Source organism: Diadema antillarum, unplaced genomic scaffold (genome assembly GCF_040938485.1).
Source record: "Diadema antillarum isolate AM-2024a unplaced genomic scaffold, OU_Dant_1.0 seq00001386_RagTag, whole genome shotgun sequence".
NCBI classification, from domain to species: Eukaryota; Metazoa; Echinodermata; class Echinoidea; order Diadematoida; family Diadematidae; genus Diadema; species Diadema antillarum.
The window spans coordinates 211028-283116 of record NW_027272142.1 but is presented as its reverse complement, the minus strand read 5'-3'; the positions used below and the strand labels follow the sequence as shown (position 1 = coordinate 283116).

The 72089-nt window shown below is 38.4% G+C and overlaps 1 protein-coding gene across 1 annotated transcript; it reads left to right on the top strand.

The window, feature by feature from the left end:
- Positions 1-19281: 19281 nt before the first annotated feature.
- LOC139708911 (glutamate receptor-interacting protein 2-like) lies at positions 19282-70855 on the top strand. Its single transcript, XM_071620875.1, has 18 exons — positions 19282-19363; positions 37227-37301; positions 37727-37798; positions 45237-45446; positions 46623-46785; positions 47988-48133; positions 58033-58180; positions 59202-59386; positions 60074-60238; positions 60588-60774; positions 61800-61939; positions 62374-62451; positions 62846-62915; positions 63665-63810; positions 64348-64492; positions 64936-65092; positions 65430-66359; positions 69647-70855. The coding sequence occupies exons 1-18, from the start codon at positions 19282-19284 to the stop codon at positions 69845-69847; spliced, it is 3300 nt and encodes a 1099-aa protein (XP_071476976.1). The 3' UTR covers positions 69848-70855.
- The last annotated feature ends 1234 nt before the right edge of the window (positions 70856-72089 follow it).

The following is a 72089-nucleotide window of genomic DNA, read 5'->3' as shown; positions in this document are numbered from 1 at the left end:
AATCAGCTGTATGCAAGTATCTTGTAAATCTGACAAATTTCGTTCTTCCAAACACATTCTATCTCCAAAGTATAATTAATCAGCCAAATTGGTTAGAAAATGGAATGCTTTAGGGATATAAATTGCATTATTAAGCATGGTGATATAGATTTTTGTGGTCATGATAAGTTGTGAACAGTGCTGACTATGAGTATATTACCTGGTACTCTTGATATCAATGTCATGAGTAGGGGCTTCTAGAAGAGAGCAAATACTGTACCTGTAAGTATTTAGAAAAAGAATGAAATGCATTTATAATACAAATTGTGCATTATGTCTCGCAGCAGTATGGGGATTGTTCAGCTTAAGTTTGACACTGCAGTTAACCCTGATGGCAAATGACAGCTCTTGATGGTATTTAGATATTAAGAGGGCTTAGACAAAGACAATGTTCCCTTTTGATTTCTCAAATGTCAACGGCAGTCAGTCCTGAATGCCTTTACATGTTGTGTAGTTGAACAGTCATCTCTTTCACACTTAAGACAACACAAGGGGAGAACAGCCACACAACCTATGTTCAGTGTGAAGTCACATGAATCAAGGTCTAGAGGTAAATCCAGTCTTTTGTGATGTCGGATGAGGTTTCACAGGTGACATGATGCAATGTGTATTCTCTGTTTGTTTCTGTGCGGTGATTCATAATGGCTTCTGAATGCACGCTGCCAAAAAGAATGAAACACTTGACTCCATGGCAGAATACACACACATATAGTAACTGTACAGTAAGTTCTGATCACAGTTTGAACTTTGGAGAAGAGAATCACACCTCTTGTGTACCAGTTTCCACATTGTCTTTGCTGATGTTGAATATCAGATGTACAAATGTACAAGTGTATGTACAGTAGAAAAATTGGCAAGCAGTAAACATAGTGCGTACATACCTTAGACTTGTCGTTAATAGTGTGAACGTATTAATGTACATTGTAGTGAACATTGCACACATACTCTGTACACACTGTGAGCTTGCTGTTTGACTGAGCTACAATGTACTCTTATATTACAGGCTTTTCATCTTATCATACAATGTACAATTGTGCTATGTATTTGCATGAGCAATAACCGAAGGAAGAAGATTTGATAAAGCCCAGTTACAGTGTACTTTGTGGCTGTCTCCTCCTGAAGCACATTCCTATTTTTCTGCAATTTCTACAGCCACTGAAGTTCCCCTTTAACCCCCCTGTACATACACTGTACAGTATGTGATACAATTTAGCATGTCCTTGCAATATGGTAATCTGTGCTCCCAAAAACAAAATGACATAAAGGTAAGTGATCTTAAAGGTGAAGATACAACTGAATGACTATAATGTAATATGTGTACATAGAGTTGTTGAATTTTCATCAGAATTTATTTGTGTATAATGATGATCAATTCTTTTTCTATCATTCCTCTACAAGTGTTACACACGTTGTACAGTATCATAGCTGCTCTGATTATAAATCAACCTGTTACGATAAGTGCTCTTCCAAGCAGATGCCACGCACAACTTAAAAAAACCCCAACAACAAATACTCACACATGAAGATAGTAAAATAGCAAAATACATGTAAGAACTCCATGTATTATCCCCTGAAACTACAGATTGGACTCAACCCAATCTTTCTGAGTAGCTGTAGGGCCTACATGGTACCTGTACAAAGGCAGATATCGATATGTGAAAAATGGGAGACAGTTCAAAACAATGATCACTGGCACAAAGCCAGTCACGAAATGTCATTGGAACTGCAAAGATGGAAATAGATGATAATCACAACTGTGATCTTAACTTGTCTTCCCGGACTATAGTCTTAAAATACCATCCTGGATCAGATACCAGCTCAGTTAGTTTCGAACTTTTTGATCTTCTGCAGAAACTTGATAATTTAGTCCAGGGAAAGGCAAGTAAGCTTGAATTTCCTGCTACACCCCAGAGAAAGTTAACACATGTTATGAACACACATACAAGTACCTTGGTGTGTTTGACTTTATTTTGTACAGCCGTGGTTTTGTACCAAAAGCATTTAAAGTACCACTGGTAAGCAGTAGTCGCTCCTTTCTCAACACTGAAAGTTACATTGAAATCATTTTCTATTTTTCGCTTGCATGCCTGATTGGACACATACATTGTATTTTATACAGTGCATGGTGAAATCTCCCTTTAACTATTTGTGAGCAGAACTGAAAACATTTTTAAGAAATGGATATCAAATTACATTACATCAAATTATGTCACAGATGTATGTGTAATCAAAATTGTTGAAATTGTAGAAACTAGCTATAATGAGTATCATATTTGTATAGTGTACATCGATATGTATATTACAAATTTGTACATTTACATTTGATATGTTGACAAAAAAATTTGTAAATGATGCCATACGGAGAATAAATAAATCAAATCAAATCAAATCAAATCAAATCAAATGAAATCTCTTTTAAACCAAGGAGCTTCAAGCTCCTTGTTTAAACACATTTATGTACAAAATTTAATTGTGTAAAATTTGGTCTCTATAATTAATTTCTTGATAATTATGTATTGATATCTCATGATATAATTCCAAAATCCAAATGTTTCTTTGTAAAAAGTGTTATTTTTATTCATATGTAGTTTTTTCAACCAGGGAACCAAATAGTAGATATTTTGTATTTTAGTAGACCATTGTTTACTTTGGTTGTGCAAGATCATGAGGCAACCATTAGTTATGTCTTGTCTCCCAGTGTTGATTTTCCAAAGTAATATTATACATGTACATAGTATGGTATTCTATATCATTCTATATCATTGGTGGTTGCAATATGAATTCCTGCTTAGAATATGAGATTACTTTCCTTTAATGAACTTGTGCTCCCCTTTATGTCTACAACTGTACCCTTCAGATTACTCACTTACTTACCATGTTCTTTGGAAGGGGGACCAAGAAGGGAAGTACTTCACTGCTAAATAGCAAAATCAACTATACTCTGGCCATTTTCAACCATGATTTATTCTCAACTCTGATGCACTGGGTAAAAGTTTTGAGGATTGTGTGTGCATGCTTGTCAAGTCCCAAGCTGAAGTTTATCCATATGTACAACTTGTACGATGTACTTGTACTTGTGCAATTTCGGGCATGCAAATATAATTTGGTATCACACAAATGATATTTCAGTGCAGCAGGCCAAATGCAAAAGGCGAGAAGCAACTTTGCATGTTGAAACATTTTGTGGGGGCAGGTGGCTGCTGATTTTCATGAAAGAGCCCCTCATTAGTATTGTTAATGCATTGGAAAACCTCATTTAAACATGCTCGCCGGAACTACAGAGGCACTTCCTGGAATATCACCAGGCTTTGACATTTTCTGTGTTGAGTGGTAGACCCCAGTTGTGTGTACTTTCCCCATACTCAAGAAAAGTATGATGGCCTGAGTCACGATAGTTTATTGGTTGTTTTGTTTTTCAAAGTATTGTATTTGAAATATTAATATGATGATTTTTGAAATATTATGATGTGTTACATGTACGTGTTCAGATGAATATACAGTATGTCTGATGTAGAATAATAAATATCCCAGTGGGGAAAAAAATACTCAAGAAAAGTAGGTTATGTTTTAATTTACATTGGATTTTGGGGATCTTCAGTGGAAAAAAAACACCAAATGTTTGATGAAGTTACCATTCATATTTAAATACAAATTGTAGGCCTACATACATGTACAAGTACCTAAGTACAAAATGTATTTCATCATCTGAACTATGTACAAGAATGTATGCTATGAAAGACTAACCTTGGACAGTAGATCCTTTTGTCTTTGATAGTGTATGGTGTTGAAGGTGTCAGCAAAGAAACAATTTGAAATACATGGAAAAAACAGGGATTCAGGAAAACTGCATATTGTGTTTTGTACAAAAATTACAAGAGCTGAAATCTTACACATGTGGTATTTTTTTTATATCAAATGACTTCATGCTGGTTGCCATTGTACATGTATGTTCAAATTGAATGCAATGTGGAGGGCTCAGAAGAGAGACTACATTGTAAGTGCCTTCAGTCAACATACATGTACTTTGTGTCATGATAATGATTTGTTGTGATGCTCAAATATATGTGTTTGTTTTTTCAATAGGATATAATACAGTCTTTAGAATGCCATGTATTAAAGAGGGGGAAATGTAGTCTCCAAAACCTGACTGGTCTTGTTGACATTTTAAAATAAGCAGGCTACATTGTAGAACTCCTCTCCGTTCAAAAAATGAGATACAGGAAAAACATCACAGTGGGCAGTTTAGACTTACTTGTCATACTGCAAAGAAAGTTTTTAGATTGTTGCAGGGTACAAGATGCCTAGCATAGCATTGATTTGTGTCCTGGGGGGTGTTTCATAAAGCTGTTCGTAAAGTTACGAACGACTTACGAGCGACTGGTGATCAGTTCTGATGTGCTATACTTATCAGAATTTCCATAATTCAGCACAAGAACTGATCACCAGTCGCTCGTAAGTCGTTCGTAACTTTACGAACAGCTTTATGAAACACCCCCCTGGTGTGAACAAACTGGAGCAAGAACTTCTCTCCACATTCCAGGCATTGTTTTCTGCCACTAGCTGGCCAGCATTTCAAGGAGACAATTACAGTTGTATTGGTTGCTGCTACACTGAGCACACACTCCTGCATTTCCACTTTCACCTCCTCTGTGCACGTGCATCCTGTACTTTAAAGGGATATACTGCCCTCACTCGCTTTAGTCGGGTAAGTCAATCCTCCCAGAGGGAATGACAAGTCCACAAGCTTTCTATTCGTGAAGTTTCAAATCCCTGTAGCTTCAGGGCAATACAGTCAGGTGGTAATCTTATGGAAAAAATTGCCTGAATGTTGTATGGGAGATACTTGTACATTATTGAAAGATGGGAGATCGAAAGATGCATCATGGGAGTGTTGTGAAGTCGTGTGATGTCATTGTCAGTAGAGTTGTAAAATATGCGAGATTTGTTGTTAATTTCTCCATTTATTTAGAATGTGGATCAAATCATATTGAAACAGGTGGGCTGTTTGGATTAGACAAGAAAGTCAGTTTTATCGTCATTCCTGATTGCGAATAAAGTACACACTGTACAATGTATGTGGGTTGAGTCATTGTGTCATAATGTCACTCTGACATGGCCTTGAACAGACATGACAAGCTGAAACAGTTTTTTCCTAGAGTGGTGATATGTCAGGAACACTTCAAATAGTGAGGAAGTAGAGGAAGGATGTAGGGTTTAGAAATGGCAGTAGAGAGAGCTCAGAGGCAGGAAACACAGAGCAGGTTGCTCTGTTTTTCTCCCTTTCTCTGACAGGTGTGTATTATGTGCATGGGTTATAGATGATACAGAAGTTGTTCTAAGGATTGGGGTCTTTGTGTAGGTGGAATTCATCTTGATGGTAATTTTGACATATACTATGCTGCAGCTAAGGACTTGATTTGTTGAATAATATAATTATCAATTAATTATGTGTATGATCCCAAGTGTTGCCAGTATGCAGCAATGTCAAGTAATAATTTTGGATGTTTTTATATTCAAAATGAGCATTTTATTTATTTATTTTATTTATTTATTTAGTCATATTTATACAGGGTGGCCCTATCAGTAGTCAACGCACTGTTCTCCCTAGAGGCCCTGTGTCACAAACTCATTCATAAAAGTCAAACGAAACAGACAAATAACACTACAGAAATATACAACAGAGATTACAGAAAATGGATCTAACAAGATCAACATAAATATCAGATAACAAATAACCCAGGTTATGAGGCGAAATGTTTCAAATAATTACAGCAAAAGGTAGCTTTTGAAGGAGAACTGCGTATAATTGCAGGAAGTGCATTCCAAAGCATAGCTCCAGAGAAAGAAAAAGCCCTTTTCCCACTCTCAGAGGTGACTCTAGGCAAAACAAGACCATGGGTGCCCGCCCTTCTTGTCCTGTACCGATGTGTACTACTGCATAGCGTGAAGCGATCAATCAAATAGGATGGAGCAGAACCATTAATTACATCATATAAGAGCTTAGCCCGATGGAACCGCCAACGTTCCTCCATGGGAATCCAGTGCAAAGTTATGAACATTTGAGAGGAAGGTGTTAAAGGATTTGATTTCAGTATTATCCTTGCCATTTGTTTATGTTGTTTGATCAGTATCGACCTGTTGCGCTGATTGCAATTCGTCCAGGCATTACAGCAATAGTCAAAGTAAGGTAAGACCAGTGCATTACCAAGCAATCTAGCGCTGTCAAGAGTTAGATATTTTCTAACTCGTCTGAGTAATGCTAATCTGGCTGCTATCTTTTTTGAGGTATATTTGATTTGCTCTTGCCAGCTAAGATGCTGGTCCATCCAGACCCCTAAATACTTCACACTTTGGACCTGTTTGATAATTACATCATTCACCTTAACGACCATATTCAGATTGGACTGAACAAACTTCTGTTGTGCGCCAACAACAAGTACCTGTGTTTTATCTACATTGAGTGTGAGGTGATTCTCATCTAACCAAGACTTCACTTTCTTGAGTTCTCGGTTCAAAACCATTTCTATTCTTTCAGGATTTGGATCACTGAACATCATAACAGTATCATCTGCATACATCATTATATCACATTCATCAACTACTCTTGGCAGGTCATTCATGAAAATAGTAAACAACAGAGGTCCTAAAATGGACCCCTGCGGTACTCCAACCGTTGTTTCATGAATGGCAGATTTCTTTTTTTGAACAACAGTATACTGAGTTCGCTCATTTAAGTAGGAAGTAAACCACTTAAGAGCTGTTCCCTCAATACCGTACATTTGTAACTTCCTAAGTAATATCGCATGATCTACTGTGTCAAATGCCTTCCTTATATCAAGGAAGACAAGACCAGTAAAACTTCCTCTATCCATATTCCTCAATAAGAGGTCAGTAACAAAAGTCAAAACAGTCAAAACAGCATTCAGGTACTCAATCACATACTTTTTGATCACCAGCCTCAAGTTCAACACAATATATTTACTATTCAGGCTGCATACAGTAACTTCTTTTTTTTTTAACCACTTGCCCAGTTAGGCATGCAGATTACCAAATTGTTGCAGAACACTTGCCCAAACATGAATTTTACTTGCTCAGAAAGAAAGCCCCAAAATAAAAGAAAATTAATACAAAGATTTTGTAGAAAATCACTTGTACAATGTAAGTCAGGGGTTTGATTAAACACAATCATATGAAAACAGCACAGTATGTTGATTTACACGCTTAAACACATTGACGTAACAAACTTGGTTTGATTGAGTGCTGGTGTTGCATTGCATTGGGACTTTTTCATGAACAATAGTGTAAGTGTTGCTGCTGAAATTAAATTAAATGGTATTGCATTTCATTATTAAAAACAGTCACTATCTCTGGGTTTCTGATTGGTTGACATTGTGGGTTTGAAGGGGGGGGGGGAGGTAAAAAAAAAGGGTAGGTTCAAAAGTATTTGTCTGCCCAATTGGGCAAGTACAGTGTGTTTTTTCTAATGTTCCAAAGCACTTGCCCGACTTTGATTTTCACTTACCCTGGCAGTCGGGCAAGCACTTACAATGTACGTGGCACCTTGCACAGCATCAGATCCTCTAAAGGATTCAGTACCCTGGCAGGGGCTGTATTTACCATCTAGTCATCTTCCAACTTTTGACTGACTTCACCACACTTGTCACGATCCAGGGGAGTTGTCATCATTTCACATTTCAATCCTTGTAAATCTCTCTGATTACCCGTACATGAATATTCTTTCAGTAAATCCAAAGCTTAGGCAGTGCACATTTTCAGCGTTATCCCTCAGCATTAGTAGACAGACAGTGTAATACCCTGGGACGGCATTACAGAATGATGAGATGAGATCTTTCCTAGAGAAGTAATCCTGGATGAAGTTTGGTTTGTGAATTGCTATTAAATAAAACTGTATGCAAAACTGGATTTGTGCATGGAGATCATATGATATTGATAATGTTGGTGTATACTGCACATAGCTTGATTGATTGAAATTAGATGTAATGTGAATACATAATTCTCAGCAACACAACACAGAGTAATAATGATATCAGCAATAGGTGTAGCGAGAGAGGTAAACTGAACTCTACTTACAACTGTAATGTATCTAATCATATTCAAAGTTTAGAGTTATTGAGATGTTCTGAAACTGTTAAGTTTGGTACTGATGTACACTTGTACATACATGTGCAGTTTGTACTGTTGGCAACTTGACAAGGTATATTTATAGATTCTATTTTGAAGTACACATTTGTGCATTGTACAATTGTATATCACTCTCTTAAAGATTTTCAAAAGAATATAAAATTGTGCTAAATGATATAATTTTCATATATGCTGGCTAGAATGGCAGTACACGTAGGAATAATTGTTGGAATAAAAATATTCTGGTACAGTGCTAAACGCAGATCCATTTTTGATGTATCAATGCAAGTTTTTACCCCCCCCCCCAAAAAAAAAAAAAAAAAAACACACAAACAAACAAACAAACAAAAACAAAAAAAAACAAAAAAAAAACAAAAAACGTGTCTTGAACGTAGTCACATTAATGACTGGGTTCAAGACACTGTTTTTATGCTGGTCCCGAAATTTATGCTATGAGACAGAGTGCTTGACATGCACTTGTACGGTAGGAAAAGAATAAATGTACTGATGCATGCGGACCAGTTCAAGTGCTTCTTCTAAGAATACAATGTGTCAGAGTAGCACTATCCTAGAATACCTTGGTTTTCAGTTTCATACAATCAGGCTTTTTAATAGACATTGAGTTAACACTGTTACAGACCAGTGATCATGCTCCATTCTTCGAGGGGTGACAGAGTGGTCATATACTTGGAAGGGATCATACAGTGAGATAGTTCTGTGCATGTTGTGCTGTGATACCACTCTTGGCTAGCCATGGCTGGCTGGCCTCAAGAAATGCCCAGCTTTTGGTCTGCGTGGATGGTGGCTGAACAAAGCTGTGATTACACCATCTTTAACACAGTGACTGGATCTATTAATTCAGGATACTTGACTAACACCTCAAAGAAATCTCAGTTGCTCCTTTGTCCTCAGAGTCGCCTTTCCTCTCTAATCATCATCACTATTCTCTCTGGTGCAAGTTGTTTGTCCACAAAGTCTTTGCTGAATGGGTGGCAATTCCTTAAAATTTTGCCTTGTGGAGGTTTAAGAGAAAATACTTCTCTTAGCTTAAGTGGAGAACTTGAATTTAAAATGCTCCATTAATTATGTGTGTATTTAATCAAAGAGATTTTCACAATGCTGTAAAAGTGATTTCAAAGATATTACATGGGGGTATCAGATGCCTAGGTGTTTTGTTCTCTTTATTGGAATTCTATGTGTGTGTGTGTGTGTGTGTGTGTGTGTATGTAAAAACAATGATAATTATAATAATAGGTTTGTGTAAAGTCACTGAAAGTTTTTTTTTTCTTTTTGTGAATGTTTTGACATTGTGGAGGCAATTGCATGTTCCACATACAATGTACAGCTGTATAAATTATATCCCTGATAAAGACCTCCAGAGTGCACTCATGTGCAATGTCAGCTCCTATGTTTCATTTTTTTTTTTTTTGGGGGGGGGGGATGTCAACCCACATGGTCCAGAATGCGTACATTGTCTACATGATTAGCCTTCTGTGTAAAATTCAGACAGTGTCTCTCCTGCCAGTAACAAGGTTAGAAGCTTCAAATAACATTTCATTACAAAACCTTTGGCCATGAATTAATGAGAGAAAGAAAAAGGGTTGAAGATTTCAAGGGGAATGACAACAGAGGTTTGTATTCATTGGAATCAGTGAGTATGGGTGAAGGCGTCGGTTCACAAATGTTGAGACCAGAAAAGTTTGTTCACATGCAACTTTGCACACCTTCCTTCTTGAAGAATCCCATTGTCACAGGTCTGAGTTATTCCCAGTGAAAGGGCAAGCTTCATGACAATGTCTTGGATATAATGAAAGCCTAGAGGTCTGAACAGAACTAATCCTCCTTCTTCTGTCTTGTTGGCACCACTACCAGCTTTTCACACTGTGAGTGCATCACTGTGGTACAGCTTCAGAGGCACTTTGGGGGTCTTGGTAGATGTGGGCTGGTTGGCTCAGTGGCTGGCCGTATGGGACCCTGAATGATGGTGTCTGCTGGTACCTAGGAACATCACTTTCTTCACACTGTCCCATCTTGTTACTTCTTGTGAAGAACTCGCCAAACCATCTCTGATTTCTTAAAAGTGTGGTGGAGGATCTGGAGTCGTGAGTCTTTTCGGATATACACTGGAATATTTGCATCTATGCAGAAGTTGGCTTGGAACTCATCATATTGTGCAGCTCCATTACCGTATTTGTTTGTGAGACATGTGCTGAGATTCAGGGTACCAGGACTGTACTGAGTCTGATTGTCGGTTTGCTTCTGAATTGGTTGAAAATATCGTGATGGCACAAAGCTTCTGCTTTCTGAGCAATTTGTATTCAAAGTGCATGTTTTGTTGTAAAAACTTGGTGACAGTAGATCAGTTTGCCATTATTCTTTTGAGAGAAAAAAAGAAGTGTTATTGTGCATCCAGTATCCCCAAAGCACAGAAGTGGTATTGTGTAGGAGGGGGCTACAGTGATACATGTGCAGTGGGTCTTTATGAGATTTGCTGTAATATAGAGTTTAGAAAGAATTGACTGACTACCTGATTTTTTGCCTCACCTGTTCAGCAGTAAACACAGCTTCTTTAGCCCGAAGCTGCGGAACAGCCATGTATGGCTTCTGGATTTGATTGGCTGGCCCTAGGCATGTGATCACTGCAGAGACATTCCATGTTGTATTCCAGTGTTGATTACACGCATGGGTTAAAATGGCCAGCATGGCTAATCTGTCTGTTCAGGGAATTACAAAGTTTTTTGTGCCGTCTTAGCGAGAACTAGAATTTGCCATGCTTCTGTGCTGAAGACGGATCTACAGATTGTACTGTAGTCATCTATTCCTATATGTACCTTTGCTATTGATATCATCTCATTTTATATGATATGTTCTGCTGGACTGTGACCATAAAAGGAAAAGGAACTTTATAATCTCCTTTTTAAAGTAGTTTGTATCATTTTTTCGTGCATTGTACATGTAGGTTACTGAAAGGGGAAAAAATGCTCTCCCAGGCCTTTTATTCATACATTTAGCAATATCATCTTTAATAATATACATGTTTAATTTGCACAGTGAAGGTTATTACAGTAAAGAATATTTCCAGAAAGATTTCTAGTACAAGTGCATCTAACTTTACTCGAACCATCACATTGCGACGTTTGTGTATTTTAGCTGCCACAGTCTTTTTTTTTTTTCTGACCCCACAAAAATTGCATATTATGGCGCTGTCTATAACACTATAGCACACTGACCAAAAAAGTTTTTCAAAGTTTCCCAGTCTGCATTCTCTTCAGAATTGTCCAGTAATTGCACACACGTGTAACTAGCATTTCCCCCAAAATGCATTCCCCCCTGCGGAAACAACTTAACTCCATCTGAAAGAGGTTCCTTGTACTGGACACTACCAAGTTTGTTTGGGAACACGTATGAATTATGTGCATGTATGTCAACCCAGTCCATATCTCTGTGCTAATGGTGCATTGCTTATTTGGGTTCAGTCGATCATGCTCGCACAACAACCCTTACAGAAAGTAAATCAATATAATGTAGAAATTGATATCCCTCTAAATCACCCCCTCCCAAATTCTCTCTCATACTGAGGTAGATGGATCCATTTGTACGGACCTGCTGGCATGTATATTCATTCATGCCTTGAAGGTTCCAGCTGTTTGTTGGGTTCACTGTTATACCAGGTCAGTGACCCCCAGAGTAGTCAAAAGTGGTACATGTTTTTTCGAGTTGCGTTCCGATGATTGATCCCTTGAAATTGGCTTCACATCGTGCTCCCCTTCATACCGCCTTACCCAATTTGGAGTACCGCATTTCTTATCTACCATAAAGTGAAATTTTGGTCTGTGACTGTGTCTGCCTTCGGTAATAGACACGAAGGGAAGTGGTGGGGCGGGTGTCCTGTGATTGAGCTTTATGTTATGAGATGAAATATAAATAGCTGCAAGGATTACAAACCAGTTTCAAAAGGAGACTCAATGTTATTGCTACATGGCTTGACTGGCTAATGAGGTATTTCACCTGAGCTAGCAGTATTCAGCCTTCCAGTGCCCAGCCAGGCAAATTTATTATTTCTCCTCTCTTTATCTTTTTGTTTGTTTTTCCTTCTTCTTTTTTGCGGGGGTCATTGTAGGAACACATTTGAATATCCATTATCATTGTATATTCTTGATCAACAGTATAAATGCTACTTGACTTGTAAGTAATGGTAGAAAAGAAGAGACAGTGAATAGAAGATTTTGACCAATACTCACTGTCACCATTTGTTTCTGTACCTTTTGTCTGTGCCATGTATACTAGGTTATACTTATAGGATTATTGGGCATCCTCTCAGATACAGTGTGTTTAGAAAATGACATTGTGATTCATTGCCAGTATTAAAGGCACACAATAAATAGGATGATTATCAAGTACCGGTATTGGTGAAGGTACATGTAAATATACAGACACAGACTGGCAGAGTCTTTGGGAGTATAAAGATTATGTCACATTCCAAATTTAAACATCTTGGTTCCAATCCTTCATATAGGAAAGTGTTACATTGAATTTGATTTTGATACTGTTAACATTACTGTGTAGTACTGAATAATAATTATTATAGTTACTAGCTATGATCATCCTGTATTATAATGAGATTAGGTAAATTAAATTTTTACTTCCTATCTGTGACAAAAGAAAAGACTATTCACGAATAGGTGTCAAACATGTGACATGTGTTACCTACACACATTGTACATGGTGTCAGTGCCAGGGTAAACATGTCTGTGTGTAAGAAGGGATAGAAAAAAAAAGTGACAAGAATGCATCCTAATCTTTACTGTCAACACATTCAGAGACCCAGACAAACTGTGCTATCTCCAAAAGGTGTTGTGATCCCCAAGTGATATCCATAAAAAGCAGTCTGTAGCATGTTATCTGAACAAGTCTGCAATGATAACACTGTGGATTCAATTTCAAACTTCATTCTTTTTCATGCACAGTTTCCATTGAGGTAGTATAAGAGATTAGTGTATTCAGCAGAATCGTAAATATGCGTAGGCTTTGTACTGATTAACATCAGTATGTACTCTCCGTAGTTCATTATCTTCTGCACCACATTACTTCTGAATTTGATTCCAATAATGACAATATGACTTTCTGAGTTGCAGTTATCGTAGAGGAAGAAAGACTGAGTTTGTGGTAATATGGGCATGTAGTTGTAAGTGTTTTGTAGTAGACAATGTAGGAATAAGAAACACAGGAAGAATGTATTACATCATATTATATAAGATCCTTTTCTTAATCAGTCTAAATGTAGCAAGTTGCTTTGTGAATTCACATCTCTTCTTAATGTACCTGGTAAGTTATTTTCTTCTGCCTTTGTGCCCCTATACTGATGTCTGCAAAAGGGTTTGTGTCAGCAATGGTGTCAATAAACACCTTCATTCTTATCTCTCTGCGCCCAACGTCCGACAGCCTCTCTTTTCAGTTGCCAGACCATCCCTATCGCAGGTCCACGAAGTGATGAACTTCCCGACACATCAATCAGCATGGCTGGAGAAAGATACAGTGTTCTTTCCCTGGTGTTTACTCCGCTCTTTCCTACAAGAACATACATTGTAGCTGTAGACCGTCTACGCAAAGGAAACAAGGATCCCCCTCAGCAGATTGCAGTAAAGTGAAGCTGCCAAATTTGCAATTACACTTCAAAAAGAGTTGTGCATCTTTCTTCCTCATGTCTTGTCTTGAAACGGGAGACAGACATGATCTGGAAATGTTTCATTGATAATCTGTGGCGTCTGTCAGTGAAGAAAATTTGTATTTAGTGAAGGAAATGAAGGATGAAGAGACCTGTAATTACCTCCAGATTTGGCTGAGAAGCAAATTGCGGCAGTAGTCTGGTAATTGCTCAGTGGGTCACAGACCCTTATGGGTAAAGTTTTCACCAGGTGGTACACAACACACTTTCTGTTCTCTCTTTTTTTCTCTCTATGCTTTTCTCTGTTTTTCGTACAGTGGTTTTGCATCACTGCCTGTAATCAGGGACATGTATGGATGGATTTGTTGATTAACATTTTTGTGTACCCTTCGAACAAAGGATGCGATTCCATTTAGAGCAGGGCTGTTTAGACTCACGGTCTGTGACTTCTTATGTGGGAGTTGGTCTGTTTGTGTGAGTTGAGGATCTCTATTGACATGTGTGCTGTTTGTTTTCTACCATTAGGAGAGAGAAACAGAAGCCGGAGTTTGTGGTGATTTCAAGTGCATTTGTAAACTTCAGGTCTGTAAACGCCCAGAATGACTTCTGTTGAGAGTGAATACCTGCTGTAGAATAGCCGTTTGGATAGCTTTTTGCTGAGCCGCTCTCAAGTCTTGGATTTTTTATTGAAATGGAATCTCTTGATGTGTGCTGCATTTCACATTGGAGTCTATTCAACTAAAGCTTTATGGAGCTCCACAGGATGATATCATTTGCATCATAATCACATCTTCAAATTGATCAGGTTTCCCTGTATGTGGATCTCAGGTATCCATTTGACTCTTTGACACCGGCAGTATGCCCTGCACCCTGAGGCGCCATGCGTGTAGCCAACAGTCAGTCCGCAGCGTGTGCGATAATGAGGCACGAACGACAATTTTATTCAGAATCACGTTTACGCAGTTTGTGCCCTTGAGACTGACGAGATTTCGCGATACTTTGCGAGAGTTTTTGCAGAGGTCGCAACAACAGCTTTCATAGCTTTCGCAGTGCATTGTTTTACCCAGGATGATTAGGTATGTTATAGAGCTGATTATGCTCATTAATTTGATACCTAATTTCCCTATTTTTGATGTCAATATAGTAGTCAATTTTAGCATCAAAGTAAACGATTATTTTGCCAATGTTCAAGAAGCTTTTAGATCATAGTTTGATGTTTTGCTAGTTCCTGACTGGTATTAAAAATAGATCTCCGTAATTTCTTCGATTTCACAATCGTGAAACTTGAGCGAGTATGATCAATTAAAAAACGAAGAGGGGCACCATTTTTAAGGTTGTGAATTTTCCTGTTGAAAACAAGGCAAATTATGATTTCTTACTGGAAGTGGGGTAGTGAATGAACACGCGTGGAATGTGTTGTTGATACCCAGACAATGGTCGTGGACAATGGCCAGGATTGGAATGTTTCATGAGGAATTCCACTATCGCAGCTAGTCTTTGTTCATTCTGAAATGTGGTGTGTGCAAGCACATGGAAACATGTGCTTACTTCTTTCATGAGCATGCATTTCACCTTGTGTCAAGAATTCAGACTAGCAGTGCTCGGGGCAATCCACATGAATAATTGATTAAGCATTCATGTGCCTGGCAGCAGAGCTCGGGGCAGGTGGCAGCCAGGTCCATTGTTCAGGGTCATTGTAAGTGCACACTCACATACACATCATTGGTTCCTGTGTAAAGTTCAAGTTTTGTACAGAGAGTGAAAATTCGATCACAATCTGGAACCTAACATTTAAAACTCACAGCATTGAGTCAGCAGCCAATGGATACTACGCAATGCGACACGCCGCGTCTTGCGACAGATTTCGACCAATCACAGACCCGGAATTCTGGTGCGAATGCGAGGATAATCTTTTTAAACTTGACGCTAGACATGTCTCTGAATTTTGCTAGTTCCTGACCCGTATTGAAATGAAGATGGGAAAACGTGCCCTTATTGTGATACTATATACCTTAGCGGACATAGTCTTCACCATATTTTAGAGGGGCATGAAAGATTTCAGGTTAATTTTTTGGCGTCAAACGTGAAGGAATATTTTTGAATACAATACCGAACTTCGAGAGGGATTTTGATATTCTTTATTCTTCTTTTCCGTTTATTTTGATCATGAGCATATTTGCTTATGTTTTCTCTTTAAGTCGATACTAAAAGTGTCGAAAACTGACGAGAAATACTCGTTCTACACGGATTTGTTCATGACCATGTATCTGCTCATTACGTATGCAAGCACCGCTCAGCCGTGCATACGACTTGAATAAATACGTGCGTTTTCGCTCACGCTGCGGACTGACTGCCAAGTCTGTCTTCCATCATAAATTCAATGAGCTCTTGAGCCGCTATAGGCCTTTGCTCACCCCCAGAACTACTGTATGATAAGGAATGTGTAGTTTATCCCCTAGTAGCCCAGGGGAGCATCGTGCATTTCTGTGTGCTGAGATACATGTGTGTGTGTGTGTGTGTGTGTGTGTGCATTTTATGGGATATGAAATATTGCTGCATGGACTTGACAACAAGGGAAAGATTTAAAACGTAGTGTACAAGCTGTGTTGTTGTAACCATCTCAAGGGCGCTAGGGTTTGTGTTGTTTGGCCTAATAAACTTACATTGACCTTGTTACTCCAGGAGCTCCTACCCATAAAGAACCTGTTCTCCGTTGGTGGTAGGGTGAGTTTTGAAGCACTTGTCGATGGGATTGTCTGCCTTGATTTGCCTCCATCATCATTCCCATCACGACTATACCGTGTGATTATGTGAAGCGGGAGGATCATCTCTTACTGGTCGATTCAGTGGTTCTTCTGTGATGCATCCCCCTGTGAAGCCACTCTGAGAATATTTTTAACCTGTTGAAGGCAAGCTAATTTTGCTACAACTTTTGTTTCCCAGTGACACCTGCCTAAGTATACTCGGGACTAGTTTTCGATGGGTCAATGGGGATGGTTAATCTTTATCTTGTTGAAGGCCTGATTTTACTCAAGAAGATACAGAATCCGGGGCAGACAGATACCAGGGTATGTTTGACTGCGTCAGAGATGTGCTGTTTCCCTCTTGATTGCAATTAATGGTTCTAATTGTGTAAATATTCTGAGTATTGTGAATTGATTTGGTTGATGGAGTATCCTCCTTCTTTTTTTTTACATTGTGGAAAGAGAAGAGATGTGCAGATATTATTGGTCGTCAGATTCATGAAGTGTGTATCATGTGTTTTATGTACCCTCAGGTCATGGCCCCTGTCTATTTTGTAATTTACTATGATTCATGGTGTCTGGTGTACAGAGATCTCCCACCGATGGAAGTTTTGTCTTGACAGTTGAACGTGATTTTTGGGTCATACAACTATACACGCATAAGTACAGGATGTGCTTTATATTGTGAAATTTGTTAATGGAGAACAGCAGGCAAAGGGCTTTGTATACCAAACAGCTGCCGATGTGGACGTTATGATGCAGATGACTGTTTTTGTCCTGAAATTAGATTCCAGTGAGTTCCATCAATTATTTCCCATTGAAAGGGGCAAATGTCATTAGGGCAGGGCAAGGGCTCCTTCTGTGGCATACAAAATACTGTATGTGATTGCGTGAGTTTTGTGATTAAATTAGTGTTTTTTTGAGAGAGGATTCTGGCCATCTGGGTCTTCCCATTCATTACAGTGAAAGTAATGACTCGCTTGTTACAAAGTTGTCAGGTCACATCTGGGAGCAAGAATTAGAGATGGAAGCAGGCGTTGTAGTTTTTCATAATTTTATCATTGACTACTCCGGATGAGACATTGTCCCAGTGAAGAAGTCAGATTTAGCTGTGACTGTTTGCCTTCATTCTGAGCCGCACCTGTTTATGGTAGACTGAGGGTTACTGGAAGCCTCTTCCATTTAGTGATTTGGTGAGATGTAGGGACAGTCACATCTTTCCCTCCCTCCAGAGGAGACAGAAATCTTGGAGAAATTGAGTTTAAATACATCCCAAGACAACAGATTGACTTCCTGAATGATTTAGAGTTGTGGAATGACTCCAAGACGTGTCCTGGACCCGTATTGGTCATCACCATTGTGTGTAGTTATTTCTGTCTGGAGAAGGAGCGAGCCGAGGACACCTGGACTCAAAATAAATGCTGATGCTGTGTTCTATTCCAGTCACATATTGTCCTGAAGTAATTAAACAGACAAGGAAAACATGATTTCGCTGCTTGAAGCTGTTAAAACAATTTGAAGTTCAAGTCTTGGAAGTGATCACGAGCAGACATTGTAATATGATCGTGAGCAAAGTGATTTCTCAAGGTGCTATTCATTTTCATATAAGTCGCTGTGTTCAGTTTTGTGGCTGTAGGGTTTGGAACATTTTGCGTTGTCATGCTCTGCAGAAATCACAAAGGAAGTGAGGCATTTTCCAGCATAATCCATTACAGCAAGAAATCTGCAGACAAGTGAATGGAAATCACTTTCTTGGTTGCTATGGTTACCTGCTCCCTCAGGTTAACAGGGAAAATTGCTTTCCTGAGCCAATGTGGAAAATTGCTGAGCCGTACTAACCTGCTAATGATCCTGTTGTTTTAATGAGTTCCTGAGAGTTGAATGCTTGTCACAAAGTTAGGCAAGGGTGTGGCTATCAAGGTAGTTAAACCAACTGATTTACACCGACGATGGCCAGTATCATCACCACAAATGTGCTTTGGTGATAGAAAGTCTGACTGGATTGCATTTGAGGGATTATATGCGTAGGGTTTGAGGTTCTGCTTCGTGCCCTTGGAAACATTGCTTCTTGGAGAGAGGGAACACTCTGGGCCCCTTCAGAGGAGCAGATCTTTTCAGCACTTTTCTTCGAAGAGCAGTGTCAAGGAAGTTTCCAATTTGCCAGAATATTATGGCAAGATTTCAGGATATTTTGAGGATGTCATTGCTCTATGAATGTGTGAAGGAAGTAGAGAGAATGGAGTGAAATGTGAATCAGAGGTGAGCTGGATGTGAAGCTCATTGTCTTCTACTGTTGCCAAATAATGCTTGGATCCCCAGCGCAGAAGGAAATAGATGGGTAATATTTTGCTTTTCATTCACAAAAAATCTGCAGTTGTTGAGGAAACTATCATCACATCCACGGGAAAACTTTCTTTGTCTTTGATTGAGTGAACAGAACATGTTGAAAACAGCCAGAGGAAAAGATGTGGAAGAATAAAACTCATCCTGTCACCCAACGCACAGCCAGGACTTGAACTCTTCTTGCACCCTGTGGCAGCACAATTTGAAATATTTTCATATAATATATCCATTACTTGGACCAGTCGAGGATTTGTTTGAAAATTGGCGCGTGTTCCTCACCCACATCTGAGTAATAGACAGACAGACAGACAAACATTGTAGGCCTACTTCTTGCATCACGTTATCACAATGCCATTTCAAAAGAAACGGGGATGGAACTGGCGAACCAACAAGTTGTCTTCTTGGATGCTGGACATTCTTCATCGAGATGGTAAATATGTCACCCGCATCCCTACCTTACTGTCTTTTCATAAATATACTTTGATAAGAGAAGCCATTTTGTTGTTGTTGTTTGCTTTATAAATCATCAAATTTTGTATTGATGTGGTACTTAGTGATGGTTCATTATGTACTGACAGGCTTGTAGTAATGTGTACCATTTTGTTTATCTGATTTCACTCAGTTTAGCAATGTCAATATGAATGTAATGTGAAATTGCAACTTAATCCTGTAATGACCATCATCTCGAAATCCCAGTCGGTATTTCACATGATTAGACCTATTCACACAACCACCAATTGTCACAATTATTTGTGATGCAAAAGTAAAAAAATTATGTAAACATGCATGTGGACATGATATTCACAGTATCTATTAGTGAGATTATTTACAGTCGGCACACTGCATGAAGTGTGACGTTTCCAAAATAGCTGCACTTTTTTCCAGAGTAGTCACGATTACTTGCTGTGAGTGTATACTGTGTGCAAAATTGTATAATTTTTTTATATCCCATAATGCAATGTTGGACACTTCTGGATACTCGGGTCAAAGTCAGGTCAAATTCTGAGACTCATGCATACACAGTTTGGCCTCACTCAAACTGGGGTGATTTGAGTCACGATTTTTCTTTGTGAACCAGTGTGATTTGAATTATGATTCGAGTCACCCTTTTTCAGTATGTGTGAATAGGCCTATTATCTTTCCCTCTTTCTAATAGGGTTAGATGGACACCATGTTTGACCCATGTGTAGTAGAACAGACAGTGTATAATGAAAGTAAATCTTTCACATGCATTTTTTTTTTATACATGATACAATTGTTGAAGGACATCTTCCTCATATGTGTGTCTCATAAATATTGATGCACCAGTGTTCTTAACGCTATGTAGATCTATCAATAGTGCCATATTTGAAGGTGTGATTTTTCAGAGCAAAAGTTTACAAATTATGTGATATGTAGAGGGTATGTGAGTCTGGGGGAAATAGTTACAGTGTATGGCTACAATCTTTGTGATGTATCAGACGCACGAGTAAATCGGATACCACTCTAATTACTGTGTGTTGTCAAAGAGTTCTTTTGACCAGATAGTACAATACTATCACTGGCCCAATCTTGTACAACAAACTGCATTCACTGACAGTGAAAGAGCAGGAAGTTCATTCAAGTTCACTTCGTTACCCACGGTGTACCATATTAATTTGTGTTTATATGAGCCTGTGCGTTACAATAGAACTTGCATCGTATGTGTAGTAGGCATATGATTTGTGCTAGAGGCTAAAAGTTGAGGAGGCAGATGTGAAAAAAAAAGACCTGTGGTATGCAGTGAGTTGAGAAAGTTTCTACTAGCTTGTACTAGTAGAAAGTGATATTGTTCCAATGATGTATGCATGTATGCTATTATGTGGTATTACTGCTGTTTGTTTTGGAAAAAAGGATGAAATGTAAGGATCTGTACGTATGGCTTTGCAACTTTTATTGTTTTTTTCGACTGATGTCTGTTCATAATACACCAGAATATCCTTAAATCTAATTATTTCAAATTTGTTATTAATTATTAAGTTTTCTTGACATTCATTGTAATCTTGACATTTAGCTGAAGCATTATCAGTTAAAGCTCTTATTTTATGAATTTCTACTTTCTCATGTCTTTGTGTGACAATGCATCTTGGACAATATGTTTAATTCTCCATTCAACATTTTTCTGTTTAGAATTTCATTCGTATTGGCTTAAATGTATTTCAATTACTTGAAATACTGATTTTTTTTTCTTCATGATTTAAAAAAAAAATTCTTTTAAGACACATTTCTCTATATATGTCTGTACTGTACCTGACAGTGTAACCTTTGGAGATGATAGGGTCAAATCGAAGTGCACCAGAACATATGGCTTCGGATCTGGAATACAACTGTAAAACCAGAAATTTTTCGCGTGCTTGAAACTCTCCCAAAATCTTGCGAGGATCCAGGATTCGCAAAAGTCAAATGCAGATGAAAGGTTTTGTCGATGCAATGCATTTAATGCCAGTACAGTGCTGTACACCAGTTATTGGCGATGATGGTTTCATGCCACAAAAAAGGCCATGGGCTCTAATTTGCGAAAGTTCCATGCTGTGAATATTTTTAGTCGTACGGTAAATTGTCACCTGCCAGTTTGTTTGACTTTACTCTCAACTTGAATGTGGGGTGGACTTTCCATTTAAGTTTATAACAAACTCATATATGAAATGGGGACAGAAAACAGAAACGACAGGGAAGAGGTGTCTTTTGAAAATCACAACAGGATTATTTTTTCAGGCAGTGGTGATGAGAGTAAAATTACTACTAATCAAAAAGTATCCAAGGTCTGGGGAGACTTACTTGCGTTTAATGTTATTCCTGACTTTTGAAGTACTCTACAGAGTCAGTCTTTTCCTACATATATCTATTGACCCGTGATTTGTGTAATGCACATAACATGTGGTGAAAATATTAGATTTAGAGATTTTGTCCTTGGGAAAAAGGCAAAATGCCTTTAAAGTTGGCAATTTGACACTGGATGGAGCTAAGTCTCTCATGGTGCTATGCTTGGCAATATGATACAATGTGATTTCATTCAGTGGTTTCTGGTTGATATATAATTTTGATGTGGCTTCGGTATGATGAAATGAACTCATCAATAAAACTGTCATTAAGAAATAATTAGATTTGAGAAGGAGATGCTCCAAGCCTAGACTGAGTGAACATTGAGTCAATACGTGAGATCAACTTGATAGAGCCAAGCCCACGTTCCTTTAAGTCCTGTCCTGTAATCAAATCACCACATCTTGGCGAAGCAATAGACCCTCCTTTCACCATGTCCATTCCAACCTTCCCTGATCATTGCTCGATATTGGCCTTTATCATCTCACGCTCCTTGTACGATCTATTCGTGCACAAGAAAGAAGAAGGGGAAGAGAAAAAGAGGGGGGAAAAATAAATCACAGCTTAGGCGAGGGATTATATCGCAGAAACAACTGGCATCAGAGACAGTTAAGAATCTCTGCGTGACATGTGAGATGTCTTAGCGCAAACGGGTGAGGACGGTCGCTTCCTGAATGTGGGAGGTTTTTATACAAGGAATAAGGGAATGCCAATTAGGGGGGAGATGTGTGCGTATGATATGCCGAAGGAGGGGACACTGATGGATGCGTACATGCGACGTAGGCACCAGCGATTCAGGGCCAGATTGCGCCTTCCCAAGGAAAACCGACTTCCCACCATCAGAGGTAGGTGCTTATTTCGGTTTCGGGAAGATCGTAAGTCCAGGTACTATCCGCAAGGTCACTGCCTTATCATATCCACAGACATGTGACAAGAATCTTTCATCAACCTGTATGTAATGGGTTATGGAGATATTCTCAGAGTGGACTGGCCTCTGCGTTGGATTTGCATTGAGCATGTGTGGTAGTCATGATTATTTTTGACAGGGTCATGGTTGATAGACATGTGAGATACATGTGTGCGATACATAACTGATTGGAGTAACATGATGTCAGTGATGATAGTTGACCTATATTTGTTTATTATTTCTACCGGTAGACAACAAGGTTGCCGCTATATCAATTTCCTCTCTATCAAATATTGATGGAGGCACAAATGTTCCGACGTGTATCAATATCCTCGCTTCCATGTACAGCTGTAGATGCTTTGCGCAGCTCATCAATGAATCAATGGCACGTTGATGAGAGGCCCATGTGGACATGAGCCATCAGTGACTGTGTTGCCATGGCGACATCAGAGTAGTGATAAAGAGTGATGCTGTATGAAGTCATGGCATTGATGTCACTTTGCCATGAACTTGTCACTCATTAAAACCAAAAAACAAAACAACAACAACAACCAACAACACACTGGGCTTCTTAGAATCAAAGCATGAAATTTTATCCTTTGTGCACTCCTCTTTATGCTTTAAAGTACATGTAATTTAAATCATACTTTCCTCTCTGATAATCATTGATGTATGATTAATGTACATTTGTAGTCCTACAAAAGGCCATACCCTTATATGGAAAATATGTTTCAAGTAATAAATGATTTGAATTACATAACTTACTTTCATTCTTTCGTAGTCAGTTTACGAGTGATTCCACAGTTCTTATTGATTGAGAACTTTAAACACAGTATTAGTCATTTGCACCTTGTCAAATTAGTGATCTAATTAATGTTTGAAGTTGATTTATGTTCAATATGTGTAAGCAAATGTAAGGATGTAATGATAAAATGTAAGAATCAGTCTGTGAACTTGTGTTGACAAGAGCATTTATACTGTCAGATGATCAATAAGCTGGCATTATGGTTACGCAATGCTCTTTTAAAGCATTTAAAGCTAGTTGATAGGGTTTATTGTAATGGCTCTGCTTTGCTTTGTAGCGTTAGCAGATATTAAAGCGAGTGAACTGTAAAAGTGGAAATTTTCGCGCATTTCGTGCTATCAGAAACTAGTGTGAAAATAGAACCACACAAATATTTTTGCATGTTATGTGTTTCTGTGGTCATTGTCTTGATTCTGTGGAATCAAAAACAAGCAAAACTCATCTTTACCAGCTGAACGTGAAAATGACCACTTTTACAGTACCGGTATGCAGAAAAGACAGTGTCTGACCCCGCCCCCACAGCTGTTTCGTAACTTGTCATAGGATGAGCTGTGTGAGATGCTCCAAATGATATCGTTTCGACTATTCCATACTGCATCTCAAATTTCCTCTTCAGTGCCATCCACTGCCCATGGCATCTTTGTATATTTACACATGTCATGGTCTTCAAACATTGTGTCTCCATGTTCTAATTGTGTCTCTTCTGGAGTTTGGTTCGTTGCCGAGAGACTAAAGGTCATCAGATGGGGTTGCTTCCCTCGAGTTACTTTCAAGCAAACATGAAATGTTACAACCATGGAGAGAGAGAGAGAGAGGGAGAAAAGACTACCTCGACAAGGGTTACAGTTTAGAGAACAGATGCCGAGATAGGAATGCTCAGGCAGTAGCACTAAAGTATGATCTCTGAATGATGTGAGGATTTTTTTTTTGTCTTTACTTTGCAGTGTAAAGTTTGCATTGGCTTGATATGCCCCTTTAAAGAATACTTGTGTTGCTGATTTCATTGGTGATATACACTGAAGTTGGAATGATATTTGAATGGAATACATGCCAGTGGTGACCATACAAAAATCATTGAAATTCCTGAATGCAGCATGATACATAGAGCAATTTGTACAGATATATCTTTAAAAAAAAAAAAATGTATTTGTTGGAGAAACTCGAAGCAAGTAAACTCTTTATCCGTCTTTTATATCACCTGTCCCTTAGCTTGCAGACAAACCAATGGAACCCACTGAACTGTTTGTTCCGTGTTATTGTAACACCGTCACACATATTCATTGACTTTGAAATATCAGAACTTAATCCTGATTGATGGCTGTTGGGAATTGTATCATCACTATCCACACAATATCAGCTGCTCTCTTTCAAAGCCAGCATTTTCCCCCCATCCTATGTGATTACTGAAGTAAATCCACCATGAAATTTAAACATATTCAAAAGTTCAGTATGGTTGATGTCCTCGGATATGACCTGATTTATCATTTTTTTTTTTCTGTTGCAAAGCTCTGTCTATGAAGCTTCACAGTGAATCTAGGCAGTTTTTTTTTTTATTGGTCATTTTTTTCTCCGCAGTGGAGTAAAGATGACATGTTTTCCTTTAAAAGCTGATGAGTCATCAAGGTATTTACAGTCTGCCAGGGATATTTTTAACCTCATTTATGCTCTTGATTTGAATATAAAATACTGTGAATAACTAGTTTTCAGAACAAAAATGTTGCAGAGGACAGAGTGGATCGGTAAGAATTTGATGCACTAGTTTAACTTTGGAACTGTTTAAACCCACTTGTTATACTTATGGGTTTTAGACTGTTTCCAAAGTTAAATGAGAGCATCCAATTCTCTTATCATACTAACCAAGTTCTGAATAAGATTGTGACAGTAGGAATGAATATTGGTGGCACTCGGGTTTAGGCATGTTGTATGACCTGGTGATGCAAGACATTTTACTTCCATAGTTCGTACTTTCGAATGAAAATAGCCACAGTCATACTGGCTTAAGTTCAAGTTATTTTTATCAACAGCCAGAATGTGTCATTATTTCTAACAAAGAACTTGTGGGGTCCACCCTCTTTTTTTTCTTCTTTTAAATGAAACTGTGGTCAGTGATAGCCGTATTTGTTTCCCACAGAAGGGCCTATTTGTGGCCTTTTATCCCATGTTCGTGAGGGGTTGGTTAGTTGTTCTTTTAGCAAACAAAAATAAAACTCTGCAGCTTCATCAATATGATTAAATATGTAGTTTTCTTGTACTTGAGATTTGCAGGAGTCTTGTGTATGCGTAAGCGCAAGTTTATGATTTTTATTAGCCATTAGGTCATTTTGCCATGTTAGCACATTTTGCCATGTTAGCACACACTGTACGTTTGCTGAGCCACTTGTAGAGTGGTGGTAAATTTGTTTTGTGTAGCACTGCAATCTTTGTAAACTTGACCTTGCCATGCAGTGCTTTGTTTGAGGAAATACAAGCACTTACGATACTATGTACAAACAGAGAGAAAATTCAACAATCCAACTGTAAACTCAAGTTTGAAACAATTTTGTTCACTGGTAGAGGATGACAATATGGAGTTGAATTTTTCAATATACAATAGTTGTTGAAAATAATAGTAAATGTTATTCACTTGTTGTTTTTGCAATGTGCATTGGAAAAAAAAAAGTTCATTATCACTGGGGAAAAGTACTGAAAAGACTGCAGGATGTTTAGATATGATTTTCATACAGACAACAGCTCTAATTGTATGTTTGTATCTGTTGTAAAATAATTATGTATTGCAAGATTCTGCTTTTAATTGTACATTGCACATATAGCCATGTTAAAATTTCATTTCATTTCATTTCATTTTACTTCATTTCCAACAATACAAACATATTAGAAGGACATTTTAAAATTTCCCATGAGATGAAAGGTATTCTGGTTATATTCATCCAAGATATAGGCCTAAAGACAATGGTAGGATTCACACATACACAAATTAGCGGGATACATACAATTGTATCTCAAAATTTGCATCATGATCGCAATCTCGAGATTTCTGCACATGTGGACAGAAAAATCCCACAAATTAGCACGATCAGCATTTGCTAATCCCAAGAAATCTTATTCTTATTTATAAGTTAGCGCGCTAATTTGCCCTGCAGTGACCGTTAGAACACTGGAGCATATAATCTTGAGATTTATATCCCATCATTCAAAGCACACATTACAACAGCATGTGCACCACACCACTGTGAAGCACAAGAACATTAGATTTATTGATGTTTTGATCGGCAATTAGTGAGCTATTTCTGTCCCTGTGAATGCTGGCAAAAAATCTTTAAAGGACAAGTCCACCTTCATATACATAAGGATTGAGAGAATGCAGCAATATTAGTAGAACACATCAGTGAAAGTTTGAGGAAAATTGCACAATCCGTTCAAAAGTTGCGAATATTTTAAGTATCTGCGCAGTCACTGCTGGAAGAGAAGACTACTACAGTGTATGATGTCACATGCGTACAACTATATAAGGAAAATAAAAAGAGAATTTCACAAAAATGTACTTTTTGCATAAAGTGCACATTTCTTCGACTTGCTACTGATGTATGTTAAGGGTAATATTATTTCCCCTGCCTTCTGAAAGAGAGAAGTCGAGTGTTCTTTTGTTAATGCGAGAAAAATGGAAATATGTTGAATTTTCTTTATTCTTTCTTTATATCGTTGTACTCGTGACATCACAAGCTATAGTAGTCTTTTCATCCTGCCGTGACTGAGCAGAAACTTCAAAAATTTATAATTTTTTAACAGATTGTCCGATTTTGCTCAAACTCTCACTGATGTGTTCTACTAATATTGCTGCATTCACTCAACCCACATGTCTATGAAGGTGAACTTGTCCTTTAAGACTAGGAGTGCAGTTATCATCCCACTCTTTCTGACCGTGTGAACGCTTGCGAAAGATCTTGATATTAGGAGCACAATCATCATCACTATTTTATTCAAGTAAATGCAGCTACTGATATCACATTTGACCCTTGTCATGCAAAGGGAGGTAAAAAAAGTATTGTCGCACTAACCTAATAAGAGACAGCAATGTTGCAGGAATATGCATCGAGTAATGTACAACGTAGAGCTGTGAGAATTCATGTTTTAAGTACTTGGAATTCATTCCACGCTGTGAGTATCATGAGATGACCCAGTATTGTAGCTTGTCTACAGAGTCACCAATCTTGGCATTCTTTTCATTGCCCGCATTCTTTGCCTTACAGAACAGCCATTTTCACTGAGACTCTATCCATCAGTGAGCTATAGTGCGGATTGGATGAAATGAAAACATTTCCCCACCCCTACATCTGGGTTTGTCCTGACAGTTTGAACCTTTCAGTGACTTACCCCAAATACCCCTGTAGTCTTGGAAACCTAGCCTGTGTAACAATCTACGATCGTACAATGTAGCTGCTGTGTGTCATTGCCAAATGTACAGGCTTTTGGTTCTGTTTTGTGAATACTGTTGTAGAACCAGAAACATTTGCGACCTGAAACTTTTGTGAATTGGAGCCGGCAGCCTTTTCCGCGTCATGAAGCTTTTGCAAATTGCCATTGGCATTCAATGTATTTAGTCGATAAAAACTTCTGCGTGCATTTTACTTTTGCGAATCTGGGCTCCTCTTGAAATTTGTAAAAGTTTCATGCTTGTGAAATTTCTGGTTTTACAGTAGCTCATTCTCTGGGATCAAATGGTGAAGTTGTAGAAAAATTGACTTTATTGTGATCATTTGTGAAAATTTATTTAGGCCCTATGCTTTAAAAAATTGTGGAAATCAAATGTATAAACATGAGATCTGAAGTTACATGATAAGGGGAACAAATAGGGAAAAGGAAATCTTGTAATAGTAGGGCAGAATGAGAATGAGTTCAGAATCTATTAACAACAAAAATAGCAAGGAGTCTGGATACAGAGACTAGGCCTTTCAGTGACTGTGGTTCCTTTGGTATAGTGCCATGACCTGAGATTAAGGTCAGAGTCAGTGATAGACCCAAGCCCCTGTGTCCTTCCATCTGGGTAGCAAGGGTCAAGAGGTTCCCTTCAGGGTGTGTGGAAAGCCTTCCATTTGTCTGCTAGACAAATGTGGAGGAAATGGAGAAGAGTAGTTACTGCCTTCTCACTGATTGAAATTATGGCACGTACTGACTCCTTCCACATTTTGGATGGCAGGCAGACCTCTCTAGCTCTGTCAAGCAACCATGAAAGTAGGTGGAATAGTGTCTCCATGTGTTTAGGTAGAAATACAGGCTAGAAGAGGAGGGTGAATAAGGGTGTTAGTTTTTGGTTTAATTTACTGAATGGAGAGGGAAGGATCAAGTAAGGAACATGGTATAAAATATGGGAGGGGCTAGGTGTTGGTTAGGTCATATGTTCAGCTGGCGATCTAGCAATAACAACAATAGAGAGATATAATTGCGAATGGTATAATATCTCAAGGCTATACAAGTTTCATAGCAGACTTTTTGTTCAATATATGTGTACATTTACCAGTACTTGTGGCTTTGAGGAGGGTGATTTGGTGAATATGAAAGATTTTACAGGGTACAGACTGTGCTGAGTGATGATAAAATCTTTTTCCCAAGACAGATGACAAATACGATTTAATCATCAGATATCGCAGCTCCCCTTGCCTGGTCATTATCGTCACGAGATCTGATATTTAGCCAACCAGTCTTCTCTGTGGATCATCTTGTTCTTATTTGATTGCTGGGAATGCAAAAAGGGCAGGCAAAATCCAATCGGGCCAAATTAATGGAAAATGAAGCTCACTGAAACAGGAGAGAACGTTCGAGTAGTTTTTATCAGCTGAACTATGACAAGGATTTCTGTTGAACAGCTTTCACAGCTGATATCCATGAAAATTCTAATATTCATTATCTGTGAGCAGGAAGGGTGTTTAGGTGGTTCAGTGTATTCAAGTTCAGAGGAGGGTTGAATGAAAGGTCATTGAAAGTTGAAACCCACTAAACTCAAATCCTAACTAGTGTACAAAGTCAAAGACCAATAAAAAAGTCCTGAAAGAGTGAGTCAATCCGACACAAAGTCATTACTGGTATCCAATGAAAGGCCTTACTTCGGTCAGGTGGTTGTTGACCGTCATGTTAATATTTTGTATAGATCTGCATCATTGTACTATTGTCTGAAGTATTTCCAGGTCTTTGGTTGTATGTACTGTGTAAGGGGACTTACCCTCATCAAAAAGAACAACAATAACAACAAAACAAAAACAAAACAAAACAAAACAAAATAAATCAGAACAAAACAAAGTCAAAAACAAAGTTAGAAAAGAAATAACTGAATACACTTCACTCAGTAAACCTAATCCCGAGCAAAAATATCAGACGTTACCAAAGGCCAATCCATGTCAATGTGTTTCAGTGATAAAACATTTATCTTTGCCACATACTATACTGTAGTCTGTTTCGTAGTGAACACTCTAAATATTTCACAAACAGACCATTTGCTTGTTTGTTTTTTGTTTTTGTAATGATGAACTAACTTTGTTGGATTGAATGCCTCTGGATAAGCTGAAATTGAATGACCCATCTGGAGGGTATTTTAATAAGTTAGGGAACTTTGTCGTGACTCATCTGGTCATTCTGTAGCTACTGATGTAGAGCATTCAATGTTTGCCGATATTGGGTAAGAACAACATGATGACATGAAATTGACAATCAGGGCGAAGTAACACATACTTGCACACATACAACTTACTTGTAAATGTGCCGGTATGTTTCTGAGCAAAATATCACAGTAAGAAATGGTGATCGGACTCAGTGGGAGAAAATCTGTGTGGATAATTTGCACTCATTACCTGTACATGGCAAAACTTAACCTGCTCACAGCATTGGATCACATGGTATGAATGTGCCAAAATGTCATTTGTTTCCTCCCTGTGGTATGACAAGCTCCCACCACGCTAATCTCGTCACCCTCTCTCCCCTTCTTGCTCTCTCTGAGTAACAGCAAACCTTGGCACTTGTTCCCCTCTGCAACCAGCGCATGCCTCTCTCATTAGATATTTTTAAAAAAGATTCTGCAACTGCTGGCTTTTTTCATAGTTCTGAGTGATCGAAGGGAGAGGATATTTGTGGGCAAAGCTGGATTCTGTACAGAACACGTTTTTCTGTGGAGCAGTGGTGTGAAATGGAAGTGATTATTTGTAAGCTGTCTGTGGACTGGGGCTGTTCATTTTCACAGATATTCATCTCTATGGTTCAATCAATGTGGTGAAGGATTTTCAGTGAAAGATGCAAAAGTTGATAGAATCGGAGATGTGCATTTGACGGACTGTTCAGCAAGTGACTTCAAGTTGAACCTGATTCGTGTATAATTTGGGAGAGATATTGCAAGTAGAGAAGTCAAGCGGAGCTGTGGGCTACTCTGGTCTAGTTTGTGAGAGAATTCATTGGCCTAGTTCATTACTTCCAGTGTTTTCCTGAAATACTGTCAGTAGCGTGCGAGGAGTCGCATAGAAGTCCTGTCGGGTGGTTGGAAAGTGTGAAAATTGGTGAGGAATCGCGATTCCATCTTGATTCATCCAATCAGTGGAATCCTTTAGAGGCAGGCCCAGTGACGACATGGATGCAATTAATTCCAGCTGACCAGCTCCAAGGTTACCCTAGATCTTAGTCATCCCTTACAGCAAAGCAGCCTCAACCTGTTCCCCAGGAAGACCCCATATTCTACTCTTACCTCCTGCACTGTCTGCTGGGTAATTAAGCTGCTGCACAGAGTCCTGGAATTTTCTCTCATCCAGACGATTTCTCAAGGATCGCTGGAAGGAGTGCCATCATGTCTAAGACCAGTTGCTTTCCAAAGTCGCGCAAGGCAGGTTCGTATATACTGTACATCTTCATAGATCATGGCGAACGGAAGGTGGAGATTACCGAGGTAGTCATACAGGTGTAGTCTATTAATATGGAGCAGTCAGAACGCTCCACTGCCCAGTTGCACTTGACTTGGTGCCAGGTCTATGTTCATAGCCACAGAATATCAGGCATGAGAGTTTAGGAGATAACATATCGTGTAGTTCATGCATTGCTTTTTGCCATGTTCTTTAAATGTTGCAACTGTGTATAAAATATACAGTATACGAAATGTACATGTAGGCACTAAAGAAATCCTGAAAAGAGTAATATTCAATGCATGCAGACTTTTGTCAGCAATCTGTGTGAGTCTATGACAACGATTGGCATTTGGCAGTTGTCTTTAACTCTTTACGAGAACATATTAAGTCAGGTCAATTTAGCTAGCTACACTTCTTTATAGAGCAATTCAAAATTGTTTTGAGCAATTTGCAAGTGTCATTATCAGTTCTCTTACCCAATGATGGATGATGTTACTCATTAATATTACATAATCTAGTTCATGGAGAACTAAGCACAATGCAGTGTAAGATTTTCTCTCTTTTTTTTCCTGCTTGGGATACAATTGGCTGCAATCTGAAATAACTGGAAAGTTTATCAGATTTTATTCCATACTGCTGCATGAATAGCCACACTGGATTTTTTTTTCATTAGTACTGGCTGAGTCTATGCCTTCATAAAATTGTGCCAAAATACCCAATATTTTTTTAAGCTGGAACTTATTCTGATATTCATGATTGCCATTTCACTTGCTTGAGTTTTAAAAGAGCAAGAACAGATTTGAGATAATTGTGACATGAAGGTTTGATTCTAGTTTTATTCACACTTAGCAAAAATACTACTGGAATAGTCTAGTCTTTGCAAAGAAAGTGCTATGATTCAAAATACTTCATGTTTTATGTTCTTTAAAAGCTGCGATTAGCATGGTTGATTGTAGCAGTCATACCTTGTTGGTAATTTTATTTTGTTGTTGTGTTAGTTTCTGTTAGACAAACAATAGCTAAAAGTTTGACTTGACTATGAAGCAGAATTATTGATAACATATAAAAGAAGAATATATATGAATATGACACTGACTGAAGGCATAATTTCTTGTCTTGAGCTCACACACACACACACACACACACACACACACAAACAAATCTAATAAATTTATTTTCTCACCACTGTGTAACTCATACAACTTTAGTTTGTTATATTTCTATTTTTTTAACAAACTAAAATTGTATGAGTTGCACAAACATACATATTAGTGGCTGTCAGACACAGTGGTGAGACAATACCGAAAAAAAAGAAAAAAAAAACTTTTGTTGCGAACAACCTTGTAGGTCAATTATAGTTGCTTCAGGATATGACTTTGATTTTGAAATGCATTATATGAATTGCTTACTTGCAAAATTATATGTTCTCCTAAGGTCATCAATGTTGTCCGAAATCAGGCTGGTGTTATGAGTATGAGGATTTATTTATAGTTGTAGGGATTTGCGGCAGGTGCAAGCCATGTAGGCAGGTCTATTTCTAGAACAGTATGTGAGGTGAAGGGATGATGTAATCAAGGCTAGTGGTGTGGAGAGATAGTCAGACTGTTGCTTTAGCCATGAGGATGTGTTCATTGCATGGATTCCTTTTTTTTTTCCCCTCTGGAAAAGTTATAAAAACTTTTTGTGCTCTCTGCTATACTGGAGGCAGTCTTAAAAGTCAACTCTTTAGTTCACTGATGGTTAATCACAAGCAATTGCTACTTTAACTGCGTACATTTGTTTGTCCGCTTTTGTAACTTCAACGTTAACAGCCTTGCTATCTAGAATATTTGTAATCTACAGTGTCTTTATCCTTTATCTTGTTCTCCCCCCCCCCCCCCCCCATGTTGGCTGTATCCAAGCAACCGATAGATTGACATTGTAGTTGTAGAGTTTCTGGGGTTTGTTTTGCATTGTCTGGCTATCACTTCCGTCTTCATATGATATGCATTTCTTTTTTTCTTTTTTCTTTTTGGAAAAAGGGGGAAAAAAAAGAATATCAGTTCTGTCAAAGTCTTTTTGTTTTCTTCATTTTGTTGTGTTTAAGTAAGGTATATGGACCTAGGGCCTAAAGACCAGCACACTTGCCTTATTTCTATATATTCATTGTGCAGAACCTTCCATTATAATAGGTTACCATTTAAACAAAGGCCAAATAAACAAGCAAAACTAAGCTAATTATAGCATGTTTGCAAAGTAAATTTATGATGTTTGAGTTTCAATGTGAAGTGGAATAGAGAGTAAACCTCAGTATCTCTTGATTGGTATCCAGTCAGGTTATATGATTTAGGCCAAGGCATGCGTGTACATGCTAAAATCACTGTGATATGAGATGTTGAACAAGTTACAGAGACTAGGTTTTATTCATAATATTCTTCACTGTTTGTCATACAGTGCCATTCTCATGGCATGTTTGCACTGAATGAAGAGATTTTGAAGCCCTGTAACACACAGCGACTCGTCAATGGGTTTGGTGTGAAGCACCATTGCTCATGCTGTATTTTTATCAGAAGACAGGAAGTCAATATTTACACTTAAGAGCCAACTCTTCTAATGCTGCTTTTGTGAATTTGCCTGCCTTTGCTGTAACCTTGTTTTACTTGTGACCTGATTTGCTTGGTTGTCAGTGTTACAGTAACATTTTTTTTTGTTGTTGCTTTAAATGGGATATTCCACAAAGAAAAAAAAAATGAATTGCTTAAATCAGGTAATAAATATACAGAAAAGTATTCAGACTCTATCAGAGACAAAATTTATCCTAGATTAAAGTTCCTCTAAATTGAAGGGATGAATTTTGAGCATGAGATCAGCAAAATGTCTTCAACTGACTTGTACACTTGTATCAGTGGGTTTATAAAATTTACATCTTTAAATGAATTCAAGTAGGAAAAGTTTTTTTTTTTTTTTATATGTGATGTATTCAGAAAGGGCCATTGACGCAGCAATCATGACTGTTCCAAAGGGGAATTGTGCTTGTAACTAGCCTCTAGATTAGAGACAATAATGATAATAATAAATAATAATAATAATAATAATAATAATAATAATAATAATAATAATAATAATAATAATAATAATAATAATAATAATAATAATAATAATAATAATAATAATGATAATATTTGTAGAGGTACACAATGGAGAGATGAGGTAGTGACATCATCATGCCATTTAATTTGCATAATAGTATGTGAGTAATATCAAAGTTTGGGAAATCATGAGGAGGTTTGAAATTCCATTCATCAGTTTTGTTGAATACTTCAAGATTAAGACCCTAATTAGCAAGTAACATGAACATCTAAAGTTATATTCACACGCAGTTGCCAAACTTGAAGTTCAGGTTGAAAACTTAACTGTTGATGATTAGCTCCACTTGTGAATTCCTGACGCAGGTTCACACCCGCACCTAAACTTTCAGTTACAACTTAGGAGCGAATCCCACTCGATGAATACACTGGAAGTACAGAGTCTTTGCTAGGTGACCTTATGCCCGTACAAAATAGCGCACCTGGAGGTTGACCCGGATGCGAACGAAAAGCGAGGTTCACGCTAACTCACAAGCACGGTGATTATTGTGTCCACACGGAGCGAAACTACAAGTGGGGACCCCCCGTGGCTCATGGAGAGAGCGTTAACCCCAAGATGTCTCATGGTTCTAATCATCGTCTAAACTTTAAGATTGCTAACTTTCGAATGAGTCCACATGGTGCTAAACTTGTACAAGCTAATCATCGAGAGTTAAGTTTTCGACCTAAACTCAAAGTTTAGGTACAGCGTGTGAACCTAACTTAACAGAATTTCGCTGTAACGTCATCAGAAACCTTCACAATTTCTGTTACACCTAATCACAAGATAGTATCAGGAGATTATGGTACACGCCGCATTGAAGCAAAAACTCCACTTACCCTCAGCTGTAACAGAGAGGACTGAAAGAGTTAATGTTATATTCTTTCAGTGCTTTTAATGTCTAGCCATTGAAAAGAGATTAATGGTCCAATTCATCAAGAGAAATAAGGGTCATCATTTTAAATTGCATTTTGTGTGCGACCTTCCCTATCTGGTGTCATTTTGTAAGCTGCATTGAGTATCAAACTGCGAACGTTTTCTTCTCTTGGTCATTCACTGACCAAGTGTGAGATTCAAGATGAGAGGAAGTTACTATTTATGAATTTCCAGGTACTGACTCCTGTACAGAGAAAGAGGGGTAAAGGTGTGTTACCCTTGCCTTGTCCAGGGGTGGAAATGGTGGACCTAGGGGGCTCTAAGGACTGCTAGGTGGTAGTCATAACTCTGACACATATTATATCCCAACAAGTGAGATATTTCCCTGTGGTTACCTCGGCTGGCCTCTGCAGTCACTATGTAGGTCAGGACATGAGTATGCGATCCATTTTTCAACAGCCTCTAGCCCTTGTTCATACCAGAACAGCCAGTCCTCATAAGGTCAAGCCGATTTGTGGCAAACCAGTTTTTAAAGGCTTCAAGGTTTTCTCAATGCTATTCAGGGCACATAAACCACACAAGTTTAACATTCACGAACTGACATTTTTATGGCAGGTTTTGATTATAAAAATTGGGCATGAGGGATTACTGCTCTGCTTGGGACTACATGTATAACATGTATATATGTATAAACCCCCACAGGCAGCTTGGCAGTGGACTACAAGTGTACCAAAACTCACTCCATGGAGAGACAATGGACTGTTGTAGTTCCATGTTCACTCTTAGCAAGGGACATGCAGTCGATACTCAAATTTCTGCTCTCTTTGGGACACATTGAAGCAATTCTGTTACAGTTTTTTTTATTGTATATTCTGCATTGTTGTGAATTCACAACAGAAATTATGTGTTTTTGCACCTGATCACCTCTTTGCTCCCTTTACATTGGAAGATATTGTTTGTGTTCTTCTGAACATGTTGGATACTCCGCTCACGAAAACTTGACATTCAGTGAGTGGTAATTTCTTTGCAGAGAGGAAGGGTGTTGGGGAGATATGGGTTGAGTATGTATTTTATGATCATGATTCAAGTGATGTGCTATAGATACAGTGTATTCGTTCCAAGTGAATTGCTATGTACATGTGTATCATACCCTGCTGGGAATGAAATGTATTATTGAAAGACGGCCATGTGTACCAACTCTTTGTATGGCTGTCAACTGTGCATGTAGGCGTAGTCTAGCATGACTCAGAGAATGTGTAAAGGAAACTTTTCCCAAAAGTAACATTTTTCTTAGCTCTTGTGCTATATGTAACTCACATGTTTTTTCTTCGTCCATGTTCTTTGAATAAAATCAAACAAAACACTCACAAGAATTAACATTTGCCAAGTGCTTGAATGCATTGTATAGATTTTGCTTCAGCCAAAGACTGAAGTAGAATCCACATGTCCATGTTACAGTGAGGTGCATACACTGAGTCATCCGTTGTTGTCTGAGGCATGTATGATTACCAGTCTTACATATTGTATCAGCCTAATGTTGAAGTGTCTGTTCTATCCAGTGTATCAACATTTGAGCTGTAAAGACTGAGCGTGACACCAGACATGTCTTTCACTGTTTGTTACATGTATCATGTAGGTCCCTATCCATTTAAAAACGGAACTGGCAGACATAATATGAATTGGAATGTTCCTGATGCCAGTCAAACATTAGATGCATAGTATGGATACTGAATGCAGTCCCCGAGATCTGAGAGTGCTGACTCGCCTTATATCAATATCTTTGCCTTTTTACGAAAATGTTTTTTTTTTCAGGGAAAATTCATATTCAAATTTGGTTGGTTTTTCAGCTAAATGATTAATTTTTGTTTCTTTTATCTTTCTTTTGCAGATGATGACAACAGAAAGAGTAAGAATAAAACAACTCAAGAGGTTGCACTACACAATGAGAACTCCACAATACCAGGTAAGCACTGTTCATTGGTGGGAAGTTTATTCTTTTCAAGGTTTGAGAATTGTAGAATCAGTGGTGTCAGAGAAAATTCATGCTGAAGTCTTATTCCTAGCATTTGGAGTATACAAATCACGGATCCATTATTTCTGTTTTGGCAACATGCATCTTATGAGCAATATCAATGTATGGTTTTGTTTGTGTCACTTCTGGAATTCATATGTTTCTGGCATTCAAATAATGATTACATATCTTGATTTCTGTGAAAACATTCAGAGCTTTCTTTAAGGTCATGTTGTATCTTGGGGTCTGTTAACTTCAGAAAGAGATTAATCATAGTTGTCTTGTTCTGATTTTGAAAAAGCATGTAAAGAGACTTTGATATTGGCAATATACTTCGTGAGCTAATTGCTGATATTCTTGTGTTATCTCCTATGCAGAGGAAGTTCGAGCCTACTCGATTGTGGAGCTGGAAAAGTTGCCTGGTGTTGGCTTTGGATTGACAATATCAGGTAATGACTGACAAGTGGAAATATTACCAACCCAATAGGGGGGCTTCCCTTACCCCCTTCCCCTCTCCCACTCCCTCCTTCTTTACCCCTCATTTTCACATCCAGGTCCCTCAAGCTCAGGATGACTGCCCTGACTTATGGTGAACATGTGGTCAGTGCCAAAGCACAGGAAAGTTTGAATTATCAACCTTCCTCAGATTTTTCTCGTCTTACTTTGTGATGGTTTTCTGTCACCATTGACATCTGGTCTACCTAGGCTGATCAGCTGACCACCTGAAGGCTCAAATTGAGGGCACCTTCTTTCTGAGTGCATTCACTATAGAGAGTTTCTATCCTGAAAATGAATTAGTCATAAAGTTTCATGGTGAAAGAGGGGCCTACATTTCTATCACATTGTGGGCAAAGTGTTACATGCACTGTCACAAAAACATTTATAAAATGCATGTTTTTCTGTGCCCTTTTGGGGAAGTAGGGTTCATCAAACTATTCATTGTGACATCTGTGTTATGCTCCTGCTAATTATATTGGACTGCTTTATCTTTTTCTTTTTTCCCGATATTTATGACAGAAAGTGATTGATTTTTTGGCATGAAGTTTGACATTGCATAAATCCCGGTTAGGTCACGGAGGAAGCATCAAATTCAGATCCTCAATGTCATAGAGAAAAAAACAACAACAACACTTTGTCATGATTATGATTATCTGCAAGCCAAAGTTTATCCAGTTTTGTTAAAAAAAACACACACAAAAAAAAGATCTCTAAAAGTGCCGGGAGTATGACAAACCATGCCCTCCTTTAACTTGACACTTTCTCAGTCAGGAGAGAACACATGTACTTCCTCCTCCAGGGTAAAGTACCCGCCTCTAACCACAGGTTGCTAGGTTACCACTGGTTGCTAAGTTACTCACCACCATCCCATCCACTAGTCCCTAGCCTGATCATCACCACCTGTGTAGGGTGAGGCAGCATCTGCCAGCAGCAGAATACAGTGAAAGGAGATATCTTTGTACCTAGACCCACTCCAAGACATGTGACACAGGTCATCACACAGGCTTTGTGTCACAGATTTTTAATTGAAGTAAAATGTCATATCATCCTCTAGTTAGTCTCAGTGAATTAAGCAAAATAAAACAAACAGAAAGGCAGTATCGAAATGAAAATAAGAGGGTTTATTGAATTTTACAGTTCATGTGTTTTAACATTGTATCAATTTAGATATAAAGGTGATGATGTTATGACCTCTCAAGTCAATCACAGACCTACACACAGATCCTTTACTAAATTACCTTTTGTGATATAAAGTTCTGAAAAACAAACTTGTGTCCTTCACACCATTTTTTTTTTTTTGGTGCCAATGTATAAATGATTGCTTTTTACTAGGAAGGGTTGTCGTTGCTGAATTTTTGACCAAAACATGGTATTGATAATCTTTTGGGCTCAAATTTATGGGAAAGTTCTGACTCAGTGACATCATTACGTCTGGTAAATTGCATATTTTGTTACAACTGATGTCATTATTTTGAGAAAAATTTGTGCAATTTTACAATGTAATGCCTCTTTCAATTTAAGTCTGATTTTGTTAAAACTTTTACTATTGCAGCCATTTGATTTTACTCCATTAAAGGACAAGTTCACCTTCATTTACATGTGGATTGAGTGAAGGCAACAATGTTAGTAGAACACATCAGTGAAAGTTTGGGGAAAATTCGACAATCCGTTCAAAAGTTATGAATCTTTAAAATATCTGTACAATCACTGCGTACAACGGTATAAGGAAAATAACAAGAGGATTTCACAAAACTTGACTTTTTAGCTCACCTGAGCCAAAGGCTCAAGTGAGCTATTGCGATCGCCCTTCGTCCGGCGTCCGTCGTGCGTCGTGCGTCGTGCGTCGTGCGTCGTCCGTCGTCCGTCGTCCGTCGTGCGTCGTGCGTAAACTTTTTACATTTTCATCTTCTTCTTGAAAACCCCAAGACCGATTTTCATCAAACTTGGCAGGTAGCATCCCTAGGGGGTTAGGAACTCAATTTGTTAAAATGGGCACCATGACCCACCCAGGGGGCCCCCAGGGGGGCCCAAACACCCAAAATTAAGGAATCTTTAAAAATCTTCTTCTCTAGAACCAGAAGTGATAGAGCTAAGTTAATACTATGAGTTAGTTCATTGATGACTGTAGTTTCAAGTTTGTTCATGGCAGAATCAGGGATGCCCCCCTTGGGACCCAGGGGAGGGGGGTGGGGAGGGGTTCCAATGGGGCCTAAATTGTACATTTTCATCTTCTTCTTGAGAACCCCATGACCCATTTTCACCAAACTTGGCAGGTAGCATCCCTAGGGGGTTAGGAACTCAATTTGTTAAAATGGGCACCATGCCCCACCCAGGGGGCCCCCAGGGGACCCCCAGGGGGCCCAAATCCCCCAAAATTAAGGAATCTTTAAAAATCTTCTTCTCTAGAACCAGAAGTGATGGAGCTAAGTTAATACTATGAGTTAGTACATTGATGACTGCAGTTTCAAGTTTGTTCATGGCAGAATCAGGGGTGCCCCCCTTGGGACCCAGGGGAGGGAGGTGAGGAGGGGTCCTAATGGGGCCTAAATTGTACATTTTTATCTTCTTTTTTAGAACCCCATGACCCATTTTCACCAAACTTGGCAGGTAGCATCCCTAAGGGGTTAGGATCTCAATTTGTTAAAATGGGCACCATGTCCCACCCAGGGGGCCCCCAGGGGGGCCCAAACCCCCCAAATGAAGGAATCGTTAAAAATTTTCTCTAGAATCAGAAGTTATACAGCTAAGATAATACTATGAGTGAGTACATTAATGACTGTAGTTTCGAGTTTGTTCATAGGAGATCCAGGGGTCCCCCTCTTGGGGGCAGGGGGGGGGGGGGGTTGGTTAGGAAGGTCCAAATGGGGGCCTGAATCGTACATTGTCATCTTCTTCCTGAAAACCTCATGATAGATTTTCGTCAAACTTGGCAGGTAGCATCCTTAGGGGGTCAGGATCTCAATTTATCAAAATGGGCACCATGCCCCACCCAGAGGGCCCCAGGGGGCCCCCAATTCCCCAAATTAAGGAATCTTTAACAATTTGGGCCCTTATTGTACATTTTCATCTTCTACTTCAGAATGCCTGGTCAAATTTTGGTAGAGCTGTGAATAATTTAGATTAGTGACTGCGTGAAAGGTGAACTTGCGATACTCAGGTGAGCGCTAGACCCGCGGGTCTCTTGTTTAATAAAGTGCACATTTTCTCAACTTGGTGCTGACTTATGTTAGGGGTAATATCATTCCCCCTGACTTCTGAAAGAGAGAAGTCGAGGGTTTTTTTATTATGTGAGAAAAGTGAGAATATCTTGAATTTTCTTTATACTTTCTTTATATAGTTGTACTCATATGACATCACAAGCTATAGTAGTCTTCTCATCCAGCCGTGACTGAGCAGAAACTTCAAAAATTCATAACTTTTGAACTTATTGTCCGATTTTCCTCAAACTCTCATTGATGTGTTCTACTAATATTGCTGCATTCACTCAACCTTCATGTCTATGAAGGTGAACTTGTCCTTTAAGACAAATTTAACATGGTGGGGAATTCGCTGCAGGAATATAAACTCTCCTTAGTGCCTTACAGCATAGGAGAATGAAAGACTAAAGGTAGTAAATCATGTTTAATAGATTGCACAGAACATTAGTTTTGGTCTTAGCACACTCAGATGTGAAACCACTCTCCAGTGTGGCAAGATGAATGAAAGTGGACTTTGAATCTCAGTTTATTACTGTCAGACTGAAACATGTTTTCCCTAACTTTAAGTGCTAAGTATTGAGATTTTGACAGAGTCATGATAGATTAAACACCCACACTTCTGTTACAAGGAGAGAAATTAATCATTGTGTAACCAACCATGCACCAACGTATCGAATGTGAATACCTGAATGATATGCCAGAATAGACACTGTTGTGATGATTCATTCAGAAAGAACTTTATCTTTTCTGCACTGAAGGTCTGGTAGAAATGTCAATTTTTTTTCCCTCTTTGTTTGTGTAATCTTCATTGTCATGTAGATTATTACATAGAATATCATATCAATAGTGTCTCCTTAACCAGAATTCTGTGAGTTATCGTGGTGTCAGAAGCCATTTTGTTTCATTAAAATAGGTATACAGCATACTTTTGTGTTTCCTGTTTCCTGGCTGTGTAATATATCATTTGTCACTGTAAGCGGTTTGACAGGAATACAGGATGCTAGCATTGATTTCATAATGTCTCTCCCTTTGTGTTCTACCCTGCCTGGTCTGAACGGCAGGAAGTCAACTCCCTCACCTCCTTAGTTCAAAGCTCTCAAAATTGACTCCCTGAGGATTGCTAAATGTCTGAAAAGACTGAGCTAAGTCTTGTCTCAACTCATACTTTGTCTGATCCAGCTTTCCTTGTTTGGTTTGACTTAAAGCTACAGTATGACATATGATGTAATGACATCTAAGAGGGTGATTTCAGTTTCCATCATATTGCATCCAATCTTGACCATTTATAATGGATGTTATTAGCTCCATCTTAATCATGTGACCTGATAGTTGTGATATTTAGAGATAATGGTTTTCTAGCAAGTGTGTTTGAATCCATGTTGGCAGTGTAGAATTCTGGTTCTTGTACTTAATGCCTGTTGTTTTGTTATCGTCTATTCTTTTTTCCTCCATGTATCTCTTTTCCACTATTTTTCTCCTGTTCTGGTCATCAATCTGTTGCAACATTTCCACTGCCAGTTTAATACTTCCCATGCTGAATGAACAAATTGCACAAGTTCTCAGAGCTCCCCCGCAAGCTGTTAAAGAACAGTTGTGCTATTTTGGGGTCAGTCAAAACTGTGAAGGGGATGGAAAAACCAGTCTCCTTTGTTGTCGCTGAAATGCCTGAGGTTACAACCTTGATAGCATGGCATTCTATTGTAGTCCTGCCACCCTACAAAACACCGGCCACGGATTCTTCAATCACAGCATCTAATCGGAAATGACATCCAGGCCTGAGTAGCTAGCTAGGAGGGTGTGGGGTGGGACTGCCTCTAAGAAATGCCAATTTAGTCTATTAGATGCATTCTGATTACAATGGCTCTGTAGTGGGAATTATGCCCATGTTTGTAATCTAAAATCTAATATTTCAGGTTCAATGAAAGTAGCTGTCAGTATTCCATTTCCTTTGTAAAGCAAAAGAGAATATCTTGAAAAGATAGTGTGTGAACTGGTGAATAAGATTAAGCTGTTTATAAAATTTTAGAATATTGCAGAGTGCCGTAAAGAAGGTAGGGGATCACTGTTGGTAACTGTTTTATTCCAAAATTTTAGTTACCAAGACACAAACCAGTCTTAAAGAATGCTGCAGATGTGTAGAGTCATTAACATGACAGTAGAGATATTCCAAAGTTTTGGGAACATAATCTAGATTTTGGAGATTGTTTGATCTTGCAGTATTAGACAGAAGTAACTCCACAGAGGGTTTAGCATTTTGTTTGCATGATGTTTGTAGTTATGTTTGTCTGATGTTTGTCTGCAGAAAACTTGCAAAAAACTTCGTAATGTAAAGTATGTTATTGCAGATATCGTGTCAGATTAGAAATAGATATTTTATCTATTGGATTTATAAAGGTTTGTTATGGTGCAATGCTTTTTTTTTTTCAAAACTGCACTTGACAAGTGTTCATATGATGCTGTCTTGAGACCATTATTAAGTGACATTTTAAAATGTGTACGGGAGGTTTCTCAAAACTATGGTTGATTATGTGTAATTGATCTTTGGCTTTAGATTAAGCCAAAGGTTCTGCACTTCTGCTACTGTTACTGAATCTGTTATTTCAAAAATGAATAGATACTGACGTGGGTAATGCAGGGTATTGCATATTTTCCTGAATGCCTGTTCCTGAGCCAGAAGCCATATTGAGATAAGAATCACTGAACTCTAGAGGGTTTTGACCTTTAATAGCTGCCAAAATGGGGCAATCAGAAGTTTTTATCAAACATTTGGTTCCCTCCTTGACTGAGTATTAAATGCGTGTCATAAAGATTCCTTGTAAGCAATGGAGTAAAGGTGACTTGTGCAGTATGCCAAGATGTTGGATTGAGATCCTCTGCCAGTAGTCACAGGATGAATGGGCCGGTGTGTTTAGGATGTGCTGTTTGGTTTTCAGCCAGCCAGAGGCATCCTACAGCCCCTATAGGATGAGTAGATGGATTGATAGCCAGACATCTTAGGGTGTTGGTCCAGATAGAACACACCTCTTTCAGCAAGGCGATTCATGCCCTCTGGATGTAGTAGCAGGGGGAGGGATGGTAAAGACCAAGGGGTCTACGGGGTCCGATGTCTGCTGAGGATGCAGCTGGCTGGTAGAGATTACAGGAGATACGTCAGAAAGTGCAAGAAATGATTAATTGGGGTGAAATTCATTGCGTAGGCGATATCCCGCGGCATGATAATGAGGAGTTCAGAAGAAGAGGCTCAAGAAGCTTTAAAATGCATAGTGATAGCTGAGAGATGATAGGATTAGTGAAGCCATTTGTGACATAATTACACCATACAGAATTGTGGAGTGTAATCATAGACTAAATTGAGTGAGAAGGTTAATCAGATCTTCATGAACTGCTCAGGTCAGTGATGCAGTATGTCTTAAAATGGGAGAACCCCCAATGATGTCATAGTAAAATAAAAAGAAAAGCATGATGATGCTGGATGAAATGTTGAGCAAAACCAGCTGCCTGAAGTAGATTTCGTGATAGTAAATAGAATGAGATTGATAGGAAAGATTTATATGATAAGGAAGGGAAATAAATTGAATTTAATGAGGACTGAGGGAAATAAATTGAATTTAATGAGGACTGAGGGAAATGTGAAAATTGATAAGTGTTTTTACCCAGTGCAGTCTATAGCCTTGGGTGTATCTCAGTATACAGTATTCTGGCATGATCAGAGAAAAATGGGGCCAAGTTTATTATTCACAAGTGTTTTTAATGGTATGGAATGCTGAACTGTTCTGGCGAGTGAGCAAAGCTACACATATAAAATGCAAGATTGTCTGCTTTCATGTGGATATCAGTTTATTATGTACTTGAGTGTATACATTGCATAGTCTGCACTTTCATCTCTCAACCAACCTAGCATATCAAAGTGTTAATGAAGCTGCTATCCCTAAATATGCTTTGAAATATAAATAAATGTTGCCACAATTTTTGCTCTGCTCCTTCAATGGTACATGTGTACCTTCAAAAGATTTCATTTCTTGAAATGTCATTTATCTCATTTTCATACATTTAAAGAGAATCTGTGATCACAAAGTAAATGTCAAGATATGTACATTGTATGTGACAACAGCTTTTTACATTTAGATATTTTGAATGATGTATAGTAATTGATCTCAGTTAACCTGCAAACTTTTTACACCCATTTAATCAGGTGGAATTGACAAAGATGGCCGACCTAGGGTCACCAACATGCGTCCAGGGGGCGTGGCTCACCGTAGCGACCTGCTCCAGACCGGTGACTTCATCACGGCTGTCAACAATGTGAAGACGGCGACCCTACGACACGATGAGGTCATCATGCTACTGAAGAACGCCGGAGACAAAGTGGCGCTGGAGATTGAATACGAGCTTCCAAGTTACAGTAAATAAATATCTCTTTCAGTAGACCACTATACATCGTAGCTAGTCAGCAAGTAAAGAGGTACCATCTCACATTTGATAACAGTTACAGGTACACTCAATATGACCAAACAAAAACGATTTGATATAAACCTCAATGGTCCATATGACCTCAATAATTGATGTACATTGTACTGGAGCATAGGGGATAGTACTCCATAAGACTGTAATGTCAGGTGTTGCAGCATGAATCTGTGTAAGTATGCCAGGAAACAAAGTGTCGCTCCTTGGTTCACAGGTGTGTGATGAAAGTCACAGTTGTCTTCATAGACTTACCTTGGAGTGGATTGTAATCTTTCTTTCGTTTTTTCTTTTTTGTGGTATGTCGTGCCACTACTTGCGTCCATCACAGCATACGATCTAAAATTAAGCAGGATGTATCAGCAAGATTACTCACTGAATTGCTGATCAAACCCGACCATTTCCTATGAGGTCACTGCAGAGAATGTGAAATCTCGCCAAGTGTTGCTCTTGTTGGCTGAAATATTCAGGTCATAGTGTTATGAGCCAGTGGAGATTCCTCCTTTGTGGTTCAATGCTACTGCTGGAGCAGAAATTTTTACATCAATTTATTTCTTATTTCTCATGTAATGTTATGAGGATTCTTCCCAATATCACTTTGTGTCGATAGAATATTGAAGTTTTAATTTGTGCCGTGAAAGTTAGTTTATTCCATACTTTAAATGAGACCCCATGTATAGATAGCAAAGATTTAAAGTAAGGTCAATTGATGGGGATACCAAAGAAATAGAGCAGCATATCATGCAAAAAAAAAACACCAAACAAACCCAAACAAACAAAAACAAAATTGAAAAGCATATCAAAATGAATTGAACAAAAAAAGAAAAGAAAACTAAGTATATATGCAATATATCACGTAAAAGGTGTTTTCTTGCTGTATTCATCTTTCTTCATGTGCTTTTAATAAACTACTCTAATCCAAATATATCCAGGTATTTGTGGCACATTGACTAGAAGATGGTAACATTATTGAAAGACAACAACAAAAAGGCTCCATTGAAATGAAGTATTCAGCATAAGGGGATAGTGCAGTGTAAAGAAGTCATGGTAAGTTAGTTTTATGAAAATTCAGTGTATTTCAGTCGCAATCACTGAACCTGTTTTGACTATTTTCCAGCCCCCATCAACACAGCTTCAGGCTACTCCAAGACTCTCGACATCAGACTTGCCAAGGAGGAGGGAAGCTACGGGTTCACCGTGAGGGGCGGAGTCAATGCTAACGGCATGAAGACACGCCCACTCATCATCACTCACATCAGGCCAGGCGGCCCAGCTGATAGGTAAGATTTAACTCTTGAACACATTCATTCTTGACAACGGAGGCAGACTCCGCCTCCTACCATGTTATCCATCTCAAGCAGGTCTTTGTAAACACCACTCTGAAGCTGTCATGACAGAACATGTCAGGAAAACATCTCAGATCTAATTCATCTCTTCTTTTTAGTGACAGTAAGTGGGTCTGTTCACATGCACTATGTCAGATTCTTTCTTGACTCAGTATGAACAGACCCAATTACTTTGATTCAGAACAAATTATTCTCAGTGCATAAACATGTCAGCTTTGCAAAGCATCCTAGTACGTGCCCACTCATTTACAGATAATCGTGTAGCAGACACTGGGTGCATTTGTCAACTCACTTCTGGTGAGGAATTAAGGTTGCCAAACAAGTTTCAGGGAGTTTAAGGTGATAAATGCAAAGCTGTATTGATTATGGGGTTAGAAACATGTTTCTGAAATGCCGAAAAAAAAGTTTTCTTGAGCTAGTAGAATTTTGAAATGAAAAGTTGCTTTGAAATGCGTTTACAACTCAGACCTGCACATGCCAATCACTGCCAACTACACATCTCTGATCCTCAGGTCAAACTGTACAGTGGAGCTGTATAGTGACAAGGCCTCTGGCTCCCAATTCATTTTGATAGTGGGTATTGAAACTCGTTTCGAACGATTGAAGCTGACAATCACACTCAAAATCCATTCTGCCAGTGATCACTCATAGACTCATTTAAAAGATTGCGTGCTAGGAATGTTAGTATGGCGTTTGAACCGTTTACCAGCAGGAATAAGACTCCTTGAGAGTAGGGATGTATTTTGGAATGAAAGTGTTTTGAATAATCAAAATCAAACTTTCAATTTCGTACAATAGATGCAATTGAATAGCATTGCTCCACAGAATGGGCCTTGGAATGTGTTGGTGGCACCGCATGCATGAATATTTGTGACAAAAAGGATGAATTGTGGAAAGATTGATGGCATAATATGGAACCATAGTCCTTATAAAGGACCAACAAGAGGGAAGCTATAACCTGTTAACAATAGTTTACATCCTCCAGGGACCTGTCCTGCTATTATTGTGAACTTCAAATCATCTCAGCTGTCATTTCTATCAAACCTAAGAATGTGTTTCAAATTAATGTGTCATTACCCTGTCATAAGAATTCATAACAGCATCCATCATACTTATTTGACCTATAACCCGTGTAGAGAGGGGTCGCTGAAGGTCGGTGACAGGCTGGTTGCTGTAGAGTCTACCAATGTCAGCCAAGCATCCCACATGGAGGCCATTAACTTTATACGGCGGGGAGGCAGCAGCGCTGTGATGCGATTTGAGTATGATGTATCCATCATGGGTGAGTGGGAATGATGTAGTTCGTGATATATGGTTACCATGGCAATGCTCTTAACGTGAGACATTTTGGTCTAGGTCACTGCTTAGAAGATCAATTGACAGTGTATGGATGGCATTGTGTGAGGTGATGAAGTGGGTGCAGGGGTAATCTTTTCCCTCTTTATCTCTGGTTCTTGCTCCTTAGAAACAGAGTGAAATTTTGCTTACCCCTGAGTCCTGAAATAACCTGCAAGCCCTCAAAGAGTTGTTGAAAATGAAAATGAATAAATGAAATCTGCATTGTCGTCTTCACCTTTCTCTCTCACATATCATTTCTAATATTGAAAATGTTCTCTAAATACTTCTCAAGATGTGATTGGAATAAAAAACTTAGCTGAAAGTTTGGAAGGATATTTTTGTAGCACCACAAACAATTTCATGCCCTTGTGGGCTTGATAGAATGGCAAAGACAGTCTGCCAAGATGGAGTAACCAAGAGCTAAAAAGTACCACTTAGTCAAGCAGAAATCTTAAGAAAAAGGGTAATATTCTTGCAATGATGAGATCTTTGTCAGTTTTCCACTCCTACCCCACCTTCTCTGTCCCCACCCCCTTTTCTTCCCATCATCCTTCCATGCGCAATACCAGGATATGTTCTAATATATGATACTGACTAATGAAAGATTGCTGAAGTACCCTTTTTAAAGGTCATGTACAGCTGAACAATTCCACTGTAGTAAGTTGATGAGTCTAAAATATGAAGGAGGTAAGACTCATTATAGATGACATGAAAGGACAATGTTAATCCCAGAAATTTCAAGGGAAATGAAGGGTGTTATATTTGATTCAGGGTCATAACAGGTGTCTGAACTTACTACGTGACTCCCCTCACCCCTGTTCGAAGAAAAGTTTAAACTCTTCTGTCATACCTTGTGTTCTTTGATGGAAATGTGATGCGTTACACATTCGACTAGCACACATGTTTGTCAGAGTTCCTTCCAAGTGCATTAACCTTCAGTCCTGTGCCTTTATCTGACAGTTGATCAAACAGATGTGAAAGTTATCAATGTGTTGACACTAACCTCCTGCCTACCCCATAATAGAATCTGTTGGTGTAGAACTCAAGAAGAAGGCAGTGATAACTAGGCACCCTTTGCCTGTCATCATACGCTGTGGTGTTTTAGATACATCCTTTTTTCTTCTTTTTATAAACATCAGTTTATTGCCCTGATGGTTCAGTGACATGATTCTGGAGGTTTTTTGTCTCTGTGGTACTAACAATGTAAATTATACTAACAACGTCTCTCTGTCTGTATCGGTCTTTCCTGCCTAACGTTAACAGTGATGTGTTTCAAGGTACCAAAACATATCCTCATCATATTTTGTATGTTCACCTTTGTTTTGAGTTTAGTATCTGTCTGTCTGTCTGTCTGTCTGTCATTTTGTATACCAGGATGTCAAATTGCATGCAGTAGATTCATGGAAAATCCTCTTACTTTTCATGCTAAAAAACAATCAACAGTTAATGTTGGTAATATGTAGTCAACCTAGAGACCTAGATTGCTTTGTCAAATGCAGCCTATAATTTTTTTTTTTTCTGCTTGGGAAAACTTTTCCAAATAATAATGTTATGTCATCCATTGAAAGAGTATTTTGTTTCATCGTTTTTCCTTTTGAACATAGAGAAACATAGCAAATCCCCCCTCCACACACACAAAACAAAAACCCAGAGGAAAGGATTCATACTACATATCGTGACTTAAACTATAGCGTGCCGGAAATCATAGTCCTATTCTAGGCCATAGGAAATTCGGGCAGCGTAAAAAAAAAATGGCAAAGAAAGATTCTGTGATCTCATGTGCACTTTATATGTGTGAGGGGAGTATAGGGCATCCAAAGTAATAGTCATCACTCAGTCAGTTAGTCTTTTTCAAGGCTGAATCAAACACATTTCTCGTTAGGCATCATTATGTTATGTTGATATGTTATTATATTGAATTAGATATGATAGGAATAATGTGACAGCGATCAGTGAAGTAAAAAAATACTAAATTCGTCTATGTTGGAACCATTCACCACAATGCATACACCTAGCATACAGGGCTTCCTAAACTTGAGCAAATACCTTTGATGATGCCACGGCTGTTAAATATTCATGGAGCAACTTCTTCTTGGATATACCAATTATTTTTAAATTCACTTTAGTTCTCAATTCTTAGTATTCTTCTCTCATAATTCAATTATTATCTTAAATATTTAAGAGTGTCATACACGTATGTGACTTTCTTTGTTGATAATATGTCACAACTTGCAAACCAAAACTTGCGTTTCACAGAATCTTTAACATTTACATGTACACTTTGTACATAGTTTCAGCCATGGGAACTAATTGTGTGATGTCAAAAGTGCGATTGTTGGAACATGTGGGCATTTAATCCAAGTCATGCATATCAGTCAGGGGTCTTGTTACGATCCAGCAAACTTTCATCAGACTTGAAAGTGTTCATTTGTCTTTTGGAGATCTGTTTAAATGACTCTGTCTGATTTGATCCTCATACGGGTGGAATCCCCTCCCTCTTACCAATGAAAATGAGGCACATGACTGTCATTGTGTCCTTTGTTCCTTTTTTTGGTTATTAAACATGTGTATGATGCTTGCACACTCTGCAGCAGGGGCCGCAGAATGGGGAGTGGTCTTTCAACAAAAAAATTATCAGAAAAAAAAAAATCGGAAAAAAAAAAAATCGGAAAAAAAATCCATGACTTTCTGAAGATTCCATCCTTAAATTTTTCCTGACCTGCCCTCATGTAGCAGGAGAATAGCCTGATTTACAGGAGATATTGAGTAGTAATGTTTTTTTTTTTTCAAAGAAAACATTAAAAAATTGTCAGCTGTCATATATTTGCAGAATAAGATTGCTTTTACACATTAGCATGTTTCATATCAGTGTCTTGATATTTATTTAGATCGGTGCATGATATTCTTGGCCCTTATGATGAGTGATATTACTGATTAACAGATAAGGATTGAGAAAGACCACTAATCTGTGTGTGTGAGAAAGTGACTGAACTGGTGAAGTAATGACATGCTAACAGCACTGTGAATCATCTGCGTGAGATTGGTATATTTGATACCAGTGTCTGTCATAATTAGATTTGATCTCCAGACATAAAAACTCTCATTTCATGTATTTTCATCACTAAATTTGATTTCCTTTGCAGGGGATCAAATATTGGAGAAGTATGCTTGGTTCTAAAATAAGAAATTTCCATTTATTGACCAGGCAATTCATGATGGCATCATGATGAAAACTGCAAAATCCAAGCAAGTGTAAATGATGCATCGGAAGGCTATTTTGGAATTGTGAAGTTTGTTATAAAGTCTGATATCTGTGCCAAAGAGAAGTAGAAGAAACTGACAGCATGTCTCAGCTTGGATGTGGCGCGTTACAAATGACAGTTCAATCATCCAGGCAAATTGAGTTACGTATTTCATGCGAGATATCAAACCTTCCAGGTGGCAGTCTAACTCAGGTTAGAGTGTTGACAAGGGTCTGCCTTTCAGCCTAATGCAAGGGGGAAATTGGTCATGGATATTTGATAAAGCCAGTGGATATAGAAGGCCCCCCCCCCCAAAAAAAAAAAAAAGGAAAAAGAAAAAGAAAAAGTTGAATGATCTTGTGGCACAGAGCAAGGCAATATAGTTAGATCAATGACTGCTATATTTGATATCTGCAAATATCCATTTATCAGCAAGCTGTAGTATTCAGTTTTCAGGGAAGTAAGTGAAGCAGCATCCTGGATGACTTGAGTTTAACCACAAAACTACACTGCAACACAGTGGGATTCTTTCACTTCCAAGTCCCCTCTTGCAAACAGTGTTACAATTTGTGCCTTATTATTGGGCATCAATACACTGAACATCAGAATTCAAAGATAGTTCAAATTGTTTTAAAGGGAAAAATATAATGGTAATTTCTAGAGCTCTTACTTCATTTGTTTTTGAATGCTTTTGGTGTCTCTTTCACAAGGTAGCTGCTGAGAGATAAAGTCTGATTAAAGCTTACATTATGATAAAAATATATTACTTTAGACTGTAAAAATGTGATAAACTTATGTAATAGTTTTCATTTCAACCACAGTAAACTATTCTTTTTTATTTCGATTTCAGTCCAATTTTTTGTTTGTCTGAAGGTATAGTTTATTATTAGTCTTCAAGATGCAAATTATACCTTCATTTGGTGCATCATAAATTAAAAATACAGAGAAATTTCTGATCTAGCGTCAGCAGAGAAATTGAACATAGGGTTTCGTAATTTTTTTTTATAGAGATTTCCCACTTAAGAAGGCTATTGACCAGGGCTGAGGGATTCTAGCTTTAAAGGTAATGGACCAAGACCCTGGGATTTAAAGTGAGATTCTGAATCATGGTTGACTAAACCAGCTAATCTCCTCCATGTGACCAAATTTGCCCAAACAGCTCCTCAGAATCTTTGAATCATGCAAGCGAGGGAGTTTGCCCCAACTCAGATTTCTTTGTTTGACCTTGTTAGATGGGCATTAGGGAGTAGGGTCAGTGTGTCAATCAAAGGAGAAAAAGACCAGCAGTAGTATCCCATCACTATCATATCTACCAATGTCTTAAATCGGCAACACTCTACCACAACCACCTAACTTGGGCCACAGGCCTTTTTACCTAAAGTTTGCTAGGAAATGTAACGTGCTGTGAAGACTTTGATAGAACGCATACATTTCATCTGATCGTAGCCGTCTACCAGTAATTTAAAGAGTAAGGTTGAAGGCTGCAATCAAGACTATCATAATACATCTCTTCCACCTCTGTCTCTTTAAATTCTCTGAATCATTATCGACTGAAGCTAGCCCTCATTTTCTCAAATCCTCCTTCTTAACCGATAATGCAGGAAAAATTTTTGACTCTCACTTCGGTCTGAAGTTTCAAGGTCTCTTGTACACTCTATTTTCGTCAATGAATCACCGCTGCCTACATAGTGCCCTTAGGTTTCCACAAACAAATCAACAACACTCACCAAAAAATGCATATAAGAAGTTAGGAGTAGCTATAAATATTTTATAGACCATTAAACTAATTTTTGCTCTTTGGAGAAATTGCCTGCCACTAATGACTCCCTCAAGATGGAGGAAGTAATTTTGACTCTCATCTGCATTTTCATCTACAACTTCTGCACCCCATGACCAATTTGAGAATAAAATCACAGTTTCCGTTTTCCACTGAATGACTCCATCAAATCAGACACTATGCGTTTATCAGCAGACGCTGGAGTTTATGTGCCATTAGTGAGACAGTGTAGAAAGTTGAATAAATTCTGAAGTGTGTGATAACTCTCATTTGTATGCTACCATCATACATAAAGATATTGGTAAAAAGTAGTTTTTATCGTCAAATGAACAGAAAATCAACTTCCCGTCAAGTATTAAGCATGCTGTGATTCATAAAACTGACCAAATGTAACAAGAAATCCTCACTTTCACGACTTTGGTCCATGCTTTTCTATGAGCATCGACCTGTGCCCATGATGTTACATATGTGGGACTATATACTGCAAACATTTTCAGCACGTACATGTAGGTACACAGTCCTTTCCAACTCACCTGTTTCCCCAAAGATTTAAATCACCAAATGATAACAAGTTATTTTCTGGAAGCTGGACTTTCAAACAAGGTAAAAATCTGTAAATTTACTTAAATCAAAATTAATCCACCAGTTGAAAAGTGTAGTTTAAGTGTTTCTGTCAGAATACCTTCTTAACAATTAAGTGAATACTTGACGTTAGCTGCCAAATGGTGATTAGCAATGAAAAAAAAAACAACAACAACGTATACTGTTGTACAGTGGATGCTATTAAGTCCCTGGTTGACCAAACACTACAAAACAAACACATAACTCTATGGCTGAATGAACAATGAGTCACTAGATTAAACTTGGCTGTAAGAAGTTGAGTGTCTTTGTAAAGTATTTGGATAAAGGATTGATGCAGACTATTGTGAAGGTTGTTACAAACATTGACATTTTACAAAATAAGGGCAGGAAGGGGCCTCAGACAATGAAGTATGTAAGATTGCTTTGTGAATATCATACACGGGGGATTAAATATTTCCTGCCAAAAATAGGCAAATCAGATGCCTGCAGTAAAGTGGTAGGGAAGAGTAGGAAATATTTTCAGCTTGATGTAGGCAGCCATCCAAAATCTGATGTGCCAGCTATGACCAGATTAAATTTGGTAAATGGTTGAGAAAATAGCCCTAAATTGGGCATGTGGCTAGACTGGTTTTTATTTAGAGCAGAGTATCCTAGAGATGGAGTCGATAATGTGGTTAACCAACACACCCACATTCAATGAGCAATCAGAGTCTATGAGCAAGACAAAGAGATGTAGAGATGGGTGACCAGTATAGGTGATCCTAATAGAATCTATAGGTCTACAAACTTGTCCATTATACTTTATAACCTTTATTCACAAAGGTGGTTTAAATTTAGTCCATGGTTATGCAAATTTCTACTGCGTAAATGCTTGTGACAGATCAACCATGCCAACACACATCCAGTAATGACCGCACGTTGATACTCATGTGTGAAAGGTACACCTATTTCACACTTGTTTTTTGTCCATGGACTAAATTTAAACCAAGGTTCGACTTCAACCACCTCAGTGAATACGGGCCTACATGTTGTTAACATGTAAAACAAAAAACGATGATATATATATTCATCTTCGACTTATTTTTATACCGTATTACTGAATCACTTTCCATGTGTATAGGCTTTTTGTTAATGTAATATGTTCTTGTAATGTTATTTTTTTCCTTGTTGAATCTCTCTATACCTGACAGTTTGCAAGTTATCCTCTTACTTGTATTTTGATAATCCATCTGTCTATCTATGAGTGTCCATCCAATTTTTTGTTTATTTTTTCTGTGTGTATCTCTGTCTACCCCCTCTCTCTTTCTCTTATTAACCACCCCCCCCCCCAGTAATCCTCCAACACAACTCATCTATGCTGTAGTAACACAGATGAGTCAGACTTTCCGACCTGAACGAGGGAAATTACCACTTCCATACATTCATCACTTTGACTTGCTTTAAAACCTGCGTTTGACAAGACTTCAATTCCACGTGGTCATCGCCTTATTCACCCCTGGTTTCTAGGTGGCTCATTGAAAGCTACAACTGTACCATTTGTACTATTTTTGTGTCACAATTTCATCCGAAATGAAGATGGATGGGTGCATAATTGACTCTAATTTTGATAATTGTTTTAGATTGATTGTTGGCAAAGGTCCTCAAAGGAGAAACAGGAAAGAAAGGATGAGAATTATCTTGCCATCTGTGATGTCTGTAGGATTTCTCTCCCCCCTCCTCTCTTCCCTCTCTCTTATTTTTTAATGCACTTCATGTCAGATTTGTTGGTATTTCTTGTCTTTTTGTTGAAGCCCATCAGTGATTGATAGTCACCAGTGATTGCACTTCCATTTTTCTGTCATTTTGATAAAAACAAAAACCTGTCCTTTTTTGCTCTCATTATTTTCGGTATAGCATGCCAAAATATATGTTTGTTGCTATTTTTTATCAAGATGATTTTAATACCCATTATGTCTTGCCACCTGTTCGCATGGAAAGGTTTGAGAATATATTTGCCAGAAGGATTGTAGTAAAAGGTCGTGATCACCATTTGAGAATATCTGTGGGTCTTTCCATCATTATTTGATTCTCTGTCGTAGTACTTTTTCTCTCCATTTTCACATCTGGATATCCCTCACCCTCTGTTAATGTTTATGGTAGCTTCCTGTACCTCTGTCGGCCTGTGGTATACCTCTCCTCCCTAGAGATGGCATTGTTGTAGCCTCATCACTTTCCGCTTTCTGTCCTCGTCCTTTCCACCCCCTCTGCCCCATCAGGATCCTGTCAGAATGGTGTCCATGCATCAAATCAAACTACTTGAAATGCACCCACGCATGTTGATAAGCACAGAAAGTAGATGACTAGACTATACTAGAAAGAAAATGAATTGTAATCTTCGTCTTGTTTTGAGCTTCACTCATAGTTTCTCCTGGGTCTTTGAATGTCCTTCTTGCTTGTGGTAATTTGTAGGCCTCGTCTTTTCCGGAAATGTCTAATGAATTGTTTAGAGGTCAAAATCCCCCATCAAATTAGTTTGTGTGAATTGAAGCAGAAAATAAGAGGGACACAACTGTAAAAGTTTCAGTAAAGTCTTATAAAATTGAAGAAAGTTGTGATTTTTTAAAAAGTTTTTGATTATTCTAACTTGCTCAAACTTTTACTGTCCTGCTCCTCTCATTTTTCTGTTTCTATTCGCATAAACTAATTTTCAGGGTGGAGTGTCCCTTTAAATATAATGACTCTAGCCCCTGATGGGCATTACAAAAACTATATTTCCCACTTGCTGACATTGCTATTCTGACAAGTACACCCATGCTTTGAATAGACAAGTGCCCATTCATTTCACTTGCCCAAAAGTGAAATGTGCTTGCCCTGGCCAAGTGGACAGAAGGGTTTATAGCACCCTGTCCTTGGTTGTGAACACATGAGACTTAAGTCCTTCTACCTTTATTAAGACCTGTCCTGTAAGATGTGTGAGCAGAGAGGGATTAAGCGCAGCCATAAACACCAATTTCCTCTTGTGTATTAAGTGATAATTTTCATATAATTGGCCAATTCAAGAAGCTCTTCTTACTGGCTTGTGGCAGTAAGAAACTATAAAAGACTTTGTAGCTCATTTGAAGAGAAACAAAATAATGCCTGTAATCCTGAAAAGGAAACACATTATAAGAAGGATTATCTCTGGATTTCTGATGGGTTATAAGAGAGTATGAAGATGATAAAAAGGAACCTGTTGAAAAGTCAAGAACAAAAGGATTACTAGGATTTGTTTTGATCGTGAATGACTACAGAACCCCTTGTCTGATACCAGGCTGCTGGATTATTTTAAGATGTAATTAGATTTTTCCGTTTACAAGTTATTGTCTAATCTACATGAATTAGACAATGCAGGCATATCTGTTCTTTATCAGTACTATGTCTTGCTGTGGTGTGCAAACTATACTGTCACATTTGCTACATTAATTTTAAACAAGGCACAAGTAATACATGTATGTGGTTAAAATAGCCATACTTTTAATAGTGGAAATACATAACCAGTGCTTGTTGGGATGAACTGTTAAGGCATTGTCTTGTACCTGTCAAACTGTAGACCACATTGTTCTGCTGTGACTCCATGTTGAATGTTAGCATGATGCACATATTGTACTCCTGTACTGTACTTTTCCTCTTTTTCATTTGATGTGGTCTTTATGGCCCGAATTCATGAAGGTGGTACAATCTTTTCCATGGTTTAAACCATGGACAAGATTGTACCACCTTTGTGAATTTGGGCCTATAGGTTTGCATTTTCTTGTGTGTTATTTTTTTTTAATGGCAAACATCAGTGAATGGATATCTGAAAGTGATATTTGTAGAGTGCTTACAGGATAGAATTTTCTCTCTAGATTTTATGATTTTATGATTTATCATGGCATATTTTATCACATTCACATGGATGTTGACTTATGACCTGTCATGCTTCTGAAGGTCATAACTTTTCATTAAATAGACCAATAAATCTGAAGCTTGAACCCACAATCTGACATTAAGCACCGAAAGGCAACAGTGGAATATCTCCTTCTGAAGCTAAGAATATGAAATAATTGACACTTCAGATTATTTTGCAGGTTGTAAAATGATGTGACTGTTTATGATGTCCAAACACTTAACAACTGTTACCAATGGAATTGTTGTCTATTAATGTAGCCATGTTCAGAATGCTGATGATGTATTGAAATAAGATATATTAATTTTTTGTTGACTGATTTTGTATGAATTTTGCAGAGGCAGTGAAGAATGCAACTGGCCCCCTTCTGGTGGAAGTGTCCAAAACTCCCGGTGCACACCTAGGAGTGGGACTGAGCTCTATACCCAGGAATGGCAAGACAGTAACCATTATTGACAACTTGAAGCCAGCCAGTATAGCAGATAGGTAAGGGCCTCAGTTGAGACCATTAAGTGAATATGTCTGAGGTTCAGTCTGTTATTCCTGTAAAATAGTCAAGAATCCACAAGTTTAAAGGAATGATGTGAATGTTAGACCACTGTCGGGACAAAGTCATTGTTAATCATATTGTGCAATCCATAAGTTGCTAAAGTGATTAATGTTTGAGATATTTGTCAGATTGGTAAATGGGGATATGGAAATATTCTTCTTTTTTTTTCCCCATAAAGCATAAGAGAGATTTGCTTTTATTTGTTTTGTTTTTGGTTTTTTATACAAGAAATTGGATATAGAGTGAAAGAAAGAATTGTGGTAGGCTCTTAGAAACAGGGAGGAGCTGAGGTTTTGGAGTCATTTGAACTGGAAATACTTGCCATTTTGGGCACGGATATTAGAATTCAGTGGAGATGTAGAACTAAAGATTATCCAGTGGATTATCCTGCCTATCAAATGGGCAGAAAGACCCTAATCCTGTGGATAATCCCAGTATGTGGGTGTGGGTGTGTGTCCCTGCACGCACATGACTCCCTCTAGTCTGGGATGTAATTAATCTGAAAACTTGATCACCAGAATTTCTGGGCCAATTTGATAACAGAGAGTGAGCCAACTCGGTTAGGTCTGCTCTGAGCAGTAGAGGGCAGCATTTAAGAGTGATTGCCATGAAGCACCAACCTGAGCTTTGCTCTTCTTGTGAGTAAATGAATAAAGAGTTGTCATACAGAGGAGAAACTTTGTTTCAATGAATTAGTCATGGTTGACTTAAAGCAGAAAGAAAATGTGCACATTTTGTTGTTGTTGTTGTTGTTGTTGATTGTTTCTATTTGAGTGTTAGGGTACTTCCTAGAAGTAATCATCAATTATTTGCAGACAGATCTAAAATGAAGATCACTTTCACCCTCCAGGCTGTGACATAGAGTATGATGTCACTTAGTTTTGCTGCTACAGCAGTGATATTAAATGTAACTGGAGATTTCATAACTGATGCGCACAGTGTTTGGTATTTATCTAGATGTGGTGCCTTACACATTGGTGATGAGATTCTGACCATTGATGGACTTAGCACGAGCCACATGGGTGTTGCAGAAGCCATGAAGCTACTAGCGTCCGGCACAGAGCAGGTCAAGCTGGAGATCCTACCGGTCAGCCAGATGACCCCTAGACTGACCTACTCCAGAGAGATGCCCAAACTAACAGGTGAGTTTGGTAGAAGTGGGGTTGGTCCTGTTATTCTCTGGCTCCTTATTGGGTTTATCATCACAGATTTTCTACTTGACAGCCAATCTATGTATTTAAATGAGTTAATGAGACTGACGAATCTGTAGAATGGTATGACAGGGAGTAGGTAACAATACTAATGCATGCATGCACAGAATATTTGGTGCATTTCTAAGTTTTTATTCAATGCCAAGGTATTTATATTTCTTTTCTTCCTTTTTTTTTTTTTTTTTGGGGGGGGGGGGTAAAGTGCTTACCTAAGGTGTATGTCCTTTTATTATATTTGAATTAAATTTTCAAGTTATATTCAAATGGGATTTAGTCACAATATGATAATCTGCCCATTGAAAAAGCAAGACTAGAGTTTACAGGGCTGTATCTCTGTGAAAACGGAAGACTAGATTAGCACATATCATTTGAGGGTTTCCATGGTGGAAGAACGTTTAGTAGTGGATGGTTTCACCATTTATTCTGAAAAGGACCTCAGTCTCATCATTTTGGTAATCATGTTCTTACTGTCATCCTGAGAAGAAAAATTGCGTGGATTAGCACATATGATAGATTTCACTGCATTGCTGTCATGGTATGGTGTCTTCTTTTGTTACCATGCAACACCCCACTAATCTTCCTAATCCTGTTTGATGCCCCCCCCCCCCCATCTCCCAGCCCCACCCTCAAGAAGTACCACTCCAATGAGCCCGATGATGCCAAGCTACAGTCACAGCAGTCTGTCTCGGGTCGGTACGATGAACCAGTCTCAGAACAGCAGACAACAGAGCAGTACGTTGGCACGGAAACTCAGGTCAAAAGGTCACAAGACAGGATCCATGTGTGAGTATCTCATTGGATGTCATATTTAGTTCACTGTTCAGGAATCATATATTTCAATCAAATTCACTGTGATTGAATGAAAAAGAGATTTCTGGTCATAATTCTACATTGTCTGGTATCCTTGCCTGAATAATGCCAAACGTTAAGAGCAAAACTTTTGCGAACTGGAACATTACAAACTGCAGAATTTCACCTTGAGAAGCGCATCTGTATATTTCACAATTATGTTATCAAATTTCCTCTGAGTAGTCCTAGAAAATTATTTCCAATATCTTGTGTTCAAAATGTTAAAGGGAAGTATCATGATCATTGTTAAACATGGATGGTTACACACTGTTTGTTATTGCAGTGTCCATTGCGTCCACCATCAATGGACTGTCATCACCACAAGTGTGTCACACAGACACTGTGGATGTGACTCTCTACTCTCGTACTGGTGACTACGGCATCCAGCTCCAGAGTGGGGTCTTTGCTACGGAGGTCTTAGGCTCAGCAGCTATCATAGGATTCGTGGAGCCTGGCGGCAAGGGGGAGAAGTAAGGAAATGGCTGATATATTTATGTGTGATGTACGATGATGTGACATTTGCTACTGCAACATTGCTCTGGTCTTATTTTCTGTGAGGACTTTGGGTTTGGGTCGTGACAGGGTTTTAGGTTTAGTTTGATGTGAGGATTTGGATTGGGGTTAGGGTTATTTTTGTGAGTAGAAATTATGTTTGGCTTGGCGTGTAGATATTTTATGGGAGCAGTTGTCACAGGAGCAAATGTCATGGAACCATGATGTACAAGATGCATCAATATGAAGATATAAAGTCATCTCTTGTACATCATAGTTTACAAGAAAGATTGATCAGTTTGCTTTATGCACCAGTTATAACTTCAGAATGTGTGTATGTGATAACTTTCAGAAGGACGTTAGGAGCTGTTGAGGCTTAATGAATAAGACAAGAGACCCTCTAGGTTGAGGGCTCTGGTCTGAATCCATTGGCAGCAACAATTTTGCTCCGAGGCAAAGCACTTTATCCTCACTGCTTAGTCTTTATGAGGGGACCTAAAGCTGTCACCACCTTACAAACATTCATTGATTCCATTGCAGCTGTGTAAAACAAATGAATATATTCAACTCTATTCAAACCAATCTCATTATGTTGACAACAGACAGTTAATGAAATCTTATTTCAAAAGGTTAATGTCTTGTGATGTCATGTGATTACTAGAATGCAGTATAAAGTACCAAAGTGTGATGTCATAGCCATTCATCACCATGGAAACTGGGTCTAAATAACCTCACTTTGCCTGGTGCTAACCATGCTCGCACCTGGTTCCAACCCAAGCTACAACAAAAGACTGTGACATAATCACTTCGGTACTCTATATCTTCTTGCAGATAGAGTCTATTACGATATCCCACTACTACTGTACATCTGTTGTCTGGCAGATGGAGGCTAAAGAAAATTTGAAGTATGTAACTGGCTTAATAAGACATACAAGTTAATCCAGATGTTACTCCAGCTGATTATACCAGAGAGATAATGTGTATTTTTCTCTTTGTAACACAGGAGTGGTGTGGTTCAAGCAGGTGATCGTCTGATTTCCATCAATGGAAACTTCACTGAAGACATGACGGCTGATGAGGCTAATCATATACTGAGGGAGAGTGTTCCTCAGGTCACGCTGGAAGTCGAGTTTGATATCGCAGGTAGGACCTCTATGTTGTGTGTCATTCCTAGCTACGCAGAATTACATGGAATGACAAAAGTTTGATAGTAGTAAAGAAAGAAAGAATAATTAACAACTTCAGCATCTCTAATTAGTCACGTTGAGATTCATGAAACACAACTACATACAGAATTGTTCCTTTCTTTTTCGGGTAAGTTGACACGGATCAGTGGAAGTTGAATTGTCAATTCATATTTTTATTTGATACTTTTGTATTCTGCAAACATTATAAAAAAGTTTCTTTTGTGAAAGTGAATGAAGTATTTAATGTACTATCAGTATTTATAAATTCTAGAATAAATTCAAATCTGTGATAAATGTTACTTGATGTGTTTGCGTTTATTATGATATCACCGTATGTTTGATGGTGACAAAGTTTGACCCACAAACCTTCATCTGTTTCTATCATTACAGAGTCAGTTGTGCCAAGCAGTGGAACATTTAATGTCAAGTTACCAGTGAGTGAAATGGGACTTGGAATCACATTAACATGTAAGTTTCTCTTGGAAAATTTTCTTGTCTTTGCTTTTATGGTTTATTTGTGATTAGCAACTTACAAATATATTAGAGACATGCCTTCAAGTGCAATGTATGCCAGTAATGGAAAAATAATAAAGACCCTGGAAGCTTAGGTTTTCAAATGATTGGTGGGAATATTTGTAGAAGAATATAGTTAGAAGTTCGGGTTAATATGCTTTGTTCCAAGGAATGATTTGTATACTTTATTACATTTTTTCTGCAATCCATACTGTCATATTTGATATGCGTTGTAGGTGTTATTGATAAATTTAACTCGAATTCATGTACGTAGATATATTTTGTAATTCATGTAGTGGTGTTAAAAACTGTCTTTTCTGTGATCATTTCGATTTTTTCTGGTTTTCAGCTCCTAAGCACAGACGGCAAGGGGATGGCCTGCTTATATCAACAGTGAAAAAGGGCAGCGTAGCAAATAGGTATGTTAAGTATCATACTGTGAGTCTGTCATGTCATAGTGATATTGTTTCCAATGTGAGAAACACATTTGCTTGAATGGATAGAAATGGGTATATGTCTATTGCGGTAGGATGCTATTATATAGCGCAATTTATTCAAGTGAAACCATAGATTCTCTAACCAAGGCTCAATATTTTTGTATCAAGAACATTAAAGAAAAAAAAATCACTGGTATATTTCTTGTCACTGAATAATGTTTTGAGGCAGATTATCTGAAGTTTGTTTTGAAAAATTTCTTTTTCTGCAGCAAATAGAACCTCCTTTGTGGAAGAGGAATTGGGGGGCAAATCATGAATAAACCAGATAATGAGTATCGAGGAATACCCATTCATGTAGAGATTTTGTGTCTATTAAGCTGTTTGTAACTACATTTTGCCATGTTATTTGATAAGCGAAAGGGATTACTGACAATGATAATGATAAGAACCCTATTCTGCTTCTGTGTTGTAGCAGAAAATGAACCAATGATGTCAGTGGATCAACATGCTGTCTTGTGAAAACTGCCTTTTTCCTTTCTTTTGCATACATTTAAAGTAGTCTTTATGGGATGCTTCAAATAAGACAGATGATGATAGAGAGGAGGATGATTAGGATGATGATGATAATGACTGATGTAGTGATGATAGTGATGAATTGTGTTTTTTCCTGTCATCAGGATAGTGATGAAAATAATATATTGATGTATCTCTGCGTCCTTTGCTGACTGCAGGAGTGGTACCCTGGAGCCAGGAGACCAAGTTCTTGCCATCGATGACATCCATCTAGACAGCATCACTGTGGAGGAAGCCATGCACCTCCTTGCTCAGGCAGATGAGATCGTCAAACTCAAAGTCAAGAAAAATGAGGCTTACTCAGGTAGGTTTCCGTGGTAACTGAAATCGAAACACTTTGGGCACCCCTTTTATTAGAAGTAACTTTTTCATGGGAGTCTGCTAATGAGCGTACTTTATGTGATACAAAACAGAACATTAACGTAGTGTATCAATACAGTATAAAGGTTGAGTGCTCCAAAGCAAATGTCTAATCAGTCAAAGACATTTTCATTCCAGTCCATAGTTGAGTGTTGATAGTGAACAAAGCACATAAAAACTTCTTCACTCATACTATCTGCATTTTGGGTGATACTTGTAGATAGTACAGGGAAGAAGACTTATCCAATACAGTTTTACATTAGACACTATGTGGTCCTTGCTATCAAATTTACTTCTTTGATTATTCACCCATAAATGCAGAATTTCCAGCATGCACTAAATAGGACCAAGGCTTATGGCCTCGGGGAAAGTATAATTGAAGATAGAAATGCTGAATTTATGGGTATGTATATTGTGCAAGCATACATTATATATACAATATTGTATTCGACTGGCAAATATAGACTTATATTCTCCCTAGATGAGCCGGATGTGAGCGGTGCAATATCCTACTCAGTGGAGCTGGTCCGGCATGGGGGACCGCTGGGCATCACCATCTCAGGGACTGAGGAACCTTTTGATCCAGTCATCATCTCTGGTCTCACGGAAAATGGTCTCGCTGAAAGGTGAGGGGGTTGGATTTGTTTCTCTAACTGTTGTAATTGCATAATTTTATGTAGATGTACAAAGTACTTATTACTTAACCATGCAGTACTTGAGAGAATATGATACAACATTTAGATGTGTAGTTCAGTTCAAGTACATCACTCTCTAATTAGCTCAAGGCCACAGCGCTTGACTGGTTGAAAAACAAAATATCATGAATGTATCTGCATTCTGGTAAGCCTCACAACCTTATTGACATTGTACATACATAAACTTTAAACATGTGATTACCAATAACAAATTTTCATTGAGAGCCATATTATTTATGTTTAAGATCCAGCTTGAATTTTACAGAAGCTTAATATTCTCATGGAAATATGAACTCTTCATTTTCCAGTTCCACCTTAAATTGTGTAGTCAATGAATGGAGTAGTACATGACTTGTGTTTTCTTTCCCCACCAGGACTGGTGCTATCCACTTAGGAGACAGACTGTTGGCTATCAATGGTATCTCACTGAAGGGGAAGACCCTATCAGAGGCAATCAGACTGCTCCAGTCTGCTGGGGACACAGTGGTGCTCAAGATTAGCAAGAGGGAGAGACAGAGGGGTTATGACCAGGTACCTTACCCACCCTCCTACCTCCTTATCAATCAATCTTATTGTTTGTATTAACAGGTACCCAGATTTGTTTCTCACAATTCCATGGAAAGAATGGGCATGGTGGGATATATGTATGTATTGCACAAGATATTTCTACCTTATGATAACAACTTCTCATGCAGATATTTTCTCACAAACAAAATGTCATCTTTGATCTAGTGATATATATTGTATATTTAAATGTTACAATAACAAGATGCAATAAAGAAGCAAATGAAGTAGATACGGAATGATCCCCGATTTTTGTATTCTGTAAATGTTTTCTTTTTATTCTACCCACACTTTGCACCTGCAGCTGACAACCAAGGTTCCATCTCGTAGTCAGAGTCCCAGCAGGTTTGGTCGTGGGATGAATCAATATGATGTGGATCACATGACGACTCCAGTCATGATGCAGAACAATGGAGACTCATGGGAAGGGTCAGGAATGGACACTGGTTACCATAGTAACCACACGCATCACTCCCGCTCCCACTCCCCTAAGACCAGCCACTCTCGCCGTAGCAGCATGTCCCCATCTCGACGCAACACGCGATCCCGTCGAGTGCAGAACTCGTCTCACTCCACGTCGCCCAATGATGCTAGCGAGGAGGAGTTGGAGGATCATAGAAACCGAGGCTTCAGGGGCCCCTACCCCGGTGACCTCCTCAGTTCGGACCAAGATGAAAGCTACGCACACTCCCAGCATAGCTACCACCCTCACGAGGCTCAGATCGCCAAGCATCGGGAGTTTCTGCGCCAACTAGAGGCTAGCTTCCTCAACACAGACCAGTTCACGTCCAGTGAGATGCGTCGTACCGGCAGCATTGGTCACGGCTTCTACAACAACTCCATGGGAGCTCGCAAGCCGAGCACCAGTTCCCTCCAGATGTACTCTGAAGGTCACAATGCCTACACTCTCCCATCTCACTCTCATCTCGGTGGCAGCTACAACCAGTTTGAAAGTTTCAGCTCCAAGAGTGAGAGTGTGAACACCACTCAGCATCAGGTTTCTCATCACAATGACGCCTCCCATCTCGGCGATGAGTCCACGGTGTCGGACCAGGGTAATGCCATTCCCGTGGAGCTCCACAGGGTCACCCTGAGCAAGGACAGTGATGTAGAGGACTTTGGATTCAGCTTGTCGGATGGTATCTCAGAGAAGGGTGTGTTTGTTAACACTGTCAGACCTGGAGGACCAGCATCAAAGAATGGAAACGTCCGGCCCTTTGACCGAATCCTTCAGGTAGGTGACTCTTATACTTTCACTTTTATCCTCATCACATGATCATCAATTATTGCTAGAGAAGGAAATTTGTTGCATGAAATGGCCTTTTTTTTTGTGGCCTAAAACTTGCCCAGAATATTGCCCAGCATGAAAAACTTACAAATTTACCACATGTACTGGATTGTGTAAATAAATACTTTTGCAAACTGTGGCCCCTCCCGAAATTTGTGAAAGTTTCATGCATGCAAAAGTTTCTGGTTTTGCATTCAGGGTTTGTAAGGTATTCCCATAACTCTTTTTCCAAATTGATACAAAGATTCATGTGTATCTAGAATTTGCTCATGTAAATATGAATCCTCGTATAAATTTGAACTATAGAAAAAGTTTGTCAAAATGGAAGATGCATGAACGCTTTGGTCACTTTTAAACACCAATTATATCACTTATAATATTTTTATGTTTGAAGTATTTCCTTTTATCAGTTGATGTTTGTGGTGTATTTGACCTTTATAATGACTCAAGGCTTCCCCCATGTCCCCCCCCCCCCCAAAAAAAAAAAATGAATGAATGAATGAATTAATTAAAATCAGATTTGCTAAGTATCATGGCTCATCAGTCACAAATTAATGCCTCAAAAGACCATATATAAAGTATCTGGAAAGTACTCCTTGAATGTTGTGCATGTTTACTGGATGTCACAATGTGGTAAAAGTGGCTTGAAAAATACATCTTCCCGAATACTCGGGGTTATCACTTTTATCATTTCACAACCTTTGTAATATCATAAACAAGTCCAAATAATTTCAATTTTGATATGTTGATCTATGTCTTAATTGTCATAACTAGAGCAAATAAACTTTGTAGTTCTTGTGAACTTACGGTTAATTGGTCAAATCCCATGCTGCATTTGAATTGACAATTGTAACACTTTCTATCGTAGACTTCTTTGTTTTCATCTCTTTGCCACTTGTAATAGCATAATGCAGCAAATTTTGCCAACAAAAGTCCAAAGGGGAAAGAATTAACATACACACACTCCTTTACAGCAACACATTGCAAAGTCTGATAGGAATAAATGCAATGACATGACTTATTTTACTCCAACCACATCACTAGCAAGCTCAGCCCCTGGTACACAGGTCAAGGCAGTGGTAATATTCACTGAAGCAAACCAGACTAGGGGATAGGTATTGATATGATGTTAGCAGGAGTCAGTGAGGGGAAAAATCTCTCTTTTGTCACCCTGGATACAATTATTGAATCACTCTTCCATCTTACACTCCATTGACTTCTTCCCCCGTTGACCTTGACAACTGTTGCCATGGGCAGTAATTAAGGTACAATGGACACACAGAATCCTGTCTATACCAGTGTGTGCCATCTTATGTGTTGAGGAAATCTGATAAAATACAGATAAACAAACCAGTCTCAGCAGTGCTATATTTAGTATTGAAAAAATAAGACAAACCAGGTTTAACAGGCAAGATCAGAGGTGTTGTACAGAATGACTGGGTGAAAAGAAAGAAATGATGGAGAAATTTCAGTTATTATGCATGATTTTCAAGTTATTCGGTATGAGCAAATCTACGAGAGATGTCCATGAATGGGAAACACATGATATGGACACATTGGTTTACATTCATTTTACATCCTAAGGAGTGAAGTGCAATGTATATAGGTTCGAGTAAGTTCATGTCATTAAAAAGGAAAAAAATATGAAACAACAAGCAGTACTTGAAGATGAGGTAATGTTTGCAGGGGAATGCATTCATAAATAGCATTGCTTTACTGACAAACAAGATTCTGACCTTTTTTATGTCCATTGATATGCTTGCGGTCATTACTGTATGCATTTCGCTCAGGGTAATCAACAACGCACACACTGACAAACATGGAAGCAAACAAGGTGTTTTTCCTTGTCTTTTTTTTTTTGCCCAATAAATGTCAAACCTGCACTGAATCATTCTATTTTTATCAAATGCAGAGAGAAAAAGACTCTTGTAGAGGGGAGGGAAATATGAAAAGAAAACTAGCAAAGCTGTTAAGAGAGAGATTGAAAGAGAGAGATCGTAAGAAGGGGGGAGGGGAGAATTAATAAAATACAAAGTACACTGTAAGCAAGATGTAGGGAAGAGAAGAAACTGTGAATGTACAAGGTACGGGTATGGCAGAGAAATTACAAAATAAGATTTGGAGTAGAGAGGGAGAGAATGAAAGAGAGATAGAGAAAGAAAGAGAGAGAGAGAAGTGGAGAGAAAGAGAGAGGAAGGAAAAGACGGGGGGGGGGGGGGTAGCAGAGACGAGAGGCAAAGTATGATAACTGTACATTATGAGAGGAAATGTGCTTGGAGCATCAGGCTGTAACGTGTGAATTGATTTGCAGCGCCATCAGAATGAGGTGCCACTATCAGCCCCCTCCAGCCAAATTAGGTCTGAAATTTGGCTTGGGAATTTGAGTACAGGGTGCACAAAAAGGGCTTCCTTTGCTGAACATGTCCTTTAAAACTGATTGTCTGTGTGATGGAATGGTGAATGAGAGTAGAGATTTTAGCAGGAGACCATTCTCTGCTTCAGTAGGCAATGTGACGATTGATAATTGCTCAGTTGATATGGCGAGCTTGTGTCAGAGGAGTGGAAAATTCCCCGGAGGTTTAATTACGGCTGGAAATGAAAAAAGTGTGGAAATATTTTACAGGGTGTGTCAGAAAATGGATGCATGGTAGATGTCGTCTCAGCATGTGTGTGTATGGTCTGAATTTGTGTCAATTACATTAGTTCTTTTTTATAGAGATTATGTACCCAATTTCATTGTGATGACATCCTAGGGCATATTCTGGGTAGACTTCATTTCTTTCTGTGTTTTTTTTTTCTGAACAAATTGACATAATTTGATGCTGATGCTACATATTTAAAAGATTGATTTTCCATCTGTTTTGCTGAAATTTTGATACCCAATTTTTTTTGTGTGTAACTCCTATGATTACACTGAATTGATGTTGTATATTGATGCAAATCAGCTGTGAAACAAATGTAGGATAAAATGTCAAAATTAGGCCTGAGAAAGTGATATTTTTCAGTCACTGAAACTTGCCAGATCTGTAACTTATGTGGTTGGTGTTTGAGTGAATTTGATTCATTATGTAGTAATTTATGTATATATTTATGTTTTCAGCATAAATCATGTATAATTCAGAGTCTTTATCCACAAAACATTATATGTGAATGCATAAATTGAAGAATTAGATTAGAAGCACCAATAATTTATGTTCTTGTTGCATGTTTTCTTTTCACCTACACCATACCAGATCAACCAGACGAGGACGCATAACTTTGATTGCTGCATGGTGGTCCCGCTGATCGCTGACTCCGGTAACAAGTTGGAAATGGTGCTAAGTCGCAGCCCCCTCTCCAAGAACCAGGAGGCGGAAGGGGCGGAGGAAGGGGCATGGACGGCCAATGAGAACAGCCAGTTTGTCTCCATGCACCCAGTGGCACAGCAGTTCTAAAGGACCAGAAGACGTGGATATTATGGACTCTATTTGAATCTACTTTCCCACCCAAATGTTGGCATTTCAAAGGTGAATTTGGCACCAGCATTAGATAAACATCCACTCCTTGTACATACCAGTGGTGTAGCAGTGTTGACTGGATGTTTGTATGGTTTGTATTGATCTATTGCTTGAGAACCATCAAGTTTTCAAATGGTAAAAATTTGCCACAAGTGGTACATTATGTATTTGAGTGTTTAGCCCGCCCAACTTTCACATCATTCTATGTATGCAAGATGCTGAGAAAGAGAGAGAGAGCAATATCTTTACACACTACAAGTGAAAGGATGGAGGTTTTACAAGGCCTCCAGTCATGTATTGTTATAACAAAACTGGATAATGTGCATGCTGAACTGGCTAATGGTGCTTCCTCATTTACCAGCATATACGACAAGTAGTAATTCATTGCAAATGTCCATCTGTGTGTAAAACTTTTTAATTAGACATATATCAATTGCAGCTCAAGAAGAGTCTATACTTCTGTAGTTGAAAACAATGTCCGGACAGACTTGAAAATGAAATTTGACACAGAAAGAGGATGACTATTGAGAGATTGTCATGAGATCAGTGAAAACCTATTGGGATTTTGCCAATTTGGTGCTTTTAGCAAACAGTTAGAAGGGGTGTGGAGCTCATCTGTAATGTTTTGAAGGAAAATAGGATTAAAATACTCCCTCCCACCATGGCAGAACAACATTTCTAACTTGGAAACCTGTAGCATGAGAAGAGATTGTAGATGTTACTTGAACCTTCTGGCTTGGGTACAGAGACTAGAGACCATGAGACTGATAGTAGGGTGTGATACAGGTTTGAGGTCAAAGGTCATTTCACACTTCACTGCCAGTGTGACCTGCTTCTTGTTAGTTACACTTGATACTGCTTCTTACTCTTCTGTGCTGCTGTGTGCTAACACATTTGTATCAAGCCAATTAGCTTCAGCGTGGAACATGTCCACTGCCAGCATTGCTTTAGTGGAACATTTTGACTGCCATTGATCTACATGGAGATCTTGGTAGGTGATTGGCTGTTGCTATGGTTACATTATCTTACAGTCTAAAAAGGAACAACAAATTTGAGTTGTGTATGGGGAAAACACAAGATCAAAGACGAGATATCTGTTAGGGCTTTTTTTTCAAGTGTTAATCGTGGATCTTGCAGCCTTTGACTTAAGCCAATATACTCAAATACACTCAAAATGTTTGAAAATTGAAAGCGTGAAATAACAATTCTTACAATTTTGTGAGTGAATAGCGGGAAGTGCAGCTGTGACCACTTACATACAGAACTACATATCATGAAAGGTGCTTATCGTGTAGTGTGTAAACATTGTGTTTGTTTGTTTGTTGGTTTGCTTGTTTGTGGGGGATGGGGAACAAGGAGTGGTTTGACGTTCTGTTTCACACTCTGCTAGTACAAATGGTGGTCACTATTATTGCACAGAGTAAATGTATTTAAGTAAGCTCACAACATCATGTTGCCAAACCATCTGTAGCCGTGATTATCTGTAGAATTAGTATTTCACATTGCCAATCTCATCTCATATGTGTATTTTTGTCCTCAACAATCATATTATCAATTTTATGCAACCATGTGCATACTGCTATACAATTTACCATTATGCTGCATTGTAATTTGTGTGAAAAACCACTTTATGTTACCACCTCAAATTAACATTAAGAATCTGTTTGAGATAATTTGTAAACTACAATCAGTTTATTTCTCCAATGCATCTTACTGTTTTTGGAGGCAAATGTGTTCAAGGAGAAAATTGTAGTGAACAAGGAAGTGATGCAAATGTAAGGAAATAGTGAAAAGTGGAGCAGAGTGGGAAGAATTTAAGGGAACTCATAATGGTTTCTATTTTTCTGAAAATTGTCTAACATGAGATCATGTAGTAAAATATTATCATTTGCTCCATGCACAATTGGCAATGAATAGAAAGAAGAAAAAGAAAAGAATTGGGAATTTCTGTAATGTTTGTAATTGATATTTTCCCATCACAAAAATTAAGATAGCTTGAATAAATCATGACTTTGCATTTACATATCATGGCTAGAATGCTGAAGAAAAATGTGAATTTAGTTGCTCACTAGTACAGAACATGTCAAGAATCTTACACAAGCGTGATTACTGTCAAACATTATAGACAACTTGTTTATAGTTCCCACGAGGTATACGTTTGATGACTCACAATCATGTG

Excerpts from the sequence above, each read along its gene's own strand:
- LOC139708911 (XM_071620875.1), top strand. The coding sequence starts at position 19,282 with ATGCCATTTCAAAAGAAACGGGGATGGAACTGGCGAACCAACAAGTTG. Across the intron at positions 65,093-65,429 it reads GACAGAGGGGTTATGACCAG|CTGACAACCAAGGTTCCATC; the intron begins GTACCTTACCCA and ends TTGCACCTGCAG. Across the intron at positions 66,360-69,646 it reads CCTTTGACCGAATCCTTCAG|ATCAACCAGACGAGGACGCA; the intron begins GTAGGTGACTCT and ends ACACCATACCAG.